The 71,738-nt window shown below is 39.6% G+C and overlaps 4 protein-coding genes across 4 annotated transcripts; 2 read left to right on the forward strand and 2 right to left on the reverse strand.

The window, feature by feature from the left end:
* Positions 1 to 2,885: 2,885 nt before the first annotated feature.
* Positions 2,886 to 11,493, reverse strand: LOC124406295. The gene is made up of 4 exons (XM_046881665.1): positions 11,390 to 11,493; positions 5,138 to 5,206; positions 4,363 to 4,611; positions 2,886 to 3,071 (listed from the first exon to the last, which is right to left on the reverse strand). The coding sequence occupies exons 2-4, from the start codon at positions 5,172 to 5,174 to the stop codon at positions 3,028 to 3,030; spliced, it is 330 nt and encodes a 109-aa protein (XP_046737621.1). The 5' UTR covers positions 5,175 to 5,206; positions 11,390 to 11,493; the 3' UTR covers positions 2,886 to 3,027.
* A 3,976-nt stretch (positions 11,494 to 15,469) lies between these two features.
* LOC124406302 (spondin-2-like) lies at positions 15,470 to 21,541 on the forward strand. The gene is made up of 6 exons (XM_046881672.1): positions 15,470 to 15,878; positions 19,660 to 19,859; positions 19,936 to 20,040; positions 20,105 to 20,284; positions 20,369 to 20,540; positions 21,211 to 21,541. The coding sequence occupies exons 1-6, from the start codon at positions 15,689 to 15,691 to the stop codon at positions 21,405 to 21,407; spliced, it is 1,044 nt and encodes a 347-aa protein (XP_046737628.1). The 5' UTR covers positions 15,470 to 15,688; the 3' UTR covers positions 21,408 to 21,541.
* Positions 21,542 to 22,955: 1,414 nt separating this feature from the next.
* Positions 22,956 to 24,265, forward strand: LOC124406327. Its single transcript, XM_046881714.1, has 4 exons — positions 22,956 to 23,010; positions 23,125 to 23,259; positions 23,396 to 23,530; positions 23,612 to 24,265. The coding sequence occupies exons 1-4, from the start codon at positions 22,956 to 22,958 to the stop codon at positions 23,893 to 23,895; spliced, it is 609 nt and encodes a 202-aa protein (XP_046737670.1). The 3' UTR covers positions 23,896 to 24,265.
* A 1,242-nt stretch (positions 24,266 to 25,507) lies between these two features.
* LOC124406287 (protein preli-like) lies at positions 25,508 to 29,860 on the reverse strand. Its single transcript, XM_046881650.1, has 5 exons — positions 29,675 to 29,860; positions 26,534 to 26,917; positions 26,179 to 26,392; positions 25,861 to 26,109; positions 25,508 to 25,752 (listed from the first exon to the last, which is right to left on the reverse strand). The coding sequence occupies exons 2-5, from the start codon at positions 26,623 to 26,625 to the stop codon at positions 25,588 to 25,590; spliced, it is 720 nt and encodes a 239-aa protein (XP_046737606.1). The 5' UTR covers positions 26,626 to 26,917; positions 29,675 to 29,860; the 3' UTR covers positions 25,508 to 25,587.
* Positions 29,861 to 71,738: the final 41,878 nt, after the last annotated feature.

A 71,738-nucleotide genomic window follows, 5' to 3' on the forward strand; every position in this document is an offset into this window, starting at 1 on the left:
CTTGGAAAATTAGGCCTGGGTATACGTGCAGACCGAAATTTATTTTAACTTCGCCCGAGTATATTTTTCTATTTGTCATGTCTTCAATATGTTTAAATGAAAAGTGGCAAAAATTCTATGACTCGGCTTTTCATTCTACAAAAGATGTATTCCCGTGTTTTTCACAAATTTCTTTTTTTGAAATGTGTCAACATTCATTTTGAATTTTTAATGTGTCAACATTCATTTTCTGCCGATTAGCAGTTTTCTACATCATCGCCTGAATCAAGTTTCTAGTTCAGGTTCCAAGCAGTTTCATCGCCTGATGGCAGGCAACTTACACATCACTCTTAACCGCCTAAGTATAAACAATCTGATACTCGGTTGAATGGCACCTGATTATCTGCAACCAGCGAAAGATTAAGCTCAATTTTCAGCTCAGTATGTATAAATCTATACAAAATCATGTGCTCAAAGTTTAAGTTTTAGATTTAAGCGTATTTGTGCCAAATTATACAGGAAAAAATAAATGTCAATATTTATTGTTTCAAATAGTAACACAGAACCCAGGGTGTCTGATTGGTAAAATACTACAATCACTTAGTAATTTTAACTGTTTGAAACGAGAGAGGGTTGATTCTACAGAAATCAGTTCTACAGAATATGTTCTACAGACACTTTTCTACATAATATTTTTTTACAGGAAGGAACTTGGAATTCGCATCAGAGATTATCCTGCATAATTTATTTTACATGAGAATTGTTCAACAGAAGATTTTTCTACAGAATAGTTTTCTAGTTTCACACATCCAACGCAGTACCTGTTCGACACAATTCACATTCAACATACATATATAAATTCAAACCAAATAATCGAAATTAAATTAGATTACATTAAATGAAATTAAATGAAAATAAATTAAATTGCCGATTAATGTATGCTTCTAATGATTTGATGTGTTTGAATTCCGCGCTGCAAGTCAGGGAGTCACCCGCGAGGTGGCGCGCGCATCTCGCTGCGCCGCTGCTGCCTCCCCCCCCCCCCTCGTTGTCCGTTTGGTCAGTTCCCGAGGACTTCGGGCATTTTCGTTCCAGCCGCTGCACAGTTCAGACGCGTGCGAGAGAATTCTGATACACCACATTCTGTTCTAGCGTTATACTTTTAGCGATAGCGAATTTCTCTTGTAATTGAGAGAGGGTAGTTCTCGTTGTTTTTCTTTTATTTCCGGTTACACATATTAAGCGTTAATTTGACTATTTCTTTACAAATATCGACAAGAAAAATAAAGACACTCGGGTAACCTTTTCTGGGACCCAATCTTTTACCCGCAGAAACACGATGATTGCTCTGGATGTGTGTTGTATTAAACACAATCTTGAGAAAAATATTCTGTGGAAAAATTTCTTTGCAGAAATATATTGTATAAAAAAATGTTCCGTAGAAAAATTTCTTTGCAGAAACGTATTCTATAAAATAATGTTCGGTAGAAAGTTATTCTGTAGAACAATTCTCATGTAGAATAAATCGTGTAGGATAATTTCTGATGCGAATTTCAAGTTCCTTCCTGTAGAAAAATATTTTATAGAAAAATATTCATGTAGAAAAGAGTCTGTAGAACATATTCTGTAGAATCGAACCTCATTCTTTGAAACAGTAATGTTCTACGTTCAAATATTCCTTTTCTACACACAAATTTTATATTTTAGCATTTGTATGATAATTTTTTTTAATTAAATATTGAAACCACAATTTTACTATTTGAAACAATAATGTTTAATAATCGCACTATTACTTATTCGCGTTAATTTTTTCTGTGTAGTACATTATTGAGCTTTTGTGACCTCAGAAATATACCCAAAAACTACGTCTTGTGCAGTTTTAACTGTATCGTTGGGTGGAAAAAATAATCTAGGAATAATCTACGATCTGACTTACTGATCCCCTAGTTCCCAATCATACTGATTACGGGAAAAGGTGGTGTAATTAGGACGATAGTCCACAAATTGTAATTAATTGTTATTAATATGATTGTGAACTAGGGTCTAGGGTGTTGAATAGTAGAGGTCGGTAGGGGTGGAAAAATTTGAATAGCTTACTGGCGGCAAATGTGTAAATCTGCTACTGGGAATGAGGCCAACCCAAACAGACCTCCGAAAACAATGTCTTTCAATTTAAATATTATAATTGAATACAGCACAAAGTTCACTAAATCAGAGACCTTTGTAACAATTGCTATCTAGTAGTACAAATATTTCCATACATAATCTTCGAAACCTGTTGGTGCAGTGCTTTTCAGATAAGTAATTGTATTTTTCAATAAATATACTCCGTTGATCTGTAACTAAAATTTGAAAGTATCGAAGAAACGTCGCACGAAATCATAGAAAAAAGGGTAATCCAATTCGTGAATAGTTCGCGAATTGGTGATAGAAAGCATATTTAAACTTGTATCATTATACATGTTTGTTTAATTATATTTTTGTGTTAAATAACTAATAAACTGTTAATGGGATTCAAATTGATAGGCCTATGTGGAAGTTCTTACTTTCGTTTTTGTTTTGTCATGAAAAATAACTCCGTGAATCATTTCAGAATTGTAATGTGTAACAAAAATTGCAACTCCGTCCGTAAATGTGCGATTTTGTATTCATACCATTCATTGTGATGCAGTGAATATCGTAAAGGAAATAAATTGCATCACAAATGATTGAAATTCATTGAGCTTTCGAATCTCATTTCAAAAGATTCATGAAATGTATACATATAGTATACGATCCTTTAGTAATTAGATAAATAAATTTAGATGTTCTGTGATAATGGTTTATTATAAAATTATTTATTAAAATGTTTCTCATTATAAAATTACATGAATACATTTTATGGCACAGTAATCTTGTAAGTCATCGAGAAATATTTTATTCAATGAAAAGATAATAGCACCGTAACTCAACAAAATAATGAAGAATTACAAGCACTTATACACATCAAAATCGGAGACGATGTTTCGTTGCGGTATTTTGGTTGAAGTTTTGAGGGATTTTCATTTTTTATGCCAGCTTCTCACAGCGTCCATAAAACAGCAGTTGTACGCCTGGAAATAGAAGGTAAAACATTATGACATTATGAATACCGCAATGACGTCACATTATCAGTTAAATAATACTCCCAAGATGACGATGCAATAAATACCGGTTATTGAACAATTTGCACGCAATCAGAAAGCAATGTATATAATCTATTTCAACCAATTCGTCTGACTTGATTTTTAGAATTCGACGAAACAGCTAGATATAATAAAAAAATATAATGAACATTGAGTGTGATCATTTTCAAAGCCTAAAGCGAAATCATTCCAATTTGAAAATCACATTTCACGTCGCCTACAAATATGCACCACTTTATCAACAATCATGGAAAATTCTGAAACTAATCACTTGAATCAGCAGAGTCGAAAGCAGATTAAGTTTATCTGACTAATTGCCGCAGTAAACTTTTCTGGGTAAATTTGTTTTTAATATTTCTGTTTACGTATTTACGAAACGTCGCACCTAATCGCATACATCCTGAATAAGAATTCATATTTGTTCGTTATATTTAAATACTTGGTATTTTCTGATAGAATACATATGTTGCAATATTTTTACTAATTATGTATATTTACTAAATATATTTCCTAATTACTAACGCATCAGGAAGTGTTTGAGTGAATAACGAGAACAGAGAGCAAAATATGCAAAAATAAAACAATGAATATTCAATATTCGAAAAGTGAGGATCGGTGCCTCCCTCCCTTCCTATCACCGGGACCCTAAAAAAAAAAGAATAACCGGTTTATCGAGGTACTCAATTTTGTGCATCACTTCATTTCCAAGCACCTACAATTACGTCAAATAGCAAAAACCAGTTTTTATTGTAACCTGTTTTGTGCGTGAATTATTAAAAGCAGACGTAATGTCTTTTGCAGTTAAAAAAATGACGTTTATATTCATTCTGAATGAAATGTATTCTAAACGTTATTCGGATGAACTCAAAACTTCGGGTCAACCGATATGAAATAATTCTCTCGAACAGCCCAGCGCAAAAAATTCTGAATCGTTTTACAAATTTTGCTTAGGCCTCAAATCCTATGCATTACACTTTCATCTTTCACTTTATTTTCTTGAAAATTTCAAAGGAAAAAGAAAAAACCAAAAAATCGCTGCTGCCGGTTCCATTCGTAAAACGGATTATTCTGATTTCAACCTCGTATTCCCGTCCTTGACATAAGACAGTATGTATTAATACGTACGAGGTTATAAAAAAATTCACAATCGGAAACGAATGAAATTTCAACCCTTCGAATATCTTCATTGACAAAGCACGACCGCATGAATTATACTCACCTAGGCCACAATTTTGGGCGCATTTCAGCATTTCTTCATTGGTATAGGTAACTCTGTTATCACCACAGACTGGATTATACTGAGGTGTAGTAACGCATGGACAGTTTGCAGGCATCCCAGGAGTCGTGGCCACTGTTGACGGAGTAGTAGTTGAGGTCCTCGGGGATGCGATCGTCACTGTACCATCATCTGGATCTCTTTCCCACCAATTTTGCTGGGCTGATGCATCGTGGACGAAGCATGCCAAAACTACGATTCATGGGAGGGAGAATGACAAGTCGTTGAATGGTCATTCATGAGTGCAGTGTAAGACATATAATAGCCTGTCACGTGAGGAAATTATAGTTGGAAATGGCAATCTCATGATTATGCGAGAGATTCGACATTTGGTAGTTTGCTGTTCCAATTAGTGAGGAACACATCTGCTGACGATGAGTTCAAGTTAACCGCCAGAAGCACCTCGAGTGTAAAAATTCCGCGATAAGTAGCTTCATTAAAGTTGGTGACAAACACCAAGAAGAATCGTTCGTTCAATTTCAAGAGTACAAAAGTGATTATCTAGCAAAAATCTCTCATTGATGTCGAAAAACTGTTCAGATCCAAACCATCGCCAAGTCCATTACAACACTTGCTTAGTGAAGAAATTGGTAATCAACTAATGCAATTGAAATATGAAACATGTGAAGAATTTCACGAGAAAATTGAAAAACGTGGTAAAAAAAATGGAGCAAAAACATTTTTGATCAGCTGAATGTACATAAGTAGTAACACTCACCGGCAACAATGACAAGAGATGTTGATGCTACTTTCATGATGGACAGTCTGACTATCTTTCTTCAGGAATGTACCGAACAGTCTGATAACGTAAACACTTCAGTGTTGCCGCTACGCTTGATCACCGCCGTTGATAGTCTCGTCTTCACCGCGTTGAGATTGAAAGTGAACTGAGTCTGCCGAGGTCAACTCAAGTTTTATATACCCGGTAAATACACTGCCATAGCCCCGGGATTCCTCCTCCAACGCGTTCACGTTCAACCATAACCATCTGTGGATTTCCGGATTACATCGATATTCACGTCCACGAGGTCAAACTTGGAAGCTGCGTTATTTCCAGTTACTAGCGTTCCGGTAAGGACAAACCGTTTGTTTTGTGTTCTTTTTTTACAATCATCAAATATCTGGTTCTGCACTAATTGTAAGACAATAACACGACAAACGAGGAAAACAAGCGTATGCATTGATAACCGATTTTAAGTATGAGGTAATTATTAAACGAAGCGTATTTTCCAATAGGATTTGCATAAATGATAATAAAAACTGGTAAAAATTTTTCTTGTACGGTTAAGTTCATTTTTCTATTTCGAATCTGCGTACAATTGTGTCATTTCTGAGGTGGAGGGCACAATAAATTTCTTTTGCATTACTTAATATAAAATGTTCCTGATGAATAAAAAATTATCCAATCGATAAGTGCATGCTAAATGTCAATTGCAAAATACGATCTTAAAAATTTCGCAACACCTGGTTTTGCAGGTTGGAATCGGTTGGTCACGTGACGACGAACTACGCAAGTTGAAATCCTGTCTTCTGGCAATTCCTATCGCTGAATATCCTCGAAAGCTAATTACCACTCGGTTTGGAAGCAACTGTGACGTAGGTAGCTTCGGGGATCTACAGAATGATAAATGCTTAAGGCACGCAAAGAAAAGAAGGGTGTAACAAGTACGTTACACGCACGGAGAATCGGCTGGGTTTTCCACTTTCTAGACGTCAATCAGTCGCTTAATGAGACCGCAAAAATAATTTATCTGAATAGTTGATGGCTGGTGAGATTCTCAATGTGCTCATGTAAAAACCGTTTTAGTAACAGTTGAGTACGAGTAGCTCTGATGAAAATTGTCAAAGAAAGTTCACGAGGAAAAGTGGCTGACCTCGAGTATTTTAAACGATTTCGCTGAAAATTTCTAATTCGTTTGACAGTCTGAGAACGTTTTTTACACGCAGATCTGGACGAAGAAATTTAGTGGCCAAGATCGTAAAATATTAGGATCATTTTTATGATAGATTGGAATATAATTTTTACTGTAAAAGTATCATCTTACAATTAGTCATCGTGAACTGTGAAATTATTAGGGTCAAGAGTATTCCCTACACTGTAAAAGGTATCACGAAATGAATACTAATGTCAAAACTTGACGTGAAAATATTTAACTGCCCATATTTTCATTTCTGTCAATAAATCGCACAAAGCTAAGTTACAGAGGTTATAATTGTTGAACAAGAAATTACTTCCACGATGATTTACACTTGAAGTCCGAACGAAGATAAATACTACCCATCATTCAAACTTCATGCTAGACAAAACAGTTCGGAGGTTCAATTACCGTTAATACTAATGCAAGATGACGAATAACCAGACTCGTAATAAAACCATTTAACCGATGTACACATTTTGTATGGAGAAAAAATTGTCACTTTAATACCGAATAAAAATTTGACGCGTGTTTAAAAACGGCAAAGCATTTTATCGAATTGCCGAAGGTTTTTCGGATCAAGTAGTCGGGAATGAGCTGCTGACTGATTCTCTGTGCAACCATGGGAATTGGCTTTATTTATTGAAATATGAGACGACGCGAGTATCGCAAATATTTAAATCAACTTTGTCAAGTCAAGCTGTTAAACCGCAACGTTACACACATGCATGTGTTATAATACATTTACGTTACGGCACGTACGTTGTACAGAAGTGATATTTATTCCGCCTCGTTGATTCTTGCTACCGCAATATTCGTGCAAACTGAGTTCAAGGTTCGAATTTAAGGCATGTGCATATCGCACGTGGTTTATACCAACTGATTTCGCACAGTATCTTGAGTCGCAGAATATTCAAGGTCAACGATATTGGATTACAGTAACGACCGCCAGAGAGCCATCCTGGCTCGAGTTCAAGGATCCAATACATGGAAGGCATTTATTTTTACATTTAGCTGAATTGATTAGATTTGTGGTGGTGGATTTCCTTTTATCGAGAAAAAAAATACATATAGGAAGTACGAAAAATTATGAAAAATAAGTTACTGATCTCACTCAACGTGGATCATTCATTCACACTTGAAACGTTCGAATAATTTCGCGTGTCAATTGTTTTTAGAAATTCAGATTTGTTTACCATAGAATTTTTCCAATTTATTTATGCAAAGTTTTATATCAAAATTTCATAAATTATGTTGATAATAATATTAGATATAAGTAACATTTTTTTTATATTCTGTACTAAAATTAAAGCGAATCTTAAAGCAAATTCTGCCTTCAGTGTAGCGAGAGAAAGTTTCGGTTGTCGTGCGGTTTTATATCATACGATGTCGAACTATATTTTAATTTTTTACAGTAACCAAGAAATGTACTTGAAAATATATTTGAAAATAAGTAAAATAAACTTTGACTATGTTGGCGCAACTAAAACTCGGTTTAGACAACTTGTTGATAGAAAAAATTGTACAAACAAATCTGATGTTCCAATAACTAGAAATTATAGTATTGACAATTATAATTACGTACTAAATGAATACTTGTACGAAATTTTCTCGTGAAATAGCCCATTTTACTTAAACTATATAGTGATTATAACTAATGAAATTTTTCTCCATGTATTCTGGTACGTTTTGTTATATGCTATGATTTCCGTAATTTTTGATCGTGAGATAATTCGTTTTCGGTCCTGACCCGAGACATGAGTCACGGTTGACTCGCGATTTACGTGAACGACTGTGGACCGCGGTAATAAACCTTTCGGATGTATGTTTGTTTTTGCAATCCGAGCGCGCGCTTGTGTAGTTGAAAAAGAATAAGGGGGAGCATTTACATTTGTTTGATTTGAATCAGCTTCAGAGTCTAATTTCAAAGCTTGAAAACTCGACAAACATTTACGTTTAACGAGAACTTCTTTTCAATAAAAATTTGATTTTCTTTGTGAATAGGCGTGAAGTCGTAAAGCACTTTGTTACGCCTCGATTGCAACTGAGGAAACTAAACTGCAATATGTTCAACGATCGTTTCCGTGGCTGCACTTCACTGATAAATGTGTTCTCCTTGGAAATTGGAAAAAAAATATGCTATGTTGTATTATTTTTTTATAATAACGATATAAATGAACCTCGATACTCTTTAAAACTCATTCATTATCAACAGCCGATAGTAAAAACGTCAAAAATCAACGAAATTTCATCGATCGATAAATTCCAAAGTTGTCGTATCAAGATTCCACACTGAATGGTACACGGTTTTTCCCAACTATTCACAGAGAATGTTAATTTCACGGTCCGCATCTGAACTAAATCGATGAGCTGATGTAGAATCGAGAGAAAGATACGCCATTAATTGGACCAAGAATTGAATTCTGAATGTTGCTAGCCGATCCTCGAAGGATAACGCTACAGCGTACATCGACTCTCGACGTTTGATAAGTTTCTTGAAATATCTCAAGTCGGCAGAGTAACGTAACCGGGTATAAATATCGGGCAGAGTTTCGGGCGGCAAACAGTTTTGCAAGGCGAGGCTGCCGGAACGGAGAACCCCAACCATCCTAGTCGTCCTAGTCGTTGCTGTAAAAGAGCTCGACTAGGTTCTTTGTAACTCCGGTTCATCGGCACGGTGCTCATCTGAGCTGCGCCCACGTGTCTTAGATAATAGCACCGAAACGGGGAGGATAACGTTAGAAAGTGAAGCGTCAAGTGGCTCTCCGTCATCTTAAAACCGCGACTCGTTGGACCGATGTCGGAACTTCTTTGCGATAGCTCGACAATAAACTACGGTAGGAGTGATTAAATGATGCTCTCGGATCGGTACTGCGATAAACTACGGTCAAAAAGCCTCGAGTAACTGCTGAACTTGAAGTTTTGTGAGAACTCGGTGCACCACCAAACATCGAAATCTGTAATGAAGGTGAAACGGGTACCGGTATCGAGCTAAGTGGACAGTGGATGAAAATAAAGCGAACGCTGCGCATGTGATTGAATTCAGGAATTCGGAAGAACGCGTGTTTCAAGTGGCAGATCTGAAGATGTGGTTTCTCGCATCGTTCCTTATCATCCTGCCAATTTTCGTCGAATCAAGAGTATCGCGCAACGATATCTGCAGTTCGAATACGTTGGCAGTATACAAATTACGGATGGACACACACTGGTCAAACGAAACATTCCCAAAGCAGTATCCGCTCTTCAGGCCAGCCGCTCAATTCTCTCGTTTATTGGGTAAGTTCACTTTCTTGCTCTCTCGTATTGTGATATCTCCATGTCTGCTCTTGTACAAGTTTACGATATTCCATTACTGCGATTATGTTGAAGATTCGAGGAAAGCTCAAAACTTATAGGAGTTTTTTACAGCGTCCATGGGAAAGCAATTGCACGGCTAAAAATAGAAAGCAAAACATTACAAGTTATTATTTATCGAAATGGTATAATCCTGTAAGTGAAATGGTTCTTCGGTGATAAGAAATCAATAGATACTGTTCAAATATTTAGCAATTTACACTCGAACAGTAATCCACCTATATATATCGCTCGTTCCACGTGAAACCATACACTAAATTTTAATCAACAACTCCGATTTTCTTCAAATTTTACAAACGCATTCTATTAATGAAATAATGGAACACCTGTTTCGTAAAAAAAATTCACATTTTTTCTTGAAGAAGATACGCATGGTTAAAAATTGCAGGAAATCACAAAAAACGTTGCGCATGCGGACATTCAAACTGCTATATCTTCGAATCCATTGGTCATACAAAAAAATGTAACAGATCGATTTTGAAGATCTGGAATCATTCTGTGCAGTGATATATTTCAAATTTGCTTTTGACGTTATTAAATAATTATTATTTTGATTATAAATTTTACGTTGGTGAGTCGATTATGAAAATAGCAAATGAAATTTATAAACAAACAATAATTATATAATAATGTCAAATAGTAATGACGATAAAATTGTAAAGTTACTCGATAACAATTCTTGGGTAAAAAATAAGAATAATTTGTACTTTATCTGTAATACGGGTTGTAACCGTGATTTGACGTAAGGCAACGATGAAGAGGTCGGCCACTCGAAAGAAAAGTGACATAATGATTGCAAACTATAGAGACTACATGAAATTTTTCATCATTGCAAAAGATATTCCCATTGAAATATGAAAATTGTACTACATCTATGACTACAGAAAAATTTCATGGCTACTGTGATTACAGAAAAAGCAATAATGTGTAATCAACGTCAGTTATTTCGTTTTTACAACAAATGGGAACGCACAGCAGCGCGAGGCGCAAAGTGACGGAGTGGTAGTTGAGGTCCTCGAGGATGCGATCGTCACTGTACCATCATCTGGATTTCTTTCCCACCAATTTTGCTGGGCTGATGCATCGTGGACGAAGCATGCCAAAACTACGATTCATGGGAGGGAGAATGACAAGTCGTTGAATGGTCATTCATGAGTGCAGTGTAAGACATATAATAGCCTGTCACGTGAGGAAATTATAGTTGGAAATGGCAATCTCATGATTATGCGAGAGATTCGACATTTGGTAGTTTGCTGTTCCAATTAGTGAGGAACACATCTGCTGACGATGAGTTCAAGTTAACCGCCAGAAGCACCTCGAGTGTAAAAATTCCGCGATAAGTAGCTTCATTAAAGTTGGTGACAAACACCAAGAAGAATCGTTCGTTCAATTTCAAGAGTACAAAAGTGATTATCTAGCAAAAATCTCTCCATCATCTCGAAAAACTGTTCAGATCCAAACCATCGCCAAGTCCATTACAACACTTGCTTAGTGAAGAAATTGGTAATCAACTAATGCAATTGAAATATGAAACATGTGAAGAATTTCACGAGAAAATTGAAAAACGTGGTAAAAAAAATGGAGCAAAAACATTTTTGATCAGCTGAATGTACATAAGTAGTAACACTCACCGGCAACAATGACAAGAGATGTTGATGCTACTTTCATGATGAACAGTCTGACTATCTTTCTTCAGGAATGTGCAGAACAGTCTGATAACGTAAACACTTCAGTGTTGCTGATACGCTTGATTACCGCCGTTGGTAGTCTTTTCTCCACCACGTTGTTATCAAAAGTGCACTGAATCTGGCGAGGTAATTTCGAGTTTTATATACGCGAATGCCTCTCGAAAAAAAAACCTCCGAACCAACATACACTTTGACATCTCTGTCGGTAAGACTTAAGCCTGTGTTAAAATCGACTAAAGTAAAAATTGTACATGTATTGGCACAGACGGATACTGCGATTCCGATTCAAGAAACATTCACGATATGCGGAGAATCCATCAACATAGTCTCAGGATTTTCCTTATTGACCGCGATCACGGTCGATTATAAGTAATGTGGATTACAGGGTTCTATATTCACATTCTTCACATCGAAGTTGGAAGCGTTGATCTCTTCAATTATGGTGTCACATGTCTGATGGCAGAATGTCGTACGTGCCATTATATGATCGTTTGGCAATTTTCAAATCAAAAGGTTGTGTATTTTTTTTCCATATTTACCTACGTGAAACACCTGAAAATAGGTTCAGTAATGCTGAAAAGTGTAGAAAAGTTGTGGATACGCGTATGAGTACAGAAAATTCTTTACCGCACTTCAAATGTTGAATCTTGAGCTCCGGAAATAGCTTTGAAGATTCGGTGTTATCACGTATGCACGATATACGGATCCAATATGGTGGATGTAAAATGGAGAAAACTATCAAAATTCGGTGATTCGCAAGTGATTTAAGCAAAACCCAAGACAGCCGATTTATCCGCACGGCTGTCGATTAAAGATCGTATGTTGGCACATCGAAATTGGGAATTTTTTAAATGATCTTCAATTTCGATTTATCTGCGCGTCCCGAATATTTTTGAAGCCTTTTTCAGATGGGAAAAATGTGAGTACAACCATCTGCTTTTATGTTTGACTATTTTCCGGGAAAATTAAAAAATTATTCTTGTTTTTGATTCATTCATGCGTTTCAGGTAGTTCTACAGTTTTTGCAATCAAAAAATTTATTTTAAATAAAATTGGGGGTTCAACATTCTTTCGTATTCATTTTTTTTTTTTCTTTAGCTGTATCATTTGTTACCGATAAGTAATCGTATCTATCAATCAACATACGAAATTTTTTTATTCTGGTTTTCAATTGCTAATTTTTATCGATCTGGACGTTTTCGAATCTAATGCAGCAAAGAGAAAAAAAAAATCGTTACACGACCTTTTGCCACTAAAATCGTATTTTTGGCACTTAGAATCCTATGCCATTGGACATCCGATATACCTATAATAAATTCTAAAATTAATTTCTTTCGACGTTCTGCAATATGCATTCCGCAATAATGCTGCAGTGCATTTACTTTTGACCTAGATGGTTGGAGATACGATTATACGATCTTTAATTTCCTCAATACTACGAAATCAAATTCGGTTGATAATTCTTGCAATTATATATCCGCTTCTGAGAATACGACGAGAGGATAAGACGAAACGAATATTCTCTTCTTCTTATTTTTTCCTTATGGCTATGTCCCACGGACTTATGGACGGAGTATTCCCGTGCGGGGCTATACCATAAGACCGAAGGAGAATCGGATCGATCAGCCATCTTAATAGGAGCCAATTGCGCGCCACGTTCAAACCGGTTACCCCACATAATAATTAATAATTACTATCGATGGAGTTTGCTGATAAATATAAGCTTAAATGTAGTGTCTTATTTTCTTAAATAATAATTTATATTGTTTTATTCGGAAATGGTAATTTCTTTTTATGATTATATGAATATTGACTAAAGTAAAATGTAATATATATACAGTAATGGCTTGTTAAAGTATTTTTTCAGGGTATAGAAATTACGATTTTGATGTAACGATCCGTAACTTGTGGGGTAAATTTACATTATTGAAGATACATTCTGTGATTGAATTTCCTGAAAACAGCGTCAAACTCATTTCTCTATATTCGAAATAAAAGTGAGCTACGACATTTATAAAGAAATTAATTGCCACTCGGCTTGGGAGCAACAGTGACGTAGGCAGATTCAGAGACCTGCGGAGTAATAAATGACTTTTCATTGCAAGTTAATTTTGTCATTTGGCCTTTTTTACATTTTATGTGTTTTTTATTTGGATTTAGGTATACGAGATTAATCATGCGAGTATTGAACGGTGTACCTACTTTTCGTCGTTTGTATTTATCCATCTAACTTTAGTTGTCAAGTCAAGATCTTGGAAAATTCGTCCATATGCATATAATTCATTCTTGTTGATTCTTGCTACCGCAATAATCGTACAGAACTTGTTCAAAGTTCAAATTTCAGGTATGTGCATATCGCACGCTCATTCTATCAAGTGTTTCCAGAAAATCAGATCTTCATGCCAAAGGATTTCTTTGCAAGTAATGCATTAGTTACTTGTTCCAATTTTTTTTTCTAATTTCAACATTATATAAATAATTATTGCCAAGTGTCCCATTATGCTACACCTTCCTACTAAACGTAAAAAAAAAAAAAAAAAAAAAAAAAAAGGTCTGGTGTGTTCAAGTATTCATCGTCCGCTATCTATTATTTTTGTAATTTCTAATTATGTGGGAACTCCTTTTCGGTCCTGACGTAAGACATGACTCAGGGCTGACTCGCGATTTACGAGTATTATATTTGAGTGTGAATTAGAACGTGTCTACATCGCGGCAATAAACTGCCGGAACGTAGATGTTTGTTTTTAGATTCCGAGCGTGAGTGTGGCCCAATTGAAAAACAATAAAAGAGAGCCTCTACATTTGCTTGATTTGAATCAGCTGGAGATCGTAATCTCGTAGCTTGGAAATTAAACAAAAAATTGACGATCACTGAGAATTCGTGTGCACTTAAATTTGGATTTTCTTTGCGAGGTGTTTCTCTTCGTGTCATAAAACACTCTACGTTTCAACTTCAGCTAACGAAACTAAAATGCAATTTGTTACAGTTCCGTTGGTTTAGCATGGTTATACCAGTTCTGAAGGGTCGCTTAAACGTATTTCCGATGGTCGTTTCTGCGGCTGCACTTCACTTATAAATAGATGTCGATTATACCTTGTGCAACAGAAACTAGTTCGCTTTCGTTTCACTATAAGTGTGCTGGAGGAATATTTTGAAAACGGCACCTGGAGGCAAGCCTCGATCTCACGTCTCGACGCTTTTGGCTTTTGTATGATCAGACGATAGCTTATGCTTTCTTGAATCTATGTCAAAATCACGCCCACCTCCGATGATGCTATGTTAATCGTGGATCAAAAGACAGCCGTTCGGCACTTTTGAGGTGACCAGTATTAGTGTTCAACTTGGAAATTGGAAAAAAATTATGCTATGTTGTATTACTTTTTTACTACAACGATATAAATGAACTCGACACTCTTTAAAACTCATTCATTATCAACAGCCGATAGTAAAAACGTCAAAAATCAACGAAATTTCATCGATCGATAAATTCCAAAGTTGTCGTATCAAGATTCCACACTGAATGGTACACGGTTTTTTCCAACTATTCACAGAGAATGTTAATTTCACGGTCCGCATCTGAACTAAATCGATGAGCTGATGTAGAATCGAGAGAAAGATACGCCATTAATTGGACCAAGAATTGAATTCTGAATGTTGCTAGCCGATCCTCGAAGGATAACGCTACAGCGTACATCGACTCTCGACGTTTGATAAGTTTCTTGAAATATCTCAAGTCGGCAGAGTAACGTAACCGGGTATAAATATCGGGCAGAGTTTCGGGCGGCAAACAGTTTTGCAAGGCGAGGCTGCCGGAACGGAGAACCCCAACCATCCTAGTCGTCCTAGTCGTTGCTGTAAAAGAGCTCGACTAGGTTCTTTGTAACTCCGGTTCATCGGCACGGTGCTCATCTGAGCTGCGCCCACGTGTCTTAGATAATAGCACCGAAACGGGGAGGATAACGTTAGAAAGTGAAGCGTCAAGTGGCTCTCCGTCATCTTAAAACCGCGACTCGTTGGACCGATGTCGGAACTTCTTTGCGATAGCTCGACAATAAACTACAGTAGGAGTGATTAAATGATGCTCTCGGATCGGTACTGCGATAAACTACGGTCAAAAAGCCTCGAGTAACTGCTGAACTTGAAGTTTTGTGAGAACTCGGTGCACCACCAAACATCGAAATCTGTAATGAAGGTGAAACGGGTACCGGTATCGAGCTAAGTGGACAGTGGATGAAAATAAAGCGAACGCTGCGCATGTGATTGAATTCAGGAATTCGGAAGAACGCGTGTTTCAAGTGGCAGATCTGAAGATGTGGTTTCTCGCATCGTTCCTTATCATCCTGCCAATTTTCGTCGAATCAAGAGTATCGCGCAACGATATCTGCAGTTCGAATACGTTGGCAGTATACAAATTACGGATGGACACACACTGGTCAAACGAAACGTTCCCAAAGCAGTATCCGCTCTTCAGGCCAGCTGCTCAATTCTCTCGTTTGTTAGGTAAATACCCTTCATTGCACTTTTTCGCTTTGTCATATTGTATTATCTTTATGTTTGCCCTCATAAAAGTTCACCAAGTTCAACGACCAAAAAAACTGGCAAACATCAAAGTGAATTATTATTTTTGTACATGACATATCCCTTTACTGAGCGAAATTTCAACTCTCATATCACACTAGCTAGAGTAATATCAGTCACCAATACTTATTTTTCTGCTTATTGGGACCTTAAGTCTGTTTCTTCAATTTGCTATTTTTTTTTTAGTCAAATAAGACTGTAACATCAATTTATTTTTTCCAAGACATGAATAATCTAATTAGAAAAAAGTATAATACAAGTGATCATAATGAAAACAAATTGTCTAAAATTGTGTCTTGAACTTTTTGGTGACGATTACAAAGTTCATCGTTCCATTCTCATCCCGAGAACTACATTTCTCGTTTACGGTAAAAACCGAAAATAGTTGCGAACTGTATAGTAACCAAAAGTAGAAATTTCTCTTGATGTTCCCAGGCAAATCTCGGAAACGTCATAGCTTTATGTAAAAGATATCAATCGTTGAAACGTCGTGCCCCGGAGGTCCAAGCTTGGCTCGTAGCTTTTCATGGTGAATTACATTCGCATGAAAGAGCCTTTCACACAGCGTATATAATATGTGATTCGCGCATTTAGCCCATGGCACAGACTCAGATAAATCGCTGAATTATAATACTGAGCAGGGGGATCAGATCCTGAGGACGCTAGACAGTTGTAACTTATGATGACATGAACCCGGAAATCTGAGAGTGTACATTAGACTGTGCCAAATGAAGCAACTATGTTTTTTTTCGGTCCCATACGAATATCAGGTTGTCTCTCACAAAGAAAAATTCTGGTAAAGTTTCAGCTCGATATGCCCATTTTTCAGTTAGCGTTCGCGTAAGTAAGAATTTTTTGAAAAAAAATTTTTGTCCCCATTTTATGTTCGATAACTCGTTAAATATGATCGATAAAAAAAAAGAACAAAATGTCATTTTGTAGGGAATTAAATTGTCTGCAAAAGTAACTTTTTTCTGGAGTCAATGATACCTAATTTTATATAAAAATTTATATTTATGTTTGTTGTTAAATTTTTATTGTTTAAATTTCTGCAAAGCCAGAACATCGCATTTTCCTTCAATTGATATTTTCTTAGTATTTTATTATTATAACCATTATGCATGTTTATCGATAAAATAACAATTTTTCATAAATAGTATCAGAATCTTAAAACAATTATTATGAACAGTATTTTACCACAGATAAAAATTAATGGAAAAGTTAAATGCGAAAAACGTTAAAACGAAAGAAAAGTATTGTTACGAAAATCGTTAATATAAGTAGCTTAAAGTTAATTTATTTACTCAAAATATAAAAACTATTTCTTTAGATCATAAGATTTTATAAAAAATCGAAATTACTGAGTTTTATACGTAATATCGTTGTTTTGTAAGTGTTTAACGATAAATATGAATGTAAATTTTGACAAAAAATTAGATTTAATTGACTTCAGAAAAAAAGTGGCTGATTTTTTTAATTCGATCAAAAATTACTTTTCCAGAGGATTTAATTCCCTAAAAAATGCCACCTTGTTCGTTTTTTAATCGATCATATTTAATGATTTATAGAACATAAAATTAAAACAAAAATTTTTTTTTTTAAACATTTTTATCCACGCGAGCGCTAATTGAAAAATGGACGTATCAAGCTGAAACTTTAGCAGAATTTCTTTTTACAAGAGACAACCTTATTTTCGTATGTCACAGTCTAATGTACATGGACTCGGTGCTCGAAGGAGTCATTACACGCGCCTTTTGCACAGTGTTATTTTTAATTTCTTTTAATTAATCACGGTTTGATGTCGCGTCGTCTCTGCTGCTCGGTTGTCAAGTCGAATATTGTATTATCCAGAGACAGCTGTAGAAACATAATTGAAACATTCAGGCTGAGCGAGGCATAACCGAAAGACACTTCGAACTATGTAATAAATGGCGTTCACGAATCTTCTCACTTAAGAAACTGGTGACATGCAATTGAATGACTAAATTACGAGTGATCGTTATTTACGTTCGCAAACTGTTTTTTTAAGCCTCGTTAAACTGCCAATTAGCTTTTATACGCCCAGAGGATGAGACTTATTTCAATACGATTTTATGAGGATATAAAGCTGTTTCATTTATCGTAAAAAAAAAACGCGGATCTTGTGCTTAAAAAAAGTTATGCAGCCTTATAGAAAATAAATTCCAATTTTATGAATATTGTGTCCGTACTTCGATAATTATAATGAAAGCTGAATAAATTAACTTATTTGGTTATACAGCAAAATTTAATCCAAGTTGCATCTTATTTAAAAAAAATTCGTCACCATAGATGAAATTTAATTTTCGGATCACGTATATTGTTAAAAAATGACTTGCAAATTCTTCTGCAAAACGAAGAAATTTTATTCAAAGTTGGAGGGTATACAAACCAAATCGACGTTGGATTTGAATTCAGCGCATTAAAATACAGAAAAAAAATACTTGATCTAGTTTAAGAAATTTTTTTTCGTCTGTATAATTGCATAATTGCAATTTTTCACGATTTTTTAACGATCTTCAGCGGTTATTCGTAACTTACTAAAACTTTGGAGGGTCTACGAGCTAAATTAACTCATGATTTCGATTCAGGGCATCGAAATACATAAGAAACATACTTGATCTAGTTCGAAAAAAAATTTTTCGTTAACGTAACTGCATTCTTTTCGCGATTTTTAGCACTTTTTAGCAGTTTTTTGGTATGTACTCTAAATTTGGAGGGTTGGAGAGCTAAATCAAGTACAGATTTGGATTCAGCGCATGGAAATACACAAGAAACATACTTGATCTACTTCGAAAAAAAAAATTTCGTTTGCATAGAAACATTTTTTCTCTTCCGACATTTTTAGCAGTTTTTTGCAATTTACTCAAAATTTTGGGAATGTATGGACCAAATGGACCACAAATTCGGATTCAGCGCATCGAAATACATAACCTAAAGTGAGTCTAGTCAAATGTATAATACAGACCACTTTTTTTGTGTGCCGGTGTAACCAATCAATTTTTTTAAAGCCAACTAACCGAACACAACTAAAGAGAGATAATTATTCTTTCAGGCATCACATCCGGTAATAATTAGAAATCCTAATTGTATTGTTGTCAAAGTTTATATACACGATCTTACGTACAGTTTCTACATCATAAAAAACGTTCAGTCGTGATATCTAAACTTTCGAAATGACTTGATCTATACGACGAACATAGAAATAGTTTGTTTCAATTCCTGGTACTATAATTTGATCGTATTAGATTTTTTATAACATCCAAACGACAGTTCCAAAAATTTTTATGTAGGCTAGTCTAATTCCGAGGCACTTATAGATGAGCAAATTTTTTTCAAGAGTGAATTTTATGTGCAAAATAACGGTGAAATTTAGTTTAAAAATTGTTCAATAGAACCAAGTCAAAGGTGACGAGTCCCAGCGCAGCGATCCAGCCGCGCCTTTCTCAGATGTTATTTAACTCTCAAGATAATTTTATTGTTCATCACTGAGTCTGTCTATATTCGTTCCAATTAAATTTCACCGCTACATCAATCAGCAAGTTCCACCAAATGTAATTTATCCGAAATATGAACTGACGATAATTTTCGATTCGGATTTAACTCCATTAAAATTGAATTTTAACTACGAACAATTGAATTCTATACTGGCATGCTAACCATTCTGTTCAATAAATTTATGCAGGCATGGTGCACGATTCGTCCTACGTATTATGGCGTGACGGAACCGAAGCAAAACGGGAAATTCGCATGGTAGCGGAGAAGGGTGTAGGAGAGCTTTTGGAGCAGAAGAAAGGCGTTCAAGACGTTTTTGCAGCACCCCCCGTGGTCCAAGGTGTCGGATCGACTGAAACAATCTTCTACTCGGACGGGAAACACCATTTGGTAATATCTCTTGAACGTCCGAATCGTCGAAAATTCTATCCCCGCCATCGCCGATAACTCAAAATTTCTCTCTCAGGTCTCGGTGATATCAAAAATCGTTCCATCGCCTGACTGGTTCGTTGGATTGGACAGCTACAAACTCTGTTCAAACGGACGTTGGATAAGCAACATATCGGTTCAGGCAAGTGTTCGGAATGCAATGAAAATTCTCCTGTGAAAATGGCCGATCTGTACTTTTACCGCAGGTCGGACCATTCGACGCTGGGACCGATGAAGGCTTCACGTTCACGGCGCCGGATTGGCGAACGGACCCGATATCACCGATAACTGCGATCACGTCACAGTATCCTGATCACCCGGCGAACAGCTTCTACTATCCTGAGCTCGAGGCGCTCCCACCTTTGGCGACTTTTCACATAACCAGGGTGAGTCAAGGACACTTTGGATTAGGGGTAATGATATAAAGTCCTTCGTGACGTTGCAATGCTACATTGTATATATCCTTGCAGGAACGAGTCTACAGAGCTACCGATGGCCTCAGAGGATCGAAAAAGAGGCGGTACAAACTGGCGAGAATTAATCCAGTTATTGTTCCCTTGCCAAACGTTATTGGAAAGGTTACGAATGATGGTCATCGACGCAAACTGCCTCACGTTAAACGTGGCCATAGAAAATCATCACGTGAGAAACTCTAGGATTTTTTTTGCTCGATTATTGAATTGGTTCGAAGTTTTGGAATTTTTTAAATTCAAGATGGCTGACCGAGATCCGAAAAGTTACTCGATTTGAATGAAACTCGGTATTCAAGGTCACTGATCAAGAATATAAACTCGAAATTTTAAAGTTCGTCATAGTGGATCCAATATGGTTGCGTAGAGCGACTTTTTGGGTTTTTGTTCACAATATTGGATCCCCCATCTTGAATTACGAAAATCTAAATCTAGATTCGTTATCAACGACCCCAAAAACTCCACATCCAGGTGATTATCCACCGGAAAACGTAAATATAGGCTTTACGTGTGAACGGAACTTTGTACAGGTTATACTTAAGATATTGGCATATTATTTGGGGACTTTCTAAGGAGATGAAAGCTCAAGAAATCCTAGCAATCTAAAGCTTAATTATAAGGACAGAATCCGGTTGCCACGCACACTTTGGTATTTGAATCTGACTCCTTGACGACGGCAATAATCACTTTCTCATAATAGCATCGCGATTACGTACTCATCTCTGACGAAGCCAACTCACTTTTATGACTATCTTATTAGTTAGCCTATCCCTTACTGGCTTATTACTTTCCCAACAATAACCATTACAATTATACAATCATACAACAATAACAATTAACAGGTCAAGCTGTAGACTGCGTTTTGGGCCAGTGGAGCACTTGGTCATCCTGCAGTGCATCCTGTGGAGTGGGGTTCGAAATGCGGACCAGGAGAATAACGAAGCCACCAAAGTTTGGGGGCTCTTGTTCGAAAGAGTTGCAACAGAAGCAATGGTGCGGTGGACACACGAAGTGCATCGAGCGTCACTTCAATTGGTGATGAGCTGCCGTGACAGAATTAAAATTTGAAATTTAATCTTCAGCAATTAACTCATCGGGAGACACAAATATGGTCTCACTTCACTTTTTCGACTTCCGTTTCTTCAGGATTCAGATACTGTTTTACTGATGCGATGATCCATTGCGAAATGACTCTTTGTTTCCCATTCTGCATACCAATGGAACTCATGTAATCCAGTTGTGCAGATACACACATCGTACCTTACGGTTATCGTCATCATCCGAAACGCCAAAAAGTGTTGCGAGTATAATATCGATTAGTACATATTCATGTTGCAGTTACGACAGATCATTAAATGAGCTACAGCATTGTTCTGGTTTGTTTTATTAGCATTTTACTATCGTCCTACCATTATAGAACGATTGCGTATAGTCTTGAATCGTTGCGTACCGGCTAATCAAGAGATGCAGCGAAATAACTGACAAAGTTTAACATATGTTTTCTCATTTGCGGTTCGAATTCACTACGCTTTTCTAATTTTGTGGAACGATCCCCAATTTCTCTTGTCGAACAATTCATCCAAATGCCTACACGTAGTAAATGGTCTCCTAGTTCCCCTAACGGATTCCGTCGCACTGAAATTGAACTGAAGTTGCACTTAGATTTCACTTCGATCACATTTAAATTCACGGTGTAGTTGAGAATTGTTTACACTGTATTTTCACTGTTGTTGCAATAAAAGCATACCAACGAATCACCAAAAAATTACTGAAATAAAAATTTTGGAGAATTAATGCTAAATTTCTCAAATATAAAAATCATTCATTTTGAATTATGAAATTTTATTTGTAAATTTTTAAGAAAAAGAAACTATTTTATAAATATCCAAAATAGCGTAACTTGTTAAACAATTATATTTTATAAAAGTAGAAGCAGCTAATTTTGATTAGAAAGTATTGAACTTAGAAAATTAGAAAACAAAAAAACTTTGATCTGGAAGTTTTAACTCGAGAAAATTAGAGAAACAAATAATTTCGACAATGCTCTATGAATCATGTTCTAAACATTTGCGCTATCGACTTCTCTCGCAAAATTACGACAATATGTTGAATCGAAAAATTGATACCAGCATCATCCAAAATAGTGAAAATTTTCACCAAAAATCCAAAGTGGTTAGCCTTACTTGTTTGAGCAGAAAGTTTTTAGTCTCCTAATCGATTTGTATGATCATTTCTAGACTAATCCTGTGGAGTAGAAGTCACCTATGAGTTTGCTCGTGAATTTCTCGTTACTTAGTGCAATTTTTCACGATACTCGAAACCTCTACGAAATATAAACGTTGTATTACGAAAGACGTAAAATTATTCTATCGATTGACCGAGAAGCATAAATCAATACAACTGTCAACATTGAGCGTCAGACCCGATTTAATCTGAAACAATCACAGAGTCGATACGTTTCCATACGGCCAAATAATGAATTGTCGAATCGAAGTACAATAAAAGTAATAAATGGATCGAATGTTGGCGTATAAAATTAGTCGAAACAATCAACTTGCGCTCAGTTTGCATCAGAAAACGGCTTACAATGGATCGAAAAAAAATCCTGATATTTACGTGGTCTTTGTTTTTGTGCAATCTGGGTAAGAAATGGTTAATTTTTTTTAGAATACGTGATATTACAAGAAAAATAGATGCCTCAAATTTTTTTCTTCAATAAAAATAAACTAACGTTCTGAACGATGATTTTCGTTCAGAAGTCGTTTTTAGCAGTGAAGAGCTGAGCGACTGTCCCTTAAGTTGCCCGAATGTCTACAAGCCAATCTGCTCTGGAGGAGTAACTTACGATAATATGTGTTTTTTGAAACTCGAAGTATGCAAAGGCAACATCAGTAAGCCAGCGTAATCAACTTTGTTTATTTTCGTTGTAATTCAGTTTTAAGTAAGATTCGAAGCATGATTTATCACAATTGATGTTCAATTTTCATTGCTATTGTGTGAAATATTTTTATTCGTTGAATTTTGTAGAAAGCGAAGCTGTTGAAGAGATCGAGCCATGTCCCGAATTTAATGACATCTCTGGTAGCAGCAGCGATTCGGTAAAAACAGCGGATGAAAAAGTAGAGAATGAAGGCAAACGCAACAAAAAAAATCATTCTCACAGTGAGCATAGTACAAAAATTTACTTTTAATTATCAAGCAAATTAAGTCTAAATAAAACAAAGTTTCTTACGAACATTTTAGATCACAAACAGCAGATGCGAAGGCGATTCTGTGCTTCACCGTGTCCTGAACGAACATCTGATGAGAATACGATCAAACTTTTTGGTAATGGATACGAGAATAATTGCACTGCAATAAAGGAAGTCGCGTGTGCAACAGAGCTACGTAGAAATAATAATGAGAATAATGGAACGGAATCATCAGATTCCGAGAGATCTCCCCGAGATATGAAACTGGCAAAGAAAGAGAAGTTAATATCTCGACCCATTCAAGAAAACATTACATTGGATGAAGAAAGAATATAGCAACGAGATTGATCGAAGTTTGGAATTTAAATGTATTGATGGGATTTGCAAGACGACATTAGATGCGTACAAAGATTTCTCATCAGACTGTATAGACTGTGCGAATCCATATAACAGCTTAACAATAAATAGTTGATCCTTGAAACAATATTAATAGATAGAAAGTTTTCTATACATATACGATTTTTTATTCAACCTCATTAATAAAATGAATACACAGATAGACGATTGGAAATGATAAGACAACAATATACTTTCAAAGACAACCTATGTCGATAACTCTAATCTAAAATATATACATATACCTATTATAGGTAATACCAGTTCCTCTTCCTCCTTTTTTCGACGTGTCATTTACTTTTGTACTAAAAATTATTCCTCAGGATTCTTAGACTATAGGTATATGCACGGTATCTAAGGTTTACCGTGGCTACAATAACAAGTTTGTGTTCAATCCTTTGATAATAAGTTTTCTTAATTCAAACTCGAATGAAGGTGATTTTCAGACCAGCAATTGTTCACCAGACGAAATATTCGCCACATATTTATCACTATGAATGATTATAGAATTAGGACCCAACAGTAATTGGTTGAAATTGAAAACTTGACATTTTACAACTATACACTTTCAACTAAATCCAAGAAGTTTAGTCGTCGAATCATTCTGCCATCATGCTACTGACGACGAAACATAACTAGGTAAGTTGTCGGACACCGTCAATATAGCCATGCCCTGGTTCATGCCCTAAACCTTTTCTAAGTAAAGATCTAAATACCGTTAATCGTATTCTTCAGAATATTCATGTTCATTATAATTATAGGTATCATATATTATCATATAACGTGTAACATATTTTTCACATTTAAACATATGGCAAGCTAGAATTACTCGATAACAATACAACGGATATTTCGAATGAAGATTTTTAACCCGATATCTCAAAACAAGAGTTAAAATGAAAAAACAAAATAAGAAAATACTTTAACATAATATATATTCTACGATATAGGTGGAGAAGAATTAGAAACATATCAAACTAATTTGATGATATTTGCGTTTTGACTACATGATTGATTCTTATAGGTATAACATAGCGATGATTTTTTTTTCGTTTTTTTTTTTTTTTTTTTTCAAACTGGAGTTTGATATATTTATATTGGATCAAAAACGATCAACGAAATTCAATCTGTAAATGCGTGTGTCGACCATACACGCGTATTAAACTTTTATATATACAGACTTAAAATATACATTATTGCCAATAAAAACAAATCAGTATTCATTTTGCAATTGTGTACAAGAAAAAAGAAACATTGAAGAAAAAAAGAAATGATTTCTGAAACGAATGATTGTGAAAAAAATACGGTTTCAGTCAATGTCTTACGAAGCATCATTATGAATGGTTAATTTAAAATCTGAATTTGAAATTAATAATATACTGTACTGTATCTTGTGGAATCGTAACACAGGATATATAATATCCATACAATTCATCAACAATGTTCGGACGTACTGCTTAACTTATCTGTACAATTTTATCTCCTGTAAACTACTAGAAACAATTGCATTGCAGTTATTGAACATCAGTATCGAAGCATCGAAAATGCAGACTTATCTCACACATGTATATTTCATCATGCGGTGTGGTTTGGTTTTCATACACGTTCGTACAGACTCATCGAATAATACCATTAGGATTGACTTGGCTGACAAGACGCATAAATTGGTCCAGCCTTTTGCTTGGCAAGATCGGTCGCCTTCTTGGCAGCGTCTTTCATCTTCTCAGCCTTATCGTGAAACGAATGCTGAATATCCTCTGCAGCATGCGTCAACTTCGCTATGGGTGGTTGCTCCATCTGAAATAGAAGTTATAAAGGTTATTCCGCTCATGGATAATTATGATTTTCTCACCACGTAACATTGAGCGCGATAACTATTCTCCGGAAATGAAAACTTGTTCAAACCTTGTCTATGTATCCCATCTGCACCAGACCAGGATTCATATATTCCGCGGTTCGCGGAAACATGTGAGCCAAAACGTAATTGAATCCACCCGACATTTTCGCACAATTCTTCCTAAATCTGTCCATTCCAAAGGCCTGAATCGCCCGGCTGAATCCGTAAACTTGACTGTCGATCCAGGCCGATCTTACAGCCACTGTCCATTTGGGATTCTCGTCGGACACCTTGTATACAACCTTTTCAATGACGGTCTGAAACGAAATATTTTTATGAAAACTTATACAATTGTTTACAATTAGTTATTTATTTTATGGCCTCACCATAACTTTGGCGTATCCCAAATTTCTAGTATAAGTAGTCAAGGTCTTCTTTTTTGGGTCGACAACACTTTCCTCGACAATTTTCACGACATTCTTACTTATAAACCGTTCACCCCATTTTGGCACTCTGTTTGTTTTTGTTAAAAGCCTCTTCGAATATAGTTTATTGTTCTTCACTTCTCTGGATATCGTATCCTCGGATAAAACATGGGTGCTGTAATCATATTGAATCAAGCATAAACACGCACTTTCCTTGAATTCGGAGTCCAAGTCCAATAGTTACGTTGAGTGAAAAATTGGACTTAAACTTTGAGACCTGATTACTGGTAAGTAGTTTTTAAATTTATTCACTGACCTGTGAGGATTTGGATATCGGTGCCAATAACCTTGAGCAACTTGTTCCCAACTGAATTGGAATATTGTACTACTTTCAAAATATTTAACCATTTCGATAGAAGTTTTTTGGAACGTATACGACTATATGACTTTGCGTTATTTATACTTATGTGATTTTATTATACTAGACAATATGTTGCAAATGTAATTAGGAATGGATCCGAGCACGTGATTTTGGGACTTAGGTTGGGTAGTATTAATTCTGACGCGAGCGCTTCGTTCAAACACAAACAGAGCGAAGTAATCTTTATCCAAGAATATTTATCGTGTCTCCAAGCTTGAAGATCTTATCAAAATATTGGAGATACTTCAACGGTCGCTATGGATTAGAATTCAGTCACACCTGAAACAGAAATATAGTGCATTCTAAGTAAATCGCTATTGTTCTCAACACTTTCATGAAATAATTTAAAAAATCAGTGGTGAACGTGTTTGTTAAAGAACATCGAAATTTTACAAGTGAAACAAACGATTTTTCGCACTTTTTCTATCCTAAAGAGTTAGCGATTCCATTCAGATACCGATATTTACTCATAAATTCGCAACAAAAACCTTTTCATAAATTTTCAATTTTCACGTCTGCCATCAACAGCATAAAAATCTTCTCAGGAAATTTTCGTATTCGATTTTGAAACTGGAACTATATTTCAATTATTTCATCTAGCAATTGGGTCATAGATCCCGTTTATCTGTATGCTAAATAAGAAAGTCTATAACATAGTATGTACACCTAGCGCAAAGATGCTAATTTGAAAATAAATAAACATACCGTAAGTATTTTCAAACTAGTCAGATACCTTCGTTCCATCGCCTCGTGATTCATGCGTGCATGTAATTCTAATCAAAACTTATCTTGACCCCAGTAATATGATTATCGTAAGACACCTCATCTTACATGATATAAATAAAAAATTGTCTTACATTGAAAACTTGCTGATATTACAACAAATAATATTTCTTTTATATCATTTACTGAGAAATGTTTGATGCTTTTGAATGAAACAAAGTTGATTGTCAAATTGATGCAATTTTTCTACACATTAACTTATAAACGAATCAAGACAATTTGAAATAATTATACATCGGACAAATTTCGACGAGAAACTTTATTATTCACAGACGTTAGTTGTTATTCTTAGGATATTCTTGTTCACCCTGATAAACGGTGTCTCATACCATTACCAGTAGGTGGTGGTAAGTGGATGACTAGCAACAGACACGTTATGAGTAGATAAGGACATCAATGTTGTAGGTCTTCATACCTATAGATAAAGTAGAATGAATGCGAGTGATGATAAATTTTGTAAGAATCGATATGAACCCAGAGAAAAGAAAATATTCTATTGAAGTATGACGAGAGAAAGCTTGCAATTATTTATGTATATAGATTGAATACCGATTATTATTATCATTATTATTGTTATTCTGTAAAGTTTTTTTTTTTTTTTTTTTTTTTGTTTTGTCAACTATTCTTGGAATCTTTTACTGACATTAGCAAATTTAAAAGTGTCTAGCGTTCCTATTTTTTTTGTCAATCGTCAATAATAAATGAGTCTTGGTAATTCATGAATTGTAGACAACGTTTTTACATGAATATATCTGTATCGTGATCAAAAAATATAGGTTATCGGTGTTTTGCAGAGGTACGTATGTATAACATACGTTATCTCTACAAAAGAAAGAAGTTTGTTAGACACTAGTTGAAATTGCTTGTACGTCAGTTCATATTTCTTATCTAAATTAAATCTGATTTTTAACGAAGATTTGCTAATTTTCATTCAATAGTTATGACTTTTGTTTCAACGATTAAGGAAACTCTTGCAAATTATCGACTTAAGCACAGATATTAATGTAGCCACAGATAATAATGGTCACCGTTCATAGTTGAACGGGTTAATAATAGATGGTCTACTAACATAAAATCCCACAGTGTCCAATTTTAGCATCAATGATATACTTAGCTACAAATGAAAGAACAAAGTATGGCATGCATGGCAAACTGAGAATATATATATTCATTGTCATTCGTCTATACGAAAATTAGTTTAGTGTAATATTTAACATCAGAAAAACAATTATTCATGTATAATTAATTTATGTTATATTGATCGGGAGAATGAAACAGAAAACTTAATTGTGAATGTAGTTTAAAAGCAATCCTAATTATTACGAGTGAAAACCTTAGCTATCGAATAGAAATATATTGATGAAGAAAAAATGTAGAATCTAAGTGAACAAGCAGACAAACAAAGTAAGTAACACGTGAGTAAAGTGTGAGTTACACTGCTGATAAGGCAATAAAAATGTATAAACAGTTGTAGTATCGCTTAATCAACGCTGACCGGGAATCATCAAGTTCAAAGTCGAAATTTGAAGGTTTCAACCGAATATAAGATTCAAAAGGTATACGAGCATATGCAATAGACTAAAGAGGATCAAATTCGAGATAGCCATTGAGAATGCAAAATTTGAAAAGTGTTGATACGACTTTTTAATTGAAAACGAAACGATAAAATATCCGAAACCATTGGAATGCGTGCTTGGAAACAGGGCTAAAGCAGCGGCGAATAACTTACGGAAAAAACCACGATTTTACGTGATCGATTAGCTTCCTCCATTCAAGTACTGAACGATGCTGAAATTTTTTTGATGGTCGAAAGAATCTGGAAACAAGTGAAAGTGATTCAGGATGAAAATGTTTTCAAAGAAAATTCGAGAGTCGTCCGATGAACCGAATTGTGACATAATGCGACGGCGTGAACGGATAGAAGAACGAATTGGCATGAGTGTAGATATTCGTACACAACGAAAAACGTGTGCCTAGACACGTACGCACGTGGGTGTGAGATGTGATTGAATGAAGCTACGCCTGCGAGCCTAGGTCAGCGACAGCGTGCGAGAATTTGAAGAGAATGATCATTGATACGTTGATGATCGTGTGATTTGAAACGAATACAATTACACTGTCCGATGTGAACGAATCCGTTGTGGGAAGACAAGGCGGCGGACTTTGGTTTATTGCCAGAAAATCAGTTATATAGCTGTTTGATTTTAGTGTATAAATGGCGAATTACGGATAAATAATCTTGCCGCGACTTACCGGCACCGTTGTCACCGTTCACAAATCCATCAGGCTTCAGACAAATGTTCAAATTTTATACATCTTGTTTAGCAGCCGCTTTTTATCACGCACAATCAACACGATGCACGAGTGCCAAGAAACACTACGTTAATCCAGAATGCTCGATCGGTGAAATCTACGATGCAAGGCCATTCTGCTGCCTGTGAACGTGAAAAGGTGTTAGAAGCGCTCAGACTGCCATTTGAGGATTAGTGTTCACCACGTATCCACTAGAGTCGCTACAATCGGCCCGTTTTTACCGACGGAGCTTCCAGTTCGTCGTCTTTTGTCAACGTTTAAAACAAAAAAAGAAGACGAAACATCATTGGCGGCGGTCAGTCAGTTATGTCGATAATGCAGACCGCGTACTGATCTGCTATAATCGTAGATCGCGGTAGGTTACGCGGCAATTTTTGAACTAGAAGACTGTTAAAAATGGTGTTACGCCCTGACGAACCTTTTTCAAATTCCTTTTAAAAACTAAATTGTGAGCGAACGGTACCCTTTGGCTCACTCAACAGTGCGTAGGAATTCTTTTAATGTTAGACAGCGTGATAAATGGCGCTGAATCTCATATTCGTTTAGCAGATATTTCTACCCCTCCTAGAAAAAGCCACGTACCTAAACCAATCTAAAAATCTTTCTTTTGTCAAGACGTATTTGCCATCAATAATTAGGACAATCTGCTTACATCAGAAGGTCCAAATTAAAATAGAGTAATTTGTATACAGTACGAGTGTATGTGTGAAAATATCATTAAGAAATTTTTTGTCAATATTTTAATTATGCAAATGACGAGATTGAGAACCATTGGATAACGTTGTTAACGGGGAAAAAAAATTGTAATGATTACAGATGAAAATTGTGACTTCAGGAATGCCCAGCAACAAAATACTCGGATGGCGATCACCCATGGACAGCAGCTTCTAGCTCCACTATTTTCGGCGGAAATGACTTGAAAAAATAACGAAGTGTACTTCAAAATATGAATAAAATATCCTTCAAGTTTGAACAAATTGTGATTATTACGTTCCTATTGAAAAAATTCATGAAAAACACCAAAATTCCAGCCTCCTAAACTGGTTTCCCCCCTTAATTGTGACTAGCCTAAAGTCTCGTGCTGATTCGATAGCCTCGAGCATTTCAGTTTATTTTTTTAACGTTCAACGACTCACTATCTCCTAACTTCAAATTTTTCCTATTCCTTAATGATTCTCATCTTTTCGAGAATAGACATTTTAATGATATTTCATTTTCCATAAAACGAATCAAGTTCGAACCTGATTCAAAAGAATCAGGTAATATTACATGATTGTAATGATAATTGACTTCATTATCAATTCTAGTTAATAACCTAATAATATAATAATTCAATTAGCTTGTATTAGTCAATTGCAAGTGAAACATTCGAACAATAATTATTTCCGTATTAAATCATCTAAATTCTAAATTCATCAAAACCGCGTGACTAAACATCATCGTTACGAATTATATTTAACTACCTGTACGAATCCGAGGGAAGGATCTGCTCCAGCATACCATTCATCGACTCAGACCGACGTGATCCGACGGCTCTCAGTCTTGCCATCGTTATCTAAAGATAATTCAAATCGAGCAGTGTTCTTCAACATTGAGCGAATCCTCGTTTTCACCATTTGCTGAACCTTACCTTTCTCTAACATCAACTCAGAATAACATAAGAATTGGTGGCGAGTTTCGATACTCATTTTTCAATTAGCAAATATAGAATGAGTTACACGCTCCTCTAACCACTGTCAAAATAAAACATATTGTTTTGTGAGAAATTCAAAATATGATTTGATCGTAGAATTGGTGCCTAGCTACACAAGATTTCTTTTGAGCATTTGGCAATTTTTCAGTCACCAGCTCGGCCTGAATGCAATAGTTCTGAAGAATTGTAATTGATCATAGAGTTTGTCGGAATTAGTGAAAAGATAAATGTGTTGATCAACGAAAGCACATCAATGGAATTCTTGCTAAAAAGATGTGCTTGGTACTGACGGGATGGAATATTCTGAATAACTTATGCGATTGAGTATGACTAGTTCTACAGTTCTCTGTATTTGAACCTAAATACTCTTATCGACGGAACCTTGATACAAATTTTAACACTTTCCGGAATTTGGAGAACACGATAAACTCAGAAAACACGGCGGTAAGAACGACTGACAAACGGCAGAGAAATGACGACGCAAAGACCAGCAGCAGGAAAATTGAGGAAAAATGTGTTTCGTTTTTTGGCTGTGACTTTTGATCCGTTGCCCGCAGCGCATTCGGTAAGAACTCAATCGATTTCTCTCGCAAAATTACGTCGGTATAGTGCCCTACAGAATTATTTGCAGCACTTTCCGAAGTCGTCGAAATTTTTACCAAAAATGCAAAGGAGTTAGCCTTGGATTTTTTTTGGCCGGAAAATCTTTTGTCTGGGAATCGATCCGTATGACGCTTTTTAGACTAATTCGACGCCCAGGAACTCAGAAAACACATGAAAAATAGCCTAGGACCAGCAGCAGAGAAATGACGATGAAAATCTGCAGTTTTTCGGCTGTAACTTTGCAGGTGATGCTCGCAGCGTATCGGGACTGCGATAAATCGATTCCTCTCGCAAAATCACGTCGGAATAGTACCCTGAAGAATTATTTGCAGCACTTTTCAAAGTCGTCGAAATTTTCGCCAAAAATGCAAAGGGGTTAGCCTTGGATTTTTTTTGTCCGAAAAATCTTTTGTCTGGAAATCGATCCGTATGACGCTTTTTAGACTAATTCGACGCCCAGGAACACAGAAAACACATGACAAATAGCCTAGGACCAGCAGCAGAGAAATGACGATGAAAATCTGCAGTTTTTCGGCTGTAACTTTGCAGGTGTTGCTCGCAGCGTATCGGGACTGCGATTAATCGATTCCTCTCGCAAAATCACGTCGGAATAGTACCCTAAAGAATTAATTGCAGCACTTTTCAAAGTCGTCGAAATTTTCGCCAAAAATGCAAAGGGGTTAGCCTTGGATTTTTTTTGGCCGAAAAATCTTTTGTCTGGGAATCGATCCGTATGACGCTTTTTAGACTAATTTGACGCCCAGGAACTCAGAAAACACATGAAAAATAGCCTGGGACCAGCAGCCGAGAAATGACGATGAAAATCTGCAGTTTTTCGGCTGTAACTTTGCAGGTGTTGCTCGCAGCGTATCGGGACTGCGAATAATCGATTCCTCTCGCAAAATCACGTCGGAATAGTACGCTAAAGAATTATTTGCAGCACTTTTCAAAGTCGTCGAAATTTTCGCCAAAAATGCAAAGGGGTTAGCCTTGGATTTTTTTTGGCCGAAAAATCTTTTGTCTGGGATCCGATCCGTATGACGCTTTTTAGACTAACTCGACGCCCAGGAACTCAGAAAACACATGAAAAATAGCCTAGGACCAGCAGCAGAGAAATGACGATGAAAATCTGCAGTTTTTCGGCTGTAACTTTGCAGGTGTTGCTCGCAGCGTATCGGGACTGCGATTAATCGATTCCTCTCGCAAAATCACGTCGGAATAGTACCCTAAAGAATTAATTGCAGCACTTTTCAAAGTCGTCGAAATTTTCGCCAAAAATGCAAAGGGGTTAGCCTTGGATTTTTTTTGGCCGAAAAATCTTTTGTCTGGGAATCGATCCGTATGACGCTTTTTAGACTAATTCGACGCCCAGGAACTCAGAAAACACATGAAAAATAGCCTAGGACCAGCAGCAGAGAAATGACGATGAAAATCTGCAGTTTTTCGGCTGTAACTTTGCAGGTGTTGCTCGCAGCGTATCGGGACTGCGATTAATCGATTCCTCTCGCAAAATCACGTCGGAATAGTACCCTAAAGAATTCATTGCAGCACTTTTCAAAGTCGTCGAAATTTTCGCCAAAAATGCAAAGGGGTTAGCCTTGGTTTTTTTTTGGCCGAAAAATCTTTTGTCTGGGAATCGATCCGTATGACGCTTTTTAGACTAATTCGACGCCCAGGAACACAGAAAACACATGAAAAATAGCCTAGGACCAGCAGCAGAGAAATGACGATGAAAATCTGCAGTTTTTCGGCTGTAACTTTGCAGGTGTTGCTCGCAGCGTATCGGGACTGCGATTAATCGATTCCTCTCGCAAAATCACGTCGGAATACTACCCTAAAGAATTAATTGCAGCACTTTTCAAAGTCGTCGAAATTTTCGCCAAAAATGCAAAGGGGTTAGCCTTGGATTTTTTTTGGCCGAGAAATCTTTTGTCTGGGAATCGATCCGTATGACGCTTTTTAGACTAATTTGACGCCCAGGAACTCAGAAAACACATGAAAAATAGCCTAGGACCAGCAGCAGAGAAATGACGATGAAAATCTGCAGTTTTTCGGCTGTAACTTTGCAGGTGTTGCTCGCAGCGTATCGGGACTGCGATTAATCGATTCCTCTCGCAAAATCACGTCGGAATAGTACGCTAAAGAATTGATTGCAGCACTTTTCAAAGTCGTCGAAATTTTCGCCAAAATCGCAAAGGGGTTAGCCTTGGATTTTTTTTGGCCTAAAAATCTTTTGTCTGGGAATCGATCCGTATGACGCTTTTGAGACTAATTCGACGCCCAGGAACTCAGAAAACACATGAAAAATAGCCTAGGACCAGCAGCAGAGAAATGACGATGAAAATCTGCAGTTTTTCGGCTGTAACTTTGCAGGTGTTGCTCGCAGCGTATCGGGACTGCGATTAATCGATTCCTCTCGCAAAATCACGTCGGAATAGTACCCTAAAGAATAAATTGCAGCACTTTTCAAAGTCGTCGAAATTTTCGCCAAAAATGCAAAGGGGTTAGCCTTGGATTTTTTTTGGCCGAAAAATCTTTTGTCTGGGAATCGATCCGTATGACGCTTTTTAGACTAATTCGACGCCTAGGAACTCAGAAAACACATGAAAAATAGCCTAGGACCAGCAGCAGAGAAATGACGATGAAAATCTGCAGTTTTTCGGCTGTGACTTTGCAGGTGTCGCTCGCAGCGTATCGGGACTGCGATTAATCGATTCCTCTCGCGAAATCACGTCGGAATTGTACCCTGAAGAATTAATTGCAGCACTTTTCAAAGTCGTCGAAATTTTCGCCAAAAATTCAAAGGGGTTAGCCTTGGATTTTTTTTGGCCGAAAAATCTTTTGTCTGGGAATCGATCCGTATGACGCTTTTCAGACTAATTCGACGCCCAGGAACTCAGAAAACAAATGAAAAATAGCCTAGGACCAGCAGCAGAGCAATGACGATGAAAATCTGCAGTTTTTTGGCTGTAACTTTGCAGGTGTTGCTCGCAGCGTATCGGGACTGCGATTAATCGATTCCTCTCGCAAAATCACGTCGGAATAGTACCCTAAAGAATTAATTGCAGCACTTTTCAAAGTCGTCGAAATTTTCGCCAAAAATGCAAAGGGGTTAGCCTTGGATTTTTTTCTGGCTGAAAAATCTTTTGTCTGGGAATCGATCCGTATGACGCTTTCCAGACTAATTCGACGCCCAGGAACTCAGAAAACACATGAAAAATAGCCTAGGACCAGCAGCAGAGAAATGACGATGAAAATCTGCAGTTTTTCGGCTGTAACTTTGCAGGTGTTGCTTGCAGCGCATCGGGACTGCGATTAATCGATTCCTCTCGCAAAATCACGTCGGAATAGTACCCTCAAGAATCGATTGCAGCACTTTTCAAAGTCGACGAAATTTTCGCCAAAAATGCAAAGGGGTTAGCGTTGGATTTTTTTCGGCCGAAAAATCTTTTGTCTGGGAATCGATCCGTATGACGCTTTTTAGACTAATTCGACGCCCAGGAACTCAGAAAACACATGAAAAATAGCCTAGAACCAGCAGCAGAGAAATGACGATGAAAATCTGCAGTTTTTCGGCTGTAACTTTGCAGGTGTTGCTCGCAGCGTATCGGGACTGCGATTAATCGATTCCTCTCGCAAAATCACGTCAGAATAGTACCCTAAAGAATTCATTGCAGCACTTTTCAAAGTCGTCGAAATTTTCGCCAAAAATGCAAAGAGGTTAGCCTTGGATTTTTTTTGGCCTAAAAATCTTTTGTCTGGGAATCGATCCGTATGACGCTTTTGAGACTAATTCGACGCTCAGGAACTCAGAAAACACATGAAAAATAGCCTAGGACCAGCAGCAGAGAAATGACGATGAAAATCTGCAGTTTTTCGGCTGTGACTTTGCAGGTGTCGCTCGCAGCGTATCGGGACTGCGATTAATCGATTCCTCTCGCGAAATCACGTCGGAATTGTACCCTAAAGAATTAATTGCAGCACTTTTCAAAGTCGTCGAAATTTTCGCCAAAAATGCAAAGGGGTTAGCCTTGGATTTTTTTTGGCCGAAAAATCTTTTGTCTGGGAATCGATCCGTATGACGCTTTTGAGACTAATTCGACGCCCAGGAACTCAGAAAACACATGAAAAATAGCCTAGGACCAGCAGCAGAGAAATGACGATGAAAATCTGCAGTTTTTCGGCTGTAACTTTGCAGGTGTTGCTCGCAGCGTATCAGGACTGCGATTAATCGATTCCTCTCGCGAAATCACCTCGGAATAGTACCCTAAAGAATTCATTGCAGCACTTTTCAAAGTCGTCGAAATTTTCGCCAAAAATTCAAAGGGGTTAGCCTTGGATTTTTTTTGGCCGAAAAATCTTTTGTCTGGGAATCGATCCGTATGACGCTTTCTAGACTAATTTGACGCCCAGGAACTCAGAAAACACATGAAAAATAGCCTAGGACCAGCAGCAGAGAAATGACGATGAAAATCTGCAGTTTTTCGGCTGTAACTTTGCAGGTGTTGCTCGCAGCGTATCGGGACTGCGATTAATCGATTCCTCTCGCAGAATCACGTCGGAATAGTACCCTAGAGAATTAATTGCAGCACTTTTCAAAGTCGTCGAAATTTTCGCCAAAAATGCAAAGGGGTTCGCCTTGGATTTTTTTTGGCTGAAAAATCTTTTGTCTGGGAATCGATCCGTATGACGCTTTTTAGACTAATTTGACGCCCAGGAACTCAGAAAACACATGAAAAATAGCCTAGAACCAGCAGCAGAGGAATGACGATGAAAATCTGCAGTTTTTCGGCTGTAACTTTGCAGGTGTTGCTCGCAGCGTATCGGGACTGCGATTAATCGATTCCTCTCGCAAAATCACGTCGGAATAGTACCCTAAAGAATTAATTGCAGCACTTTCCAAAGTCGTCGAAATTTTGGCCAAAAATGCAAAGGGGTTAGCCTTGGATTTTTTTTGGCCGAAAAATCTTTTGTCTGGGAATCGATCCGTATGACGCTTCTTAGACTAATTCGACGCTCAGGAACTCAGAAAACACATAAAAAATAGCCTAGGACCAGCAGCAGAGAAGTGACGATGAAAATCTGCAGTTTTTCGGCTGTAACTTTGCAGGTGTTGCTCGCAGCGTATCGGGACTGCGATTAATCGATTCCTCTCGCAAAATCACGTCGGAATAGTACCCTAAAGAATTAATTGCAGCACTTTTCAAAGTCGTCGAAATTTTCGCCAAAAATGCAAAGGGGTTAGCCTTGGATTTTTTTTGGCCGAAGAATCTTTTGTCTGGGAATCGATCCGTATGACGCTTTTCAGACTAATTCGACGCCCAGGAACTCAGAAAACAAATGAAAAATAGCCTAGGACCAGCAGCAGAGCAATGACGATGAAAATCTGCAGTTTTTTGGCTGTAACTTTGCAGGTGTTGCTCGCAGCGTATCGGGACTGCGATTAATCGATTCCTCTCGCAAAATCACGTCGGAATAGTACCCTAAAGAATTAATTGCAGCACTTTTCAAAGTCGTCGAAATTTTCGCCAAAAATGCAAAGGGGTTAGCCTTGGATTTTTTTTGGCCGAAAAATCTTTTGTCTGGGAATCGATCCGTATGACGCTTTTTAGACTAATTCGACGCCCAGGAACTCAGAAAACACATGACAAATAGCCTAGGACCAGCAGCAGAGAAATGACGATGAAAATCTGCAGTTTTTTGGCTGTAACTTTGCAGGTGTTGCTCGCAGCGTATCGGGACTGCGATTCATCGATTCCTCTCGCAAAATCACGTCGGAATAGTACCCTAAAGAATTAATTGCAGCACTTTTCAAAGTCGTCAAAATTTTCGCCAAAAATGCAAAGGGGTTAGCCTTGGATTTTTTTTGGCCGAAGAATCTTTTGTCTGGGAATCGATCCGTATGACGCTTTTCAGACTAATTCGACGCCCAGGAACTCAGAAAACACATGAAAAATAGCCTAGGACCAGCAGCAGAGCAATGACGATGAAAATCTGCAGTTTTTCGGCTGTAACTTTGCAGGTGTTGCTCGCAGCGTATCGGGACTGCGATTAATCGATTCCTCTCGCAAAATCACGTCGGAATAGTACCCTCAAGAATTAATTGCAGCACTTTTCAAAGTCGTCGAAATTTTCGCCAAAAATGCAAAGGGGTTAGCCTTGGATTTTTTTTGGCCGGAAAATCTTTTGTCTGGGAATCGATCCGTATGACGCTTTTTAGACTAATTCGACGCCCAGGAACTCAGAAAACACATGAAAAATAACCTAGGACCAGCAGCAGAGAAATGACGATGAAAATCTGCAGTTTTTCAGCTGTAACTTTGCAGGTGTTGCTCGCAGCGTATCGGGACTGCGATTAATCGATTCCTCTCGCAAAATCACGTCGGAATAGTACCTTGAAGAATTAATTGCAGCACTTTTCAAAGTCGTCGAAATTTTCGCCAAAAATGCAAAGGGGTTAGCCTTGGATTTTTTTTGGCCTAAGAATCTTTTGTCTGGGAATCGATCCGTAAGACGCTTTCTAGACTAATTCGACGCCCCGGAACTCAGAAAACACATGAAAAATAGCCTAGGACCAGCAGCAGAGAAATGACGATGAAAATCTGCAGTTTTTCGGCTGTAACTTTGCAGGTGTTGCTCGCAGCGTATCGGGACTGCGATTAATCGATTCCTCTCGCAAAATCACGTCGAAATAGTACCCTCAAGAATTAATTGCAGCACTTTTCAAAGTCGTCGAAATTTTCGCCAAGAATGCAAAGGGGTTAGCCTTGGATTTTTTTTGGCCGAAAAATCTTTTGTCTGGGTATCGATCCGTATGACGCTTTTTAGACTAATTCGACGCCCAGGAACTCAGAAAACACATGAAAAATAGCCTAGGACCAGCAGCAGAGAAATGACGATGAAAATCTGCAGTTTTTCGGCTGTAACTTTGCAGGTGTTGCTCGCAGCGTATCGGGACTGCGATTAATCGATTCCTCTCGCAAAATCACGTCGGAATAGTACCCTAAAGAATTAATTGCAGCACTTTTCAAAGTCGTCGAAATTTTCGCCAAAAATGCAAAGGGGTTAGCCTTGGATTTTTTTTGGCCGAAAAATCTTTTGTCTGGGTATCGATCCGTATGGCGCTTTTTAGACTAATTCGACGCCCAGGAACTCAGAAAACACATGAAAAATAGCCTAGGACCAGCAGCAGAGAAATGACGATGAAAATCTGCAGTTTTTCGGCTGTAACTTTGCAGGTGTTGCTCGCAGCGTATCGGGACTGCGATTAATCGATTTCTCTCGCAAAATCACGTCGGAATAGTACCCTAAAGAATTAATTGCAGCACTTTTTAAAGTCGTCGAAATTTTCGCCAAAAATGCAAAGGGGTTAGCCTTGGATTTTTTTTGGCCGAAAAATCTTTTGTCTGGGAATCGATCCGTATGACGCTTTTTAGACTAATTCGACGCCCAGGAACTCAGAAAACACATGACAAATAGCCTAGGACCAGCAGCAGAGAAATGACGATGAAAATCTGCAGTTTTTTGGCTGTAACTTTGCAGGTGTTGCTCGCAGCGTATCAGGACTGCGATTCATCGATTCCTCTCGCAAAATCACGTCGGAATAGTACCCTAAAGAATTAATTGCAGCACTTTTCAAAGTCGTCGAAATTTTCGCCAAAAATGCAAAGGGGTTAGCCTTGGATTTTTTTTGGCCGAAGAATCTTTTGTCTGGGAATCGATCCGTATGACGCTTTTTAGACTAATTCGACGCCCAGGAACTCAGAAAACACATGAAAAATAGCCTAGGACCAGCAGCAGAGCAATGACGATGAAAATCTGCAGTTTTTCGGCTGTAACTTTGCAGGTGTTGCTCGCAGCGTATCGGGACTGCGATTAATCGATTCCTCTCGCAAAATCACGTCGGAATAGTACCCTAAAGAATTAATTGCAGCACTTTTTAAAGTCGTCGAAATTTTCGCCAAAAATGCAAAGGGGTTAGCCTTGGATTTTTTTTGGCCGAAGAATCTTTTGTCTGGGAATCGATCCGTATGACGCTTTTCAGACTAATTCGACGCCCAGGAACTCAGAAAACACATGAAAAATAGCCTAGGACCAGCAGCAGAGAAATGACGATGAAAATCTGCAGTTTTTCGGCAGTAACTTTGCAGGTGTTGCTCGCAGCGTATCGGGACTGCGATTAATCGATTCCTCTCGCAAAATCACGTCGGAATAGTACCCTAAAGAATTAATTGCAGCACTTTTCAAAGTCGTCGAAATTTTCGCCAAAAATGCAAAGGGGTTAGCCTTGGATTTTTTTTGGCCTAAAAATCTTTTGTCTACGAATCGATCCGTATGACGCTTTTTAGACTAATTCGACGCCCAGGAACTCAGAAAACACATGAAAAATAGCCTAGGACCAGCAGCAGAGAAATGACGATGAAAATCTGCAGTTTTTCGGCTGTAACTTTGCAGGTGTTGCTCGCAGCGTATCGGGACTGCGATTAATCGATTCCTCTCGCAAAATCACGTCGGAATAGTACCCTAAAGAATTAATTGCAGCACTTTTCAAAGTCGTCGAAATTTTCGCCAAAAATGCAAAGGGGTTAGCCTTGGATTTTTTTTGGCCGAAAAATCTTTTGTCTGGGAATCGATCCGTATGACGCTTTTTAGACTAATTCGACGCCCAGGAACTCAGAAAACACATGAAAAATAGCCTAGGACCAGCAGCAGAGAAATGACGATGAAAATCTGCAGTTTTTCGGCTGTAACTTTGCAGGTGTTGCTCGCAGCGTATCGGGACTGCGATTAATCGATTCCTCTCGCAAAATCACGTCGGAATAGTACCCTAAAGAATTAATTGCAGCACTTTTCAAAGTCGTCGAAATTTTCGCCAAAAATGCAAAGGGGTTAGCCTTGGATTTTTTTTGGCCGAAAAATCTTTTGTCTGGGAATCGATCCGTATGACGCTTTTTAGACTAATTCGACGCCCAGGAACTCAGAAAACACATGAAAAATAGCCTAGGACCAGCAGCAGAGAAATGACGATGAAAATCTGCAGTTTTTCGGCTGTAACTTTGCAGGTGTTGCTCGCAGCGTATCGGGACTGGGATTAATCGATTCCTCTCGCAAAATCACGTCGGAATAGTACCCTAAAGAATTAATTGCAGCACTTTTCAAAGTCGTCGAAATTTTCGCCAAAAATGCAAAGGGGTTAGCCTTGGATTTTTTTTGGCCGAAAAATCTTTTGTCTGGGAATCGATCCGTATGACGCTTTTTAGACTAATTCGACGCCCAGGAACTTAGAAAACACATGAAAAATAGCCTAGGACCAGCAGCAGAGAAATGACGATGAAAATCTGCAGTTTTTCGGCTGTAACTTTGCAGGTGTTGCTCGCAGCGTATCGGGACTGCGATTAATCGATTCCTCTCGCAAAATCACGTCGGAATAGTACCCTAAAGAATTAATTGCAGCACTTTTCAAAGTCGTCGAAATTTTCGCCAAAAATGCAAAGGGGTTAGCCTTGGATTTTTTTTGGCCGAAAAATCTTTTGTCTGGGAATCGATCCGTATGACGCTTTTTAGACTAATTCGACGCCCAGGAACTTAGAAAACACATGAAAAATAGCCTAGGACCAGCAGCAGAGAAATGACGATGAAAATCTGCAGTTTTTCGGCTGTAACTTTGCAGGTGTTGCTCGCAGCGTATCGGGACTGCGATTAATCGATTCCTCTCGCAAAATCACGTCGGAATAGTACCCTAAAGAATTAATTGCAGCACTTTTCAAAGTCGTCGAAATTTTCGCCAAAAATGCAAAGGGGTTAGCCTTGGATTTTTTTTGGCCGAAAAATCTTTTGTCTGGGAATCGATCCGTATGACGCTTTTTAGACTAATTCGACGCCCAGGAACTTAGAAAACACATGAAAAATAGCCTAGGACCAGCAGCAGAGAAATGACGATGAAAATCTGCAGTTTTTCGGCTGTAACTTTGCAGGTGTTGCTCGCAGCGTATCGGGACTGCGATTAATCGATTCCTCTCGCAAAATCACGTCGGAATAGTACCCTAAAGAATTAATTGCAGCACTTTTCAAAGTCGTCGAAATTTTCGCCAAAAATGCAAAGGGGTTAGCCTTGGATTTTTTTTGGCCTAAAAATCTTTTGTCTGGGAATCGATCCGTATGACGCTTTTTAGACTAATTCGACGCCCAGGAACTCAGAAAACACATGAAAAATAGCCTAGGACCAGCAGCAGAGAAATGACGATGAAAATCTGCAGTTTTTCGGCTGTAACTTTGCAGGTGTTGCTCGCAGCGTATCGGGACTGCGATTAATCGATTCCTCTCGCAAAATCACGTCGGAATAGTACCCTAAAGAATTAATTGCAGCACTTTTCGAAGTCGTCGAAATTTTCGCCAAAAATGCAAAGGGGTTAGCCTTGGATTTTTTTTGGCCGAAAAATCTTTTGTCTGGGAATCGATCCGTATGACGCTTTCTAGACTAATTCGACGCCCAGGAACTTAGAAAACACATGAAAAATAGCCTAGGACCAGCAGCAGAGAAATGACGATGAAAATCTGCAGTTTTTCGGCTGTAACTTTGCAGGTGTTGCTCGCAGCGTATCGGGACTGCGATTAATCGATTCCTCTCGCAAAATCACGTCGGAATAGTACCCTAAAGAATTAATTGCAGCACTTTTCAAAGTCGTCGAAATTTTCGCCAAAAATGCAAAGGGGTTAGCCTTGGATTTTTTTTGGCCTAAAAATCTTTTGTCTGGGAATCGATCCGTATGACGCTTTTTAGACTAATTCGACGCCCAGGAACTCAGAAAACACATGAAAAATAGCCTAGGACCAGCAGCAGAGAAATGACGATGAAAATCTGCAGTTTTTCGGCTGTAACTTTGCAGGTGTTGCTCGCAGCGTATCGGGACTGCGATTAATCGATTCCTCTCGCAAAATCACGTCGGAATAGTACCCTAAAGAATTAATTGCAGCACTTTTCGAAGTCGTCGAAATTTTCGCCAAAAATGCAAAGGGGTTAGCCTTGGATTTTTTTTGGCCGAAAAATCTTTTGTCTGGGAATCGATCCGTATGACGCTTTTTAGACTAATTCGACGCCCAGGAACTTAGAAAACACATGAAAAATAGCCTAGGACCAGCAGCAGAGAAATGACGATGAAAATCTGCAGTTTTTCGGCTGTAACTTTGCAGGTGTTGCTCGCAGCGTATCGGGACTGCGATTAATCGATTCCTCTCGCAAAATCACGTCGGAATAGTACCCTAAAGAATTAATTGCAGCACTTTTCAAAGTCGTCGAAATTTTCGCCAAAAATGCAAAGGGGTTAGCCTTGGATTTTTTTTGGCCTAAAAATCTTTTGTCTGGGAATCGATCCGTATGACGCTTTTTAGACTAATTCGACGCCCAGGAACTCAGAAAACACATGAAAAATAGCCTAGGACCAGCAGCAGAGAAATGACGATGAAAATCTGCAGTTTTTCGGCTGTAACTTTGCAGGTGTTGCTCGCAGCGTATCGGGACTGCGATTAATCGATTCCTCTCGCAAAATCACGTCGGAATAGTACCCTAAAGAATTAATTGCAGCACTTTTCGAAGTCGTCGTAATTTTCGCCAAAAATGCAAAGGGGTTAGCCTTGGATTTTTTTTGGCCGAAAAATCTTTTGTCTGGGAATCGATCCGTATGACGCTCTTTAGACTAATTCGACGCCCAGGAACTTAGAAAACACATGAAAAATAGCCTAGGACCAGCAGCAGAGAAATGACGATGAAAATCTGCAGTTTTTCGGCTGTAACTTTGCAGGTGTTGCTCGCAGCGTATCGGGACTGCGATTAATCGATTCCTCTCGCAAAATCACGTCGGAATAGTACCCTAAAGAATTAATTGCAGCACTTTTCAAAGTCGTCGAAATTTTCGCCAAAAATGCAAAGGGGTTAGCCTTGGATTTTTTTTGGCCTAAAAATCTTTTGTCTGGGAATCGATCCGTATGACGCTTTTTAGACTAATTCGACGCCCAGGAACTCAGAAAACACATGAAAAATAGCCTAGGACCAGCAGCAGAGAAATGACGATGAAAATCTGCAGTTTTTCGGCTGTAACTTTGCAGGTGTTGCTCGCAGCGTATCGGGACTGCGATTAATCGATTCCTCTCGCAAAATCACGTCGGAATAGTACCCTAAAGAATTAATTGCAGCACTTTTCGAAGTCGTCGAAATTTTCGCCAAAAATGCAAAGGGGTTAGCCTTGGATTTTTTTTGGCCGAAAAATCTTTTGTCTGGGAATCGATCCGTATGACGCTTTTTAGACTAATTCGACGCCCAGGAACTGAGAAAACACATGAAAAATAGCCTAGGACCAGCAGCAGAGAAATGACGATGAAAATCTGCAGTTTTTCGGCTGTAACTTTGCAGGTGTTGCTCGCAGCGTATCGGGACTGCGATTAATCGATTCCTCTCGCAAAATCACGTCGGAATAGTACCCTAAAGAATTAATTGCAGCACTTTTCAAAGTCGTCGAAATTTTCGCCAAAAATGCAAAGGGGTTAGCCTTGGATTTTTTTTGGCCGAAAAATCTTTTGTCTGGGAATCGATCCGTATGACGCTTTTTAGACTAATTCGACGCCCAGGAACTCAGAAAACACATGAAAAATAGCCTAGGACCAGCAGCAGAGAAATGACGATGAAAATCTGCAGTTTTTCGGCTGTAACTTTGCAGGTGTTGCTCGCAGCGTATCGGGACTGCGATTAATCGATTCCTCTCGCAAAATCACGTCGGAATAGTACCCTAAAGAATTAATTGCAGCACTTTTCAAAGTCGTCAAAATTTTCGCCAAAAATGCAAAGGGGTTAGCCTTGGATTTTTTTTGGCCGAAAAATCTTTTGTCTGGGAATCGATCCGTATGACGCTTTTTAGACTAATTCGACGCCCAGGAACTCAGAAAACACATGAAAAATAGCCTAGGACCAGCAGCAGAGAAATGACGATGAAAATCTGCAGTTTTTCGGCTGTAACTTTGCAGGTGTTGCTCGCAGCGTATCGGGACTGCGATTAATCGATTCCTCTCGCAAAATCACGTCGGAATAGTACCCTAAAGAATTAATTGCAGCACTTTTCAAAGTCGTCGAAATTTTCGCCAAAAATGCAAAGGGGTTAGCCTTGGATTTTTTTTGGCCGAAAAATCTTTTGTCTGGGAATCGATCCGTATGACGCTTTTTAGACTAATTCGACGCCCAGGAACTCAGAAAACACATGAAAAATAGCCTAGGACCAGCAGCAGAGAAATGACGATGAAAATCTGCAGTTTTTCGGCTGTAACTTTGCAGGTGTTGCTCGCAGCGTATCGGGACTGCGATTAACCGATTCCTCTCGCAAAATCACGTCGGAATAGTACCCTAAAGAATTAATTGCAGCACTTTTCAAAGTCGTCGAAATTTTCGCCAAAAATGCAAAGGGGTTAGCCTTGGATTTTTTTTGGCCGAAAAATCTTTTGTCTGGGAATCGATCCGTATGACGCTTTATAGACTAATTCGACGCCCAGGAACTCAGAAAACACATGAAAAATAGCCTAGGACCAGCAGCAGAGAAATGACGATGAAAATCTGCAGTTTTTCGGCTGTAACTTTGCAGGTGTTGCTCGCAGCGTATCGGGACTGCGATCAATCGATTCCTCTCGCAAAATCACGTCGGAATAGTACCCTAAAGAATTATTTGCAGCACTTTTCAAAGTCGTCGAAATTTTCGCCAAAAATGCAAAGGGGTTAGCCTTGGATTTTTTTTGGCCTGAAAATCTTTTGTCTGGGAATCGATCCGTATGACGCTTTTTAGACTAATTCGACGCCCAGAAACTCAGAAAACACATGAAAAATAGCCTAGGACCAGCAGCAGAGAAATGACGATGAAAATCTGCAGTTTTTCGGCTGTAACTTTGCAGGTGTTGCTCGCAGCGTATCGGGACTGCGATTAATCGATTCCTCTCGCAAAATCACGTCGGAATAGTACCCTAAAGAATTAATTGCAGCACTTTTCAAAGTCGTCGAAATTTTCGCCAAAAATGCAAAGGGGTTAGCCTTGGATTTTTTTTGGCCGAAAAATCTTTTGTCTGGGAATCGATCCGTATGACGCTTTTTAGACTAATTCGACGCCCAGGAACTCAGAAAACACATGAAAAATAGCCTAGGACCAGCAGCAGAGAAATGACGATGAAAATCTGCAGTTTTTCGGCTGTAACTTTGCAGGTGTTGCTCGCACCGTATCGGGACTGCGATTAATCGATTCCTCTCGCAAAATCACGTCGGAATAGTACCCTAAAGAATTAATCGCAGCACTTTTCAAAGTCGTCGAAATTTTCGCCAAAAATGCAAAGGGGTTAGCCTTGGATTTTTTTTGGCCGAAAAATCTTTTGTCTGGGAATCGATCCGTATGACGCTTTTTAGACTAATTCGACGCCCAGGAACTCAGAAAACACATGAAAAATAGCCTAGGACCAGCAGCAGAGAAATGACGATGAAAATCTGCAGTTTTTCGGCTGTAACTTTGCAGGTGTTGCTCGCAGCGTATCGGGACTGCGATTAATCGATTCCTCTCGCAAAATCACGTCGGAATAGTACCCTAAAGAATTAATTGCAGCACCTTTCAAAGTCGTCGAAATTTTCGCCAAAAATGCAAAGGGGTTAGCCTTGGATTTTTTTTGGCCGAAAAATCTTTTGTCTGGGAATCGATCCGTATGACGCTTTTTAGACTAATTCGACGCCCAGGAACTCAGAAAACACATGAAAAATAGCCTAGGACCAGCAGCAGAGAAATGACGATGAAAATCTGCAGTTTTTCGGCTGTAACTTTGCAGGTGTTGCTCGCAGCGTATCGGGACTGCGATTAATCGATTCCTCTCGCAAAATCACGTCGGAATAGTACCCTAAAGAATCAATTGCAGCACTCTTCAAAGTCGTCGAAATTTTCGCCAAAAATGCAAAGGGGTTAGCCTTGGATTTTTTTTGGCCGAAAAATCTTTTGTCTGGGAATCGATCCGTATGACGCTTTTTAGACTAATTCGACGCCCAGGAACTCAGAAAACACATGAAAAATAGCCTAGGACCAGCAGCAGAGAAATGACGATGAAAATCTGCAGTTTTTCGGCTGTAACTTTGCAGGTGTTGCTCGCAGCGTATCGGGACTGCGATTAATCGATTCCTCCCGCAAAATCACGTCGGAATAGTACCCTAAAGAATTAATTGCAGCACTTTTCAAAGTCGTCGAAATTTTCGCCAAAAATGCAAAGGGGTTAGCCTTGGATTTTTTTTGGCCGAAAAATCTTTTGTCTGGGAATCGATCCGTATGACGCTTTTTAGACTAATTCGACGCCCAGGAACTCAGAAAACACATGAAAAATAGCCTAGGACCAGCAGCAGAGAAATGACGATGAAAATCTGCAGTTTTTCGGCTGTAACTTTGCAGGTGTTGCTCGCACCGTATCGGGACTGCGATTAATCGATTCCTCTCGCAAAATCACGTCGGAATAGTACCCTAAAGAATTAATCGCAGCACTTTTCAAAGTCGTCGAAATTTTCGCCAAAAATGCAAAGGGGTTAGCCTTGGATTTTTTTTGGCCGAAAAATCTTTTGTCTGGGAATCGATCCGTATGACGCTTTTTAGACTAATTCGACGCCCAGGAACTCAGAAAACACATGAAAAATAGCCTAGGACCAGCAGCAGAGAAATGACGATGAAAATCTGCAGTTTTTCGGCTGTAACTTTGCAGGTGTTGCTCGCAGCGTATCGGGACTGCGATTAATCGATTCCTCTCGCAAAATCACGTCGGAATAGTACCCTAAAGAATTAATTGCAGCACTTTTCAAAGTCGTCGAAATTTTCGCCAAAAATGCAAAGGGGTTAGCCTTGGATTTTTTCTGGCCGAAAAATCTTTTGTCTGGGAATCGATCCGTATGACGCTTTTTAGACTAATTCGACGCCCAGGAACTCAGAAAACACATGAAAAATAGCCTAGGACCAGCAGCAGAGAAATGACGATGAAAATCTGCAGTTTTTCGGCTGTAACTTTGCAGGTGTTGCTCGCAGCGTATCGGGACTGCGATTAATCGATTCCTCCCGCAAAATCACGTCGGAATAGTACCCTAAAGAATTAATTGCAGCACTTTTCAAAGTCGTCGAAATTTTCGCCAAAAATGCAAAGGGGTTAGCCTTGGATTTTTTTTGGCCGAAAAATCTTTCGTCTGGGAATCGATCCGTATGACGCTTTTTAGACTAATTCGACGCCCAGGAACTCAGAAAACACATGAAAAATAGCCTAGGACCAGCAGCAGAGAAATGACGATGAAAATCTGCAGTTTTTCGGCTGTAACTTTGCAGGTGTTGCTCGCAGCGTATCGAGACTGCGATTAATCGATTCCTCTCGCAAAATCACGTCGGAATAGTACCCTAAAGAATAAATTGCAGCACTTTTCAAAGTCGTCGAAATTTTCGCCAAAAATGCAAAGGGGTTAGCCTTGGATTTTTTTTTGGCGAAAAATCTTATGTCTGGGAATCGATCCGTATGACGCTTTTTAGACTAATTCGACGCCCAGGAACTCAGAAAACACATGAAAAATAGCCTAGGACCAGCAGCAGAGAAATGACGATGAAAATCTGCAGTTTTTCGGCTGTAACTTTGCAGGTGTTGCTCGCAGCGTATCGGGACTGCGATTAATCGATTCCTCTCGCAAAATCACGTCGGAACAGGACCCTAAAGAATTAATTGCAGCACTTTTCGAAGTCGTCGAAATTTTCGCCAAAAATGCAAAGGGGTTAGCCTTGGATTTTTTTTGGACGAAAAATCTTTTGTCTGGGAATCGATCCGTATGACGCTTTTTAGACTAATTCGACGCCCAGGAACTCAGAAAACACATGAAAAATAGCCTAGGACCAGCAGCAGAGAAATGACGATGAAAATCTGCAGTTTTTCGGCTGTAACTTTGCAGGTGTTGCTCGCAGCGTATCGGGACTGCGATTGATCGATTCCTCTCGCGTTATCACGTCGGAATAGTACCCTAAAGAATTAATTGCAGCACTTTTCAAAGTCGTCGAAATTTTCGCCAAAAATGCAAAGGGGTTAGCCTTGGATTTTTTTTGGCCGAAAAATCTTTTGTCTGGGAATCGATCCGTATGACGCTTCTTAGACTAATTCGACGCCCAGGAACTCAGAAAACACATGAAAAATAGCCTAGGACCAGCAGCAGAGAAATGACGATGAAAATCTGCAGTTTTTCGGCTGTAACTTTGCAGGTGTTGCTCGCAGCGTATCGGGACTGCGATTGATCGATTCCTCTCGCGTTATCACGTCGGAATAGTACCCTAAAGAATTAATTGCAGCACTTTTCAAAGTCGTCGAAATTTTCGCCAAAAATGCAAAGGGGTTAGCCTTGGATTTTTTTTGGCCGAAAAATCTTTTGTCTGGGAATCGATCCGTATGACGCTTCTTAGACTAATTCGACGCCCAGGAACTCAGAAAACACATGAAAAATAGCCTAGGACCAGCAGCAGAGAAATGACGATGAAAATCTGCAGTTTTTCGGCTGTAACTTTGCAGGTGTTGCTCGCAGCGTATCGGGACTGCGATTAATCGATTCCTCTCGCAAAATCACGTCGGAATAGTACCCTAAAGAATTAATTGCAGCACTTTTCAAAGTCGTCGAAATTTTCGCCAAAAATGCAAAGGGGTTAGCCTTGGATTTTTTTTGGCCGAAAAATCTTTTGTCTGGGAATCGATCCGTATGACGCTTTTTAGACTAATTCGACGCCCAGGAACTCAGAAAACACATGAAAAATAGCCTAGGACCAGCAGCAGAGAAATGACGATGAAAATCTGCAGTTTTTCGGCTGTAACTTTGCAGGTGTTGCTCGCAGCGTATCGGGACTGCGATTAATCGATTCCTCTCGCAAAATCACGTCGGAATAGTACCCTTAAGAATTAATTGCAGCACTTTTCAAAGTCGTCGAAATTTTCGCCAAAAATGCAAAGGGGTTAGCCTTGGATTTTTTTTGGCCGAAAAATCTTTTGTCTGGGAATCGATCCGTATGACGCTTTTTAGACTAATTCGACGCCCAGGAACTCAGAAAACACATGAAAAATAGCCTAGGACCAGCAGCAGAGAAATGACGATGAAAATCTGCAGTTTTTCGGCTGTAACTTTGCAGGTGTTGCTCGCATCGTATCGGGACTGCGATTAATCGATTCCTCTCGCAAAATCCTGTCGGAATAGTACCCTAAAGAATCAATTGCAGCACTTTTCAAAGTCGTCGAAATTTTCGCGAAAAATGCAAAGGGGTTAGCCTTGGATTTTTTTTGGCCGAAAAATCGTTTGTCTGGGAATCGATCCGTATGACGCTTTTTAGACTAATTCGACGGCCAGGAACTCAGAAAACACATGAAAAATAGCCTAGGACCAGCAGCAGAGAAATGACGATGAAAATCTGCAGTTTTTCGGCTGTAACTTTGCAGGTGTTGCTCGCAGCGTATCGGGACTGCGATTAATCGATTCCTCTCGCAAAATCACGTCGGAATAGTACCCTAAAGAATTAATTGCAGCACTTTTCAAAGTCGTCGAAATTTTCGCCAAAAATGCAAAGGGGTTAGCCTTGGATTTTTTTTGGCCGAAAAATCTTTTGTCTGGGAATCGATCCGTATGACGCTTTTTAGACTAATTCGACGCCCAGCAACTCAGAAAACACATGAAAAATAGCCTAGGACCAGCAGCAGAGAAATGACGATGAAAATCTGCAGTTTTTCGGCTGTAACTTTGCAGGTGTTGCTCGCAGCGTATCGGGACTGCGATTAATCGATTCCTCTCGCAAAATCACGTCGGAATAGTACCCTAAAGAATTAATTGCAGCACTTTTCAAAGTCGTCGAAATTTTCGCCAAAAATGCAAAGGGGTTAGCCTTGGATTTTTTTTGGCCGAAAAATCTTTTGTCTGGGAATCGATCCGTATGACGCTTTTTAGACTAATTCGACGCCCAGGAACTCAGAAAACACATGAAAAATAGCCTAGGACCAGCAGCAGAGAAATGACGATGAAAATCTGCAGTTTTTCGGCTGTAACTTTGCAGGTGTTGCTCGCAGCGTATCGGGACTGCGATTAATCGATTCCTCTCGCAAAATCACGTCGGAATAGTACCCTAAAGAATTAATTGCAGCACTTTTCAAAGTCGTCGAAATTTTTGCCAAAAATGCAAAGGGGTTAGCCTTGGATTTTTTTTGGCCGAAAAATCTTTTGTCTGGGAATCGATCCGTATGACGCTTTTTAGACTAATTCGACGCCCAGGAACTCAGAAAACACATGAAAAATAGCCTAGGACCAGCAGCAGAGAAATGACGATGAAAATCTGCAGTTTTTCGGCTGTAACTTTGCAGGTGTTGCTCGCAGCGTATCGGGACTGCGATCAATCGATTCCTCTCGCAAAATCACGTCGGAATAGTACCCTAAAGAATTAATTGCAGCACTTTTCAAAGTCGTCGAAATTTTCGCCAAAAATGCAAAGGGGTTAGCCTTGGATTTTTTTTGGCCGAAAAATCTTTTGTCTGGGAATCGATCCGTATGACGCTTTTTAGACTAATTCGACGCCCAGGAACTCAGAAAACACATGAAAAATAGCCTAGGACCAGCAGCAGAGAAATGACGATGAAAATCTGCAGTTTTTCGGCTGTAACTTTGCAGGTGTTGCTCGCAGCGTATCGGGACTGCGATTAATCGATTCCTCTCGCAAAATCACGTCGGAATAGTACCCTTAAGAATTAATTGCAGCACTTTTCGAAGTCGTCAAAATTTTCGCCAAAAATGCAAAGGGGTTAGCCTTGGATTTTTTTTGGCCGAAAAATCTTTTGTCTGGGAATCGATCCGTATGACGCTTTTTAGACTAATTCGACGCCCAGGAACTCAGAAAACACGTGAAAAATAGCCTAGGACCAGCAGCAGAGAAATGACGATGAAAATCTGCAGTTTTTCGGCTGTAACTTTGCAGGTGTTGCTCGCATCGTATCGGGACTGCGATTAATCGATTCCTCTCGCAAAATCACGTCGGAATAGTACCCTAAAGAATTAATTGCAGCACTTTTCAAAGTCGTCGAAATTTTCGCGAAAAATGCAAAGGGGTTAGCCTTGGATTTTTTTTGGCCGAAAAATCTTTTGTCTGGGAATTGATCCGTATGACGCTTTTTAGACTAATTCGACGCCCAGGAACTCAGAAAACACATGAAAAATAGCCTAGGACCAGCAGCAGAGAAATGACGATGAAAATCTGCAGTTTTTCGGCTGTAACTTTGCAGGTGTTGCTCGCAGCGTATCGGGACTGCGATTCATCGATTCCTCTCGCAAAATCACGTCGGAATAGTACCCTAAAGAATTAATTGCAGCACTTTTCAAAGTCGTCGAAATTTTCGCCAAAAATGCAAAGGGGTTAGCCTTGGATTTTTTTTGGCCGAAAAATCTTTTGTCTGGGAATCGATCCGTATGACGCTTTTTAGACTAATTCGACGCCCAGGAACTCAGAAAACACATGAAAAATAGCCTAGGACCAGCAGCAGAGAAATGACGATGAAAATCTGCAGTTTTTCGGCTGTAACTTTGCAGGTGTTGCTCGCAGCGTATCGGGACTGCGATTAATCGATTCCTCTCGCAAAATCACGTCGGAATAGTACCCTAAAGAATTAATTGCAGCACTTTTCAAAGTCGTCGAAATTTTCGCCAAAAATGCAAAGGGGTTAGCCTTGGATTTTTTTTGGCCTAAAAATCTTTTGTCTGGGAATCGATCCGTATGACGCTTTTTAGACTAATTCGACGCCCAGGAACTCAGAAAACACATGAAAAATAGCCTAGGACCAGCAGCAGAGAAATGACGATGACAATCTGCAGTTTTTCGGCTGTAACTTTGCAGGTGTTGCTCGCAGCGTATCGGGACTGCGATTAATCGATTCCTCTCGCAAAATCACTTCGGAATAGTACCCCAAAGAATTAATTGCAGCACTTTTCAAAGTCGTCGAAATTTTCGCCAAAAATGCAAAGGGGTTAGCCTTGGATTTTTTTTGGCCGAAAAATCTTTTGTCTGGGTGTCGATCCGTATGACGCTTTTTAGACTAATTCGACGCCCAGGAACTCAAAAAACACATGAAAAATAGCCTAGGACCAGCAGCAGAGAAATGACGATGAAAATCTGCAGTTTTTCGGCTGTAACTTTGCAGGTGTTGCTCGCAGCGTATCGGGACTGCGATTAATCGATTCCTCTCGCAAAATCACGTCGGAATAGTACCCTAAAGAATTAATTGCAGCACTTTTCAAAGTCGTCGAAATTTTCGCCAAAAATGCAAAGGGGTTAGCCTTGGATTTTTTTTGGCCGAAAAATCTTTCGTCTGGGAATCAATCCGTATGACGCTTTTTAGACTAATTCGACGCCCAGGAACTCAGAAAACACATGAAAAATAGCCTAGGACCAGCAGCAGAGAAATGACGATGAAAATCTGCAGTTTTTCGGCTGTCACTTTGCAGGTGTTGCTCGCAGCGTATCGGGACTGCGATTGATCGATTCCTCTCGCAAAATCACGTCGGAATAGTACCTTAAAGAATTAATTGCAGCACTTTTCAAAGTCGTCGAAATTTTCGCCAAAAATGCAAAGGGGTTAGCCTTGGATTTTTTTTGGCCGAAAAATCTTTTGTCTGGGAGACGATCCGTATGACGCTTTTTAGACTAATTCGACGCCCAGGAACTCAGAAAACACATGAAAAATAGCCTAGGACCAGCAGCAGAGAAATGACGATGAAAATCTGCAGTTTTTCGGCTGTAACTTTGCAGGTGTTGCTCGCAGCGTATCGGGACTGCGATTAATCGATTCCTCTCGCAAAATCACGTCGGAATAGTACCCTAAAGAATTAATTGCAGCACTTTTCAAAGTCGTCGAAATTTTCGCCAAAAATGCAAAGGGGTTAGCCTTGGATTTTTTTTGGCCGAAAAATCTTTTGTCTGGGAATCGATCCGTATGACGCTTTTTAGACTAATTCGACGCCCAGGAACTCAGAAAACACATGAAAAATAGCCTAGGACCAGCAGCAGAGAAATGACGATGAAAATCTGCAGTTTTTCGGCTGTAACTTTGCAGGTGTTGCTCGCAGCGTATCGGGACTGCGATTAATCGATTCCTCTCGCAAAATCACGTCGGAATAGTACCCTTAAGAATTAATTGCAGCACTTTTCAAAGTCGTCAAAATTTTCGCCAAAAATGCAAAGGGGTTAGCCTTGGATTTTTTTTGGCCGAAAAATCTTTTGTCTGGGAATCGATCCGTATGACGCTTTTTAGACTAATTCGACGCCCAGGAACTCAGAAAACACATGAAAAATAGCCTAGGACCAGCAGCAGAGAAATGACGATGAAAATCTGCAGTTTTTCGGCTGTAACTTTGCAGGTGTTGCTCGCATCGTATCGGGACTGCGATTAATCGATTCCTCTCGCAAAATCACGTCGGAATAGTACCCTAAAGAATTAATTGCAGCACTTTTCAAAGTCGTCGAAATTTTCGCGAAAAATGCAAAGGGGTTAGCCTTGGATTTTTTTTGGCCGAAAAATCTTTTGTCTGGGAATCGATCCGTATGACGCTTTTTAGACTAATTCGACGCCCAGGAACTCAGAAAACACATGAAAAATAGCCTAGGACCAGCAGCAGAGAAATGACGATGAAAATCTGCAGTTTTTCGGCTGTAACTTTGCAGGTGTTGCTCGCAGCGTATCGGGACTGCGATTAATCGATTCCTCTCGCAAAATCACGTCGGAATAGTACCCTAAAGAATTAATTGCAGCACTTTTCAAAGTCGTCGAAATTTTCGCCAAAAATGCAAAGGGGTTAGCCTTGGATTTTTCTTGGCCGAAAAATCGTTTGTCTGGGAATCGATCCGTATGACGCTTTTTAGACTAATTCGACGGCCAGGAACTCAGAAAACACATGAAAAATAGCCTAGGACCAGCAGCAGAGAAATGACGATGAAAATCTGCAGTTTTTCGGCTGTAACTTTGCAGGTGTTGCTCGCAGCGTATCGGGACTGCGATTAATCGATTCCTCTCGCAAAATCACGTCGGAATAGTACCCTAAAGAATTAATTGCAGCACTTTTCAAAGTCGTCGAAATTTTCGCCAAAAATGCAAAGGGGTTAGCCTTGGATTTTTTTTGGCCGAAAAATCTTTTGTCTGGGAATCGATCCGTATGACGCTTTTTAGACTAATTCGACGCCCAGCAACTCAGAAAACACATGAAAAATAGCCTAGGACCAGCAGCAGAGAAATGACGATGAAAATCTGCAGTTTTTCGGCTGTAACTTTGCAGGTGTTGCTCGCAGCGTATCGGGACTGCGATTAATCGATTCCTCTCGCAAAATCACGTCGGAATAGTACCCTAAAGAATTAATTGCAGCACTTTTCAAAGTCGTCGAAATTTTCGCCAAAAATGCAAAGGGGTTAGCCTTGGATTTTTTTTGGCCGAAAAATCTTTTGTCTGGGAATCGATCCGTATGACGCTTTTTAGACTAATTCGACGCCCAGGAACTCAGAAAACACATGAAAAATAGCCTAGGACCAGCAGCAGAGAAATGACGATGAAAATCTGCAGTTTTTCGGCTGTAACTTTGCAGGTGTTGCTCGCAGCGTATCGGGACTGCGATTAATCGATTCCTCTCGCAAAATCACGTCGGAATAGTACCCTCAAGAATTAATTGCAGCACTTTTCAAAGTCGTCGAAATTTTTGCCAAAAATGCAAAGGGGTTAGCCTTGGATTTTTTTTGGCCGAAAAATCTTTTGTCTGGGAATCGATCCGTATGACGCTTTTTAGACTAATTCGACGCCCAGGAACTCAGAAAACACATGAAAAATAGCCTAGGACCAGCAGCAGAGAAATGACGATGAAAATCTGCAGTTTTTCGGCTGTAACTTTGCAGGTGTTGCTCGCAGCGTATCGGGACTGCGATCAATCGATTCCTCTCGCAAAATCACGTCGGAATAGTACCCTAAAGAATTAATTGCAGCACTTTTCAAAGTCGTCGAAATTTTCGCCAAAAATGCAAAGGGGTTAGCCTTGGATTTTTTTTGGCCGAAAAATCTTTTGTCTGGGAATCGATCCGTATGACGCTTTTTAGACTAATTCGACGCCCAGGAACTCAGAAAACACATGAAAAATAGCCTAGGACCAGCAGCAGAGAAATGACGATGAAAATCTGCAGTTTTTCGGCTGTAACTTTGCAGGTGTTGCTCGCAGCGTATCGGGACTGCGATTAATCGATTCCTCTCGCAAAATCACGTCGGAATAGTACCCTTGAGAATTAATTGCAGCACTTTTCGAAGTCGTCAAAATTTTCGCCAAAAATGCAAAGGGGTTAGCCTTGGATTTTTTTTGGCCGAAAAATCTTTTGTCTGGGAATCGATCCGTATGACGCTTTTTAGACTAATTCGACGCCCAGGAACTCAGAAAACACATGAAAAATAGCCTAGGACCAGCAGCAGAGAAATGACGATGAAAATCTGCAGTTTTTCGGCTGTAACTTTGCAGGTGTTGCTCGCATCGTATCGGGACTGCGATTAATCGATTCCTCTCGCAAAATCACGTCGGAATAGTACCCTAAAGAATTAATTGCAGCACTTTTCAAAGTCGTCGAAATTTTCGCGAAAAATGCAAAGGGGTTAGCCTTGGATTTTTTTTGGCCGAAAAATCTTTTGTCTGGGAATCGATCCGTATGACGCTTTTTAGACTAATTCGACGCCCAGGAACTCAGAAAACACATGAAAAATAGCCTAGGACCAGCAGCAGAGAAATGACGATGAAAATCTGCAGTTTTTCGGCTGTAACTTTGCAGGTGTTGCTCGCAGCGTATCGGGACTGCGATTCATCGATTCCTCTCGCAAAATCACGTCGGAATAGTACCCTAAAGAATTAATTGCAGCACTTTTCAAAGTCGTCGAAATTTTCGCCAAAAATGCAAAGGGGTTAGCCTTGGATTTTTTTTGGCCGAAAAATCTTTTGTCTGGGAATCGATCCGTATGACGCTTTTTAGACTAATTCGACGCCCAGGAACTCAGAAAACACATGAAAAATAGCCTAGGACCAGCAGCAGAGAAATGACGATGAAAATCTGCAGTTTTTCGGCTGTAACTTTGCAGGTGTTGCTCGCAGCGTATCGGGACTGCGATTAATCGATTCCTCTCGCAAAATCACGTCGGAATAGTACCCTAAAGAATTAATTGCAGCACTTTTCAAAGTCGTCGAAATTTTCGCCAAAAATGCAAAGGGGTTAGCCTTGGATTTTTTTTGGCCTAAAAATCTTTTGTCTGGGAATCGATCCGTATGACGCTTTTTAGACTAATTCGACGCCCAGGAACTCAGAAAACACATGAAAAATAGCCTAGGACCAGCAGCAGAGAAATGACGATGAAAATCTGCAGTTTTTCGGCTGTCACTTTGCAGGTGTTGCTCGCAGCGTATCGGGACTGCGATTGATCGATTCCTCTCGCAAAATCACGTCGGAATAGTACCTTAAAGAATTAATTGCAGCACTTTTCAAAGTCGTCGAAATTTTCGCCAAAAATGCAAAGGGGTTAGCCTTGGATTTTTTTTGGCCGAAAAATCTTTTGTCTGGGAGACGATCCGTATGACGCTTTTTAGACTAATTCGACGCCCAGGAACTCAGAAAACACATGAAAAATAGCCTAGGACCAGCAGCAGAGAAATGACGATGAAAATCTGCAGTTTTTCGGCTGTAACTTTGCAGGTGTTGCTCGCAGCGTATCGGGACTGCGATTAATCGATTCCTCTCGCAAAATCACGTCGGAATAGTACCCTAAAGAATTAATTGCAGCACTTTTCAAAGTCGTCGAAATTTTCGCCAAAAATGCAAAGGGGTTAGCCTTGGATTTTTTTTGGCCGAAAAATCTTTTGTCTGGGAATCGATCCGTATGACGCTTTTTAGACTAATTCGACGCCCAGGAACTCAGAAAACACATGAAAAATAGCCTAGGACCAGCAGCAGAGAAATGACGATGAAAATCTGCAGTTTTTCGGCTGTAACTTTGCAGGTGTTGCTCGCAGCGTATCGGGACTGCGATTAATCGATTCCTCTCGCAAAATCACGTCGGAATAGTACCCTTAAGAATTAATTGCAGCACTTTTCAAAGTCGTCAAAATTTTCGCCAAAAATGCAAAGGGGTTAGCCTTGGATTTTTTTTGGCCGAAAAATCTTTTGTCTGGGAATCGATCCGTATGACGCTTTTTAGACTAATTCGACGCCCAGGAACTCAGAAAACACATGAAAAATAGCCTAGGACCAGCAGCAGAGAAATGACGATGAAAATCTGCAGTTTTTCGGCTGTAACTTTGCAGGTGTTGCTCGCATCGTATCGGGACTGCGATTAATCGATTCCTCTCGCAAAATCACGTCGGAATAGTACCCTAAAGAATTAATTGCAGCACTTTTCAAAGTCGTCGAAATTTTCGCGAAAAATGCAAAGGGGTTAGCCTTGGATTTTTTTTGGCCGAAAAATCTTTTGTCTGGGAATCGATCCGTATGACGCTTTTTAGACTAATTCGACGCCCAGGAACTCAGAAAACACATGAAAAATAGCCTAGGACCAGCAGCAGAGAAATGACGATGAAAATCTGCAGTTTTTCGGCTGTAACTTTGCAGGTGTTGCTCGCAGCGTATCGGGACTGCGATTAATCGATTCCTCTCGCAAAATCACGTCGGAATAGTACCCTAAAGAATTAATTGCAGCACTTTTCAAAGTCGTCGAAATTTTCGCCAAAAATGCAAAGGGGTTAGCCTTGGATTTTTTTTGGCCGAAAAATCTTTTGTCTGGGAATCGATCCGTATGACGCTTTTTAGACTAATTCGACGCCCAGGAACTCAGAAAACACATGAAAAATAGCCTAGGACCAGCAGCAGAGAAATGACGATGAAAATCTGCAGTTTTTCGGCTGTAACTTTGCAGGTGTTGCTCGCAGCGTATCGGGACTGCGATTAATCGATTCCTCTCGCAAAATCACGTCGGAATAGTACCCTAAAGAATTAATTGCAGCACTTTTCAAAGTCGTCGAAATTTTCGCCAAAAATGCAAAGGGGTTAGCCTTGGATTTTTTTTGGCCTAAAAATCTTTTGTCTGGGAATCGATCCGTATGACGCTTTTTAGACTGATTCGACGCCCAGGAACTCAGAAAACACATGAAAAATAGCCTAGGACCAGCAGCAGAGAAATGACGATGACAATCTGCAGTTTTTCGGCTGTAACTTTGCAGGTGTTGCTCGCAGCGTATCGGGACTGCGATTAATCGATTCCTCTCGCAAAATCACTTCGGAATAGTACCCCAAAGAATTAATTGCAGCACTTTTCAAAGTCGTCGAAATTTTCGCCAAAAATGCAAAGGGGTTAGCCTTGGATTTTTTTTGGCCGAAAAATCTTTTGTCTGGGTGTCGATCCGTATGACGCTTTTTAGACTAATTCGACGCCCAGGAACTCAAAAAACACATGAAAAATAGCCTAGGACCAGCAGCAGAGAAATGACGATGAAAATCTGCAGTTTTTCGGCTGTAACTTTGCAGGTGTTGCTCGCAGCGTATCGGGACTGCGATTAATCGATTCCTCTCGCAAAATCACGTCGGAATAGTACCCTAAAGAATTAATTGCAGCACTTTTCAAAGTCGTCGAAATTTTCGCCAAAAATGCAAAGGGGTTAGCCTTGGATTTTTTTTGGCCGAAAAATCTTTTGTCTGGGAATCGATCCGTATGACGCTTTTTAGACTAATTCGACGCCCAGGAACTCAGAAAACACATGAAAAATAGCCTAGGACCAGCAGCAGAGAAATGACGATGAAAATCTGCAGTTTTTCGGCTGTAACTTTGCAGGTGTTGCTCGCAGCGTATCGGGACTGCGATTAATCGATTCCTCTCGCAAAATCACGTCGGAATAGTACCCTTAAGAATTAATTGCAGCACTTTTCAAAGTCGTCAAAATTTTCGCCAAAAATGCAAAGGGGTTAGCCTTGGATTTTTTTTGGCCGAAAAATCTTTTGTCTGGGAATCGATCCGTATGACGCTTTTTAGACTAATTCGACGCCCAGGAACTCAGAAAACACATGAAAAATAGCCTAGGACCAGCAGCAGAGAAATGACGATGAAAATCTGCAGTTTTTCGGCTGTAACTTTGCAGGTGTTGCTCGCATCGTATCGGGACTGCGATTAATCGATTCCTCTCGCAAAATCACGTCGGAATAGTACCCTAAAGAATTAATTGCAGCACTTTTCAAAGTCGTCGAAATTTTCGCGAAAAATGCAAAGGGGTTAGCCTTGGATTTTTTTTGGCCGAAAAATCTTTTGTCTGGGAATCGATCCGTATGACGCTTTTTAGACTAATTCGACGCCCAGGAACTCAGAAAACACATGAAAAATAGCCTAGGACCAGCAGCAGAGAAATGACGATGAAAATCTGCAGTTTTTCGGCTGTAACTTTGCAGGTGTTGCTCGCAGCGTATCGGGACTGCGATTAATCGATTCCTCTCGCAAAATCACGTCGGAATAGTACCCTTAAGAATTAATTGCAGCACTTTTCAAAGTCGTCAAAGTTTTCGCCAAAAATGCAAAGGGGTTAGCCTTGGATTTTTTTTGGCCGAAAAATCTTTTGTCTGGGAATCGATCCGAATGACGCTTTTTAGACTAATTCGACGCCCAGGAACTCAGAAAACACATGAAAAATAGCCTAGGACCAGCAGCAGAGAAATGACGATGAAAATCTGCAGTTTTTCGGCTGTAACTTTGCAGGTGTTGCTCGCATCGTATCGGGACTGCGATTAATCGATTCCTCTCGCAAAATCACGTCGGAATAGTACCCTAAAGAATCAATTGCAGCACTTTTCAAAGTCGTCGAAATTTTGGCGAAAAATGCGAAGGGGTTAGCCCTGGATTTTTTTTGGCCGAAAAATCTTTTGTCTGGGAATCGATCCGTATGACGCTTTTTAGACTAATTCGACGCCCAGGAACTCAGAAAACACATGAAAAATAGCCTAGGACCAGCAGCAGAGAAATGACGATGAGAATCTGCAGTTTTTCGGCTGTAACTTTGCAGGTGTTGCTCGCAGCGTATCGGGACTGCGATTAATCGATTCCTCTCGCAAAATCACGTCGGAATAGTACCCTAAAGAATTAATTGCAGCACTTTATAAAGTCGTCGAAATTTTCGCCAAAAATGCAAAGGGGTTAGCCTTGGATTTTTGTTGGCCGAAAAATCTTTTGTCTGGGAGTCGATCCGTATGACGCTTTCTAGACTAATTCGACGCCCAGGAACTCAGAAAACACATGAAAAATAGCCTAGGACCAGCAGCAGAGAAATGACGATGAAAATCTGCAGTTTTTCGGCTGTAACTTTGCAGGTGTTGCTCGCAGCGTATCGGGACTGCGATTCATCGATTTCTCTCGCAAAATCACGTCGGAATAGTACCCTGAAGAATTAATTGCAGCACTTTTCAAAGTCGTCGAAATTTTCGCCAAAAATGCATAGGGGTTAGCCTTGGATTTTTTTTGGCCGAAAAATCTTTTGTCTGGGAATCGATCCGTATGACGCTTTTCAGACTAATTCGACGCCCAGAAACTCAGAAAACACATGAAAAATAGCCTAGGACCAGCAGCAGAGAAATGACGATGAAAATCTGCAGTTTTTCGGCTGTAACTTTGCAGGTGTTGCTCGCAGCGTATCGGGACTGCGATTATTCGATTCCTCTCGCAAAATCACGTCGGAATAGTACCCTAAAGAATTAATTGCAGCACTTTTCAAAGTCGTCGAAATTTTCGCCAAAAATGCAAAGGGGTTAGCCTTGGATTTTATTTGGCCGAAAAATCTTTTGTCTGGGAATCGATCCGTATGACGCTTTTTAGACTAATTCGACGCCCAGGAACTCGAGAAAACACATGAAAAATAGCCTAGGACCAGCAGCAGAGAAATGACGATGAAAATCTGCAGTTTTTCGGCTGTAACTTTGCAGGTGTTGCTCGCAGCGTATCGGGACTGCGATTAATCGATTCCTCTCGCAAAATCACGTCGGAATAGTACCCTTAAGAATTGATTGCAGCACTTTTCAAAGTCGTCGAAATTTTCGCCAAAAATGCAAAGGGGTTAGCCTTGGATTTTTTTTGGCCGAAAAATCTTTTGTCTGGGAAACGATCCGTATGACGCTTTTTAGACTAATTCGACGCCCAGGAACTCAGAAAACACATGAAAAATAGCCTAGGACCAGCAGCAGAGAAATGACGATGAAAATCTGCAGTTTTTCGGCTGTAACTTTGCAGGTGTTGCTCGCATCGTATCGGGACTGCGATTAATCGATTCCTCTCGCAAAATCACGTCGGAATAGTACCCTTAAGAATCAATTGCAGCACTTTTCAAAGTCGTCGAAATTTTCGCGAAAAATGCAAAGGGGTTAGCCTTGGATTTTTTTTGGCCGAAAAATCTTTTGTCTGGGAATCGATCCGTATGACGCTTTTCAGACTAATTCGACGCCCAGGAACTCAGAAAACACATGAAAAATAGCCTAGGACCAGCAGCAGAGAAATAACGATGAAAATCTGCAGTTTTTCGGCTGTAACTTTGCAGGTGTTGCTCGCAGCGTATCGGGACTGCGATTCATCGATTTCTCTCGCAAAATCACGTCGGAATAGTACCCTGAAGAATTAATTGCAGCACTTTTCAAAGTCGTCGAAATTTTCGCCAAAAATGCATAGGGGTTAGCCTTGGATTTTTTTTGGCCGAAAACTCTTTTGTCTGGGAATCGATCCGTATGACGCTTTTCAGACTAATTCGACGCCCAGGAACTCAGAAAACACATGAAAAATAGCCTAGGACCAGCAGCAGAGAAATGACGATGAAAATCTGCAGTTTTTCGGCTGTAACTTTGCAGGTGTTGCTCGCAGCGTATCGGGACTGCGATTAATCGATTCCTCTCGCAAAATCACGTCGGAATAGTACCCTAAAGAATTAATTGCAGCACTTTTCAAAGTCGTCGAAATTTTCGCCGAAAATGCAAAGGGGTTAGCCTTGGATTTTTTTTGGCCGAAAAATCTTTTGTCTGGGAATCGATCCGTATGACGCTTTTTAGACTAATTCGACGCCCAGGAACTCAGAAAACACATGAAAAATAGCCTAGGACCAGCAGCAGAGAAATGACGATGAAAATCTGCAGTTTTTCGGCTGTAACTTTGCAGGTGTTGCTCGCATCGTATCGGGACTGCGATTAATCGATTCCTCTCGCAAAATCACGTCGGAATAGTACCCTAAAGAATCAATTGCAGCACTTTTCAAAGTCGTCGAAATTTTCGCCAAAAATGCAAAGGGGTTAGCCTTGGATTTTTTTTGGCCGAAAAATCTTTTGTCTGGGAATCGATCCGTATGACGCTTTTTAGACTAATTCGACGCCCAGGAACTCAGAAAACACATGAAAAATAGCCTAGGACCAGCAGCAGAGAAATGACGATGAAAATCTGCAGTTTTTCGGCTGTAACTTTGCAGGTGTTGCTCGCAGCGTATCGGGACTGCGATTAATCGATTTCTCTCGCAAAATCACGTCGGAATAGTACCCTAAAGAATTAATTGCAGCACTTTTCAAAGTCGTCGAAATTTTCGCCAAAAATGCAAAGGGGTTAGCCTTGGATTTTTGTTGGCCGAAAAATCTTTCGTCTGGGAATCGATCCGTATGACGCTTTTTAGACTAATTCGACGCCCAGGAACTCAGAAAACACATGAAAAATAGCCTAGGACCAGCAGCAGAGAAATGACGATGAAAATCTGCAGTTTTTCGGCTGTAACTTTGCAGGTGTTGCTCGCAGCGTATCGGGACTGCGATTAATCGATTCCTCTCGCAAAATCACGTCGGAATAGTACCCTAAAGAATTAATTGCAGCACTTTATGAAGTCGTCGAAATTTTCGCCAAAAATGCAAAGGGGTTAGCCTTGGATTTTTGTTGGCCGAAAAATCTTTTGTCTGGGAGTCGATCCGTATGACGCTTTTTAGACTAATTCGACGCCCAGGAACTCAAAAAACACATGAAAAATAGCCTAGGACCAGCAGCAGAGAAATGACGATGAAAATCTGCAGTTTTTCGGCTGTAACTTTGCAGGTGTTGCTCGCAGCGTATCGGGACTGCGATTCATCGATTTCTCTCGCAAAATCACGTCGGAATAGTACCCTGAAGGATTAATTGCAGCACTTTTCAAAGTCGTCGAAATTTTCGCCAAAAATGCATAGGGGTTAGCCTTGGATTTTTTTTGGCCGAAAAATCTTTTGTCTGGGAATCGATCCGTATGACGCTTTTCAGACTAATTCGACGCCCAGGAACTCAGAAAACACATGAAAAATAGCCTAGGACCAGCAGCAGAGAAATGAGGATGAAAATCTGCAGTTTTTCGGCTGTAACTTTGCAGGTGTTGCTCGCAGCGTATCGGGACTGCGATTAATCGATTCCTCTCGCAAAATCACGTCGGAATAGTACCCTAAAGAATTAATTGCAGCACTTTTCAAAGTCGTCGAAATTTTCGCCAAAAATGCAAAGGGGTTAGCCTTGGATTTTTTTTGGCCGAAAAATCTTTTGTCTGGGAATCGATCCGTATGACGCTTTTTAGACTAATTCAACGCCCAGGAACTCAGAAAACACATGAAAAATAGCCTAGGACTAGCAGCAGAGAAATGACGATGAAAATCTGCAGTTTTTCGGCTGTAACTTTGCAGGTGTTGCTCGCATCGTATCGGGACTGCGATTAATCGATTCCTCTCGCAAAATCACGTCGGAATAGTACCCTAAAGAATTAATTGCAGCACTTTTCAAAGTCGTCGAAATTTTCGCCAAAAATGCAAAGGGGTTAGCCTTGGATTTTTTTTGGCCGAAAAATCTTTTGTCTGGGAATCGATCCGTATGACGCTTTTTAGACTAATTCGACGCCCAGGAACTCAGAAAACACATGAAAAATAGCCTAGGACCAGCAGCAGAGAAATGACGATGAAAATCTGCAGTTTTTCGGCTGTAACTTTGCAGGTGTTGCTCGCAGCGTATCGGGACTGCGATTAATCGATTCCTCTCGCAAAATCACGTCGGAATAGTACCCTAAAGAATTAATTGCAGCACTTTTCACAGTCGTCGAAATTTTCGCCAAAAATGCAAAGGGGTTAGCCTTGGATTTTTTTTGGCCGAAAAATCTTTTGTCTGGGAATCGATCCGTATGACGCTTTTTAGACTAATTCGACGCCCAGGAACTCAGAAAACACATGAAAAATAGCCTAGGACCAGCAGCAGAGAAATGACGATGAAAATCTGCAGTTTTTCGGCTGTAACTTTGCAGGTGTTGCTCGCAGCGTATCGGGACTGCGATTAATCGATTCCTCTCGCAAAATCACGTCGGAATAGTACCCTAAAGAATTAATTGCAGCACTTTTCAAAGTCGTCGAAATTTTCGCCAAAAATGCAAAGGGGTTAGCCTTGGATTTTTTTTGGCCGAAAAATCTTTTGTCTGGGAATCGATCCGTATGAGGCTTTTTAGACTAATTTGACGCCCAGGAACTCAGAAAACACATAAAAAATAGCCTAGGACCAGCAGCAGAGAAATGACGATGAAAATCTGCAGTTTTTCGGCTGTAACTTTGCAGGTGTTGCTCGCAGCGTATCGGGACTGCGATTAATCGATTCCTCTCGCAAAATCACGTCGGAATAGTACCCTAAAGAATTAATTGCAGCACTTTTCAAAGTCGTCGAAATTTTCGCCAAAAATGCAAAGGGGTTAGCCTTGGATTTTTTTTGGCCGAAAAATCTTTTGTCTGGGAATCGATCCGTATGACGCTTTTTAGTCTAATTCGACGCCCAGGAACTCAGAAAACACATGAAAAATAGCCCAGGACCAGCAGCAGAGAAATGACGATGAAAATCTGCAGTTTTTCGGCTGTAACTTTGCAGGTGTTGCTCGCAGCGTATCGGGACTGCGATTAATCGATTCCTCTCGCAAAATCACGTCGGAATAGTACCCTAAAGAATTAATTGCAGCACTTTACAAAGTCGTCGAAATTTTTGCCAAAAATGCAAAGGGGTTAGCCTTGGATTTTTTTTGGCCGAAAAATCTTTCGTCTGGGAATCGATCCGTATGACGCTTTCTAGACTAATTCGACGCCCAGGAACTCAGAAAACACATGAAAAATAGCCTAGGACCAGCAGCAGAGAAATGACGATGAAAATCTGCAGTTTTCCGGCTGTAACTTTGCAGGTGTTGCTCGCAGCGTATCGGGACTGCGATTAATCGATTCCTATCGCAAAATCACGTCGGAATAGTACCCTCAAGAATTAATTGCAGCACTTTTCAACGTCGTCGAAATTTTTGCCAAAAATGCAAAGGGGTTAGCCTTGGATTTTTTTTGGCCGAAAAATCTTTCGTCTGGGAATCGATCCGTATGACGCTTTTTAGACTAATTCGACGCCCAGGAACTCAGAAAACACATGAAAAATAGCCTAGGACCAGCAGCAGAGAAATGACGATGAAAATCTGCAGTTTTCCGGCTGTAACTTTGCAGGTGTTGCTCGCAGCGTATCGGGACTGCGATTAATCGATTCCTATCGCAAAATCACGTCGGAATAGTACCCTAAAGAATTAATTGCAGCACTTTTCAAAGTCGTCGAAATTTTTGCCAAAAATGCAAAGGGGTTAGCCTTGGATTTTTTTTGGCCGAAAAATCTTTCGTCTGGGAATCGATCCGTATGACGCTTTTTAGACTAATTCGACGCCCAGGAACTCAGAAAACACATGAAAAATAGCCTAGGACCAGCAGCAGAGAAATGACGATGAAAATCTGCAGTTTTTCGGCTGTAACTTTGCAGGTGTTGCTCGCAGCGTATCGGGACTGCGATTAATCGATTCCTCTCGCAAAATCACGTCGGAATAGTACCCTAAAGAATTAATTGCAGCACTTTTCAAAGTCGTCGAAATTTTCGCCAAAAATGCAAAGGGGTTAGATTTTAGATTTAGATTTATTGACAAACATATTTTTCGTGTTTACATATAATTCTCAGTTCTCCATGCCTGAGCATCTAATTATGCTTGTGTGGCTGGAGTTGCTTTTTTCTACTTAGTGACAAGTTGTCACTTAATTTCCTAAATTACAATTTTTTTTTTTTTTTTTTTTTTTTTGCGTGATTGTGTGCTTGCATTTGAGATATTCTCATCCGCACCTGATAGTTCACTATATTACGCAGATCAATCATTCCGAGTTGTTATTTAAATAGCCTTGGATTTTTTTTGGCCGAAAAATCTTTTGTCTGGGAATCGATCCGTATGACGCTTTTTAGACTAATTCGACGCCCAGGAACTCAGAAAACACATGAAAAATAGCCCAGGACCAGCAGCAGAGAAATGACGATGAAAATCTGCAGTTTTTCGGCTGTAACTTTGCAGGTGTTGCTCGCAGCGTATCGGGACTGCGATTAATCGATTCCTCTCGCAAAATCACGTCGGAATAGTACCCTAAAGAATTAATTGCAGCACTTTACAAAGTCGTCGAAATTTTTGCCAAAAATGCAAAGGGGTTAGCCTTGGATTTTTTTTGGCCGAAAAATCTTTTGTCTGGGAATCGATCCGTATGACGCTTTTTAGACTCATTCGACGCCCAGGAACTCAGAAAACACTTGGAAAATAGTCTAGGACCAGCAGCAGAGAAATGACGATGAAAATCTGCAGTTTTCCCGCTGTAACTTTGCAGGTGTTGCTCGCAGCGTATCGGGACTGCGATTAATCGATTCCTATCGCAAAATCACGTCGGAATAGTACCCTCAAGAATTAATTGCAGCACTTTTCAAAGTCGTCGAAATTTTCGCCAAAAATGCAAAGGGGTTAGCCTTGGATTTTTTTTGGCCGAAAAATCTTTTGTCTGGGAATCGATCGGTATGACGCTTTTTAGTCTAATTCGACGCCCAGGAACTCAGAAAACACATGAAAAATAGCCCAGGACCAGCAGCAGAGAAATGACGATGAAAATCTGCAGTTTTTCGGCTGTAACTTTGCAGGTGTTGCTCGCAGCGTATCGGGACTGCGATTAATCGATTCCTCTCGCAAAATCACGTCGGAATAGTACCCTAAAGAATTAATTGCAGCACTTTACAAAGTCGTCGAAATTTTTGCCAAAAATGCAAAGGGGTTAGCCTTGGATTTTTTTTGGCCGAAAAATCTTTCGTCTGGGAATCGATCCGTATGACGCTTTCTAGACTAATTCGACGCCCAGGAACTCAGAAAACACATGAAAAATAGCCTAGGACCAGCAGCAGAGAAATGACGATGAAAATCTGCAGTTTTCCGGCTGTAACTTTGCAGGTGTTGCTCGCAGCGTATCGGGACTGCGATTAATCGATTCCTATCGCAAAATCACGTCGGAATAGTACCCTCAAGAATTAATTGCAGCACTTTTCAACGTCGTCGAAATTTTTGCCAAAAATGCAAAGGGGTTAGCCTTGGATTTTTTTTGGCCGAAAAATCTTTCGTCTGGGAATCGATCCGTATGACGCTTTTTAGACTAATTCGACGCCCAGGAACTCAGAAAACACATGAAAAATAGCCTAGGACCAGCAGCAGAGAAATGACGATGAAAATCTGCAGTTTTCCGGCTGTAACTTTGCAGGTGTTGCTCGCAGCGTATCGGGACTGCGATTAATCGATTCCTATCGCAAAATCACGTCGGAATAGTACCCTAAAGAATTAATTGCAGCACTTTTCAAAGTCGTCGAAATTTTTTCCAAAAATGCAAAGGGGTTAGCCTTGGATTTTTTTTGGCCGAAAAATCTTTCGTCTGGGAATCGATCCGTATGACGCTTTTTAGACTAATTCGACGCCCAGGAACTCAGAAAACACATGAAAAATAGCCTAGGACCAGCAGCAGAGAAATGACGATGAAAATCTGCAGTTTTCCGGCTGTAACTTTGCAGGTGTTGCTCGCAGCGTATCGGGACTGCGATTAATCGATTCCTATCGCAAAATCACGTCGGAATAGTACCCTCAAGAATTAATTGCAGCACTTTTCAAAGTCGTCGAAATTTTCGCCAAAAATGCAAAGGGGTTAGCCTTGGATTTTTTTTGGCCGAAAAATCTTTTGTCTGGGAATCGATCCGTATGACGCTTTTTAGACTAATTCGACGCCCAGGAACTCAGAAAACACATGAAAAATAGCCCAGGACCAGCAGCAGAGAAATGACGATGAAAATCTGCAGTTTTTCGGCTGTAACTTTGCAGGTGTTGCTCGCAGCGTATCGGGACTGCGATTAATCGATTCCTCTCGCAAAATCACGTCGGAATAGTACCCTAAAGAATTAATTGCAGCACTTTTCAAAGTCGTCGAAATTTTCGCCAAAAATGCAAAGGGGTTAGCCTTGGATTTTTTTTGGCCGAAAAATCTTTTGTCTGGGAATCGATCCGTATGACGCTTTTCAGACTAATTCGACGCCCAGGAACTCAGAAAACACATGAAAAATAGCCCAGGACCAGCAGCAGAGAAATGACGATGAAAATCTGCAGTTTTTCGGCTGTAACTTTGCAGGTGTTGCTCGCAGCGTATCGGGACTGCGATTAATCGATTCCTCTCGCAAAATCACGTCGGAATAGTACCCTAAAGAATTAATTGCAGCACTTTACAAAGTCGTCGAAATTTTTGCCAAAAATGCAAAGGGGTTAGCCTTGGATTTTTTTTGGCCGAAAAATCTTTCGTCTGGGAATCGATCCGTATGACGCTTTCTAGACTCATTCGACGCTCAGGAACTCAGAAAACACATGAAAAATAGCCTAGGACCAGCAGCAGAGAAATGACGATGAAAATCTGCAGTTTTCCGGCTGTAACTTTGCAGGTGTTGCTCGCAGCGTATCGGGACTGCGATTAATCGATTCCTATCGCAAAATCACGTCGGAATAGTACCCTCAAGAATCAATTGCAGCACTTTTCAAAGTCGTCGAAATTTTTGCCAAAAATGCAAAGGGGTTAGCCTTGGATTTTTTTTGGCCGAAAAATCTTTCGTCTGGGAATCGATCCGTATGACGCTTTTTAGACTAATTCGACGCCCAGGAACTCAGAAAACACATGAAAAATAGCCTAGGACCAGCAGCAGAGAAATGACGATGAAAATCTGCAGTTTTCCGGCTGTAACTTTGCAGGTGTTGCTCGCAGCGTATCGGGACTGCGATTAATCGATTCCTATCGCAAAATCACGTCGGAATAGTACCCTAAAGAATTAATTGCAGCACTTTTCAAAGTCGTCGAAATTTTTGCCAAAAATGCAAAGGGGTTAGCCTTGGATTTTTTTTGGCCGAAAAATCTTTCGTCTGGGAATCGATCCGTATGACGCTTTTTAGACTAATTCGACGCCCAGGAACTCAGAAAACACATGAAAAATAGCCTAGGACCAGCAGCAGAGAAATGACGATGAAAATCTGCAGTTTTCCGGCTGTAACTTTGCAGGTGTTGCTCGCAGCGTATCGGGACTGCGATTAATCGATTCCTATCGCAAAATCACGTCGGAATAGTACCCTCAAGAATTAATTGCAGCACTTTCCAAAGTCGCTGAAATTTTCGCCAAAAATGCAAAGGGGTTAGCCTTGGATTTTTTTTGGCCGAAAAATCTTTTGTCTGGGAATCGATCCGTATGACGCTTTTTAGACTAATTCGACGCCCAGGAACTCAGAAAACACATGAAAAATAGCCTAGGACCAGCAGCAGAGAAATGACGATGAAAATCTGCAGGTTTTCGGCTGTAACTTTGCAGGTGTTGCTCGCAGCGTATTGGGACTGCGATTAATCGATTCCTCTCGCAAAATCACGTCGGAATAGTACCCTAAAGAATTAATTGCAGCACTTTTCAAAGTCGTCGAAATTTTCGCCAAAAATGCAAAGGGGTTAGCCTTGGATTTTTTTTGGCCGAAAAATCTTTTGTCTGGGAATCGATCCGTATGACGCTTTTTAGACTAATCCGACCCCCAGGAACTCAGAAAACACATGAAAAATAGCCTAGGACCAGCAGCAGAGTAATGACGATGAAAATCTGCAGTTTTTCGGCTGTAACTTTGCAGGTGTTTCTCGCAGCGTATCGGGACTGCGATCAATCGATTCCTCTCGCAAAATCACGTCGGAATAGTACCCTAAAGAATTAATTGCAGCACTTTTCAAAGTCGTCGAAATTTTCGCTAAAAATGCAAAGGGGTTAGCTTTGGATTTTTTTTGGCCGAAAAATCTTTTGTCCGGGAATCGACCCGTATGACGTTTCCGATACTGATTCGACGCCCAGGAACTCAGAAAACACATCAAAAATAGCGTAGGACCAGCAGCAGAGAAATGACCACGAAAATCATGAGTGTTTTGGCTGTAACTTCACAGGTCTTGCTCGCAGCGTATTGGGACTGCGTTTAATCGATTCCTCTTGAAAATTACGTCGGAATAGTGCCTGAAAGAATTTTGTGCAGCACTCATCAAAGTCGTCGAAATTTTCACTCATAATGCAAAGGGGTTAGTCTTAGATTTATTTCGGCCGAAAAAGCTTTTCATCTTACATTTTTATATTTATTGAAGCACTTGCATAATCCCTCGAAGTCAAAACCAATTTGTTGACTCCGTAAAAGACTTTGAAAAAATAAATTGAGCATCCTAGAGATGCTA

This window comes from Diprion similis, chromosome 5, assembly GCF_021155765.1.
Source record: "Diprion similis isolate iyDipSimi1 chromosome 5, iyDipSimi1.1, whole genome shotgun sequence".
Classification (NCBI taxonomy): domain Eukaryota; kingdom Metazoa; phylum Arthropoda; class Insecta; order Hymenoptera; family Diprionidae; genus Diprion; species Diprion similis.

Bases quoted from the DNA above. Each gene is read 5' to 3' on its own strand.
- LOC124406295 (XM_046881665.1), bottom strand. From the start codon at position 5,174: ATGAAAGTAGCATCAACATCTCTTGTCATTGTTGCCG. The intron at 4,612-5,137 runs GTGAGTGTTACT...CATGAATCGTAG, and splicing joins ATCTCTTGTCATTGTTGCCG to TTTTGGCATGCTTCGTCCAC. The intron at 3,072-4,362 runs GTGAGTATAATT...TTCTATTTCCAG, and splicing joins CGCCCAAAATTGTGGCCTAG to GCGTACAACTGCTGTTTTAT.
- LOC124406302 (XM_046881672.1), top strand. From the start codon at position 15,689: ATGTGGTTTCTCGCATCGTTCCTTATCATCCTGCCAATTTTCGTCGAA. The intron at 15,879-19,659 runs GTAAATACCCTT...AAATTTATGCAG, and splicing joins TCAATTCTCTCGTTTGTTAG to GCATGGTGCACGATTCGTCC. The intron at 19,860-19,935 runs GTAATATCTCTT...TTTCTCTCTCAG, and splicing joins CGGACGGGAAACACCATTTG to GTCTCGGTGATATCAAAAAT.
- LOC124406327 (XM_046881714.1), top strand. From the start codon at position 22,956: ATGGATCGAAAAAAAATCCTGATATTTACGTGGTCTTTGTTTTTGTGC. The intron at 23,260-23,395 runs GTAAGCCAGCGT...TGAATTTTGTAG, and splicing joins AGTATGCAAAGGCAACATCA to AAAGCGAAGCTGTTGAAGAG. The intron at 23,531-23,611 runs GTGAGCATAGTA...CGAACATTTTAG, and splicing joins CAAAAAAAATCATTCTCACA to ATCACAAACAGCAGATGCGA.
- LOC124406287 (XM_046881650.1), bottom strand. From the start codon at position 26,625: ATGGTTAAATATTTTGAAAGTAGTACAATATTCCAATTCAGTTGGGAA. The intron at 26,393-26,533 runs GTCAGTGAATAA...ATATGATTACAG, and splicing joins CGATATCCAAATCCTCACAG to CACCCATGTTTTATCCGAGG. The intron at 26,110-26,178 runs GTGAGGCCATAA...ATTTCGTTTCAG, and splicing joins TGGGATACGCCAAAGTTATG to ACCGTCATTGAAAAGGTTGT.